General features: G+C 48.2%; 2 protein-coding genes across 2 annotated transcripts; both read right to left on the reverse strand.

The window, feature by feature from the left end:
- Positions 1 to 10,156: 10,156 nt before the first annotated feature.
- LOC139396944 (RING-type E3 ubiquitin-protein ligase PPIL2-like) lies at positions 10,157 to 47,186 on the reverse strand. The gene is made up of 20 exons (XM_071143877.1): positions 46,994 to 47,186; positions 45,473 to 45,522; positions 45,270 to 45,315; positions 45,062 to 45,124; positions 44,681 to 44,732; positions 40,328 to 40,379; positions 39,823 to 39,914; positions 36,583 to 36,672; positions 36,378 to 36,453; positions 35,645 to 35,805; positions 30,384 to 30,459; positions 29,526 to 29,632; positions 26,814 to 26,903; positions 26,381 to 26,414; positions 15,058 to 15,175; positions 14,615 to 14,671; positions 12,926 to 12,998; positions 11,830 to 11,892; positions 10,642 to 10,793; positions 10,157 to 10,324 (listed from the first exon to the last, which is right to left on the reverse strand). Exons 1-20 carry the CDS (start codon positions 47,023 to 47,025, stop codon positions 10,231 to 10,233), a joined length of 1,578 nt encoding a protein of 525 aa, XP_070999978.1. The 5' UTR covers positions 47,026 to 47,186; the 3' UTR covers positions 10,157 to 10,230.
- A 4,702-nt stretch (positions 47,187 to 51,888) lies between these two features.
- On the reverse strand, positions 51,889 to 60,540 carry LOC139396943 (phosphoserine aminotransferase-like; the record flags this gene model as incomplete). The annotated part of the gene is made up of 5 exons (XM_071143875.1): positions 51,889 to 52,992; positions 55,153 to 55,290; positions 55,722 to 55,850; positions 59,611 to 59,780; positions 60,368 to 60,540. Coding segments are annotated over 5 exons (713 nt in total), but the record flags the coding sequence as incomplete, so codon positions are not given.
- Positions 60,541 to 62,724: the final 2,184 nt, after the last annotated feature.

Genomic DNA, 62,724 nt, shown 5'->3' on the forward strand with positions numbered 1-62,724 from the left:
AGTTCAACACCATAGTCCCCACAAAGCTCATCACTAAGCTAAGGACTCTGGGACTAAACACCTCCCTCTGCAACTGGATCCTGGACTTCCTGACGGGCCGCCCCCAGGTGGTGAGGGTAGGTAACAACACATCTGCCATGCTGATTCTCAACATGGGGGCCCCCTCAGGGGTGCGTACTCAGTCCCCTCCTGTACTCCCTGTTCACTCATGACTGCAAGGCCAGGCACGACTCCAACACCATCATTAAGTTTGCCGACAACGATGAGACAGCCTATAGGGAGGTGGTCAGAGACCTGGCCGTGTGGTGCCAGGACAACAACCTCTCACTCAACATGATCGAGACTAAGGAGATTGTGGACTACAGGAAAAGGAGGACCGAGCACTCCCCCATTCTCATCGACGGGGCTGCAGTGGAGCAGATTGAGAGCTTCAAGTTCCTTGGTGTCCACATCACCAACAAACTAATATGGTCCACGCACACCAAGACAGTCGTGAAGAGGGCACGTCAACACCTATTTGTCATGGGTCTTCAGAGCCTCAAAAAGTTATTCAGCTGCACCATCGAGAGCATCCTGACTGGTTGCATCACTGTCTGGTATGGCAACTGCTCGGCCTCCGACTGCAAGGGACTACAGAGGGTAGCGCGTACTGCCCATTACATCACAGAGGCCAAGCTTCCTGCCATCCAGGACCTCTATACCAGGCGGTGTCAGAGGAAGGCCCTAAAAATTGTCAAAGACTCCAGCCACCTAAGTCATGGAATCTTCTCTCTACTACCACACGGCAAGCGGTACCGGACCAAAAGGCTTCTAAACAGCTTCTACCCATAAGACTGCTGAACAGCTAATCAAATGGCTACCCAGACTATGCATAGGCACTTCAACTCTACCTACATGTACATAATACGTAAATTACCCCAACTAACCGGTACCCCCTGCCTCCACATTGACTCTGTACCGGTACCCCCTGTATATAGCCTCCACATTGACTCTGTACCGGTACCCCCTGTATATAGCCTCCACATTGACTCTGTACCGGTACCCCCCTGTATATAGCCTCCACATTGACTCTGTACCGGTACCCCCTGTATATAGCCTCCACATTGACTATGTACAGGTACCCCCTGTATATAGCCTCCACATTGACTCTGTACCGGTACCCCCTGTATATAGCCTCCACATTGACTCTGTACCGGTACCCCCCTGTATATAGTCTCCACATTGACTCTGTACCGGTACACCCTGTATATAGCCTCCACATTGACTCTGTACCCCCTGTATATAGCCTCCACATTGACTCTGTACCCCCTGTATATAGCCTCCACATTGACTCTGTACAAGAACCCCCTGTATATAGCCTCCACATTGACTCTGTACAGGTACCCCCTGTATATAGCCTCCACATTGACTCTGTACCGGTACCCCCTGTATATAGCCTCCACATTGACTCTGTACCAGAACCCCCTGTATATAGCCTCCACATTGACTCTGTACCGGTACCCCCTGTATATAGCCTCCACATTGACTCTGTACTGGTACCCCCTATATATAGCCTCCACATTGACTCTGTACCGGTACCCCCTGTATATAGCCTCCACATTGACTCTGTACCGGTACCCCCTGTATATGTCCTCCACATTGACTCTGTACCGGTACCCCCTGTATATAGCCTCCACATTGACTCTGTACCAGAACCCCCTGTATATAGCCTCCACATTGACTCTGTACCGGTACCCCCTGTATATAGCCTCCACATTGACTCTGTACTGGTACCCCCTCTATATAGCCTCCACATTGACTCTGTACTGGTACCCCCTGTATATAGCCTCCACATTGACTCTGTACCAGAACCCCCTGTATATAGCCTCCACATTGACTCTGTACCGGTACCCCCTGTATATAGCCTCCACATTGACTCTGTACTGGTACCCCCTATATATAGCCTCCACATTGACTCTGTACCGGTACCCCCTGTATATAGCCTCCACATTGACTCTGTACCGGTACCCCCTGTATATGTCCTCCACATTGACTCTGTACCGGTACCCCCTGTATATAGCCTCCACATTGACTCTGTACCAGTACCCACTGTATATAGCCTCCACATTGACTCTGTACTGGTACCCCCTGTATATAGACTCCACATTGACTCTGTACCGGTACACCCTGTATATAGCCTCCACATTGACTCTGTACCGTAATACCCTGTATATAGTCTCCACATTGACTCTGTACTGGTACCCCCTGTATATAGCCTCCACATTGACTCTGTACTGGTACCCCCTGTATATAGCCTCCACATTGACTCTGTACTAGTACCCCCTGTATATAGCCTCCACATTGACTCTGTACCGGTACGCCCTGTATATAGCCTCCACATTGACTCTGTACCGTAATACCCTGTATATAGCCTCCACATTGACTCTGTACCGGTACCCCCTGTATATAGCCTCCACATTGACTCTATACCGGTACCCCCCTGTATATAGCCTCCACATTGACTCTGTACAGGTACCCCCTGTATATAGCCTCCACATTGACTCTGTACAGGTACCCCCTGTATATAGCCTCCACATTGACTCTGTACCGGTACGCCCTGTATATAGCCTCCACATTGACTCTGTACCCCCTGTATATAGCCTCCACATTGACTCTGTACCAGAACCCCCTGTATATAGCCTCCACATTGACTCTGTACCGGTACCCCCTGTATATAGCCTCCACATTGACTCTGTACCGGTACCCCCTGTATATAGCCTCCACATTGACTCTGTACCAGAACCCCCTGTATATAGCCTCCACATTGACTCTGTACCGGTACCCCCTGTATATAGCCTCCACATTGACTCTGTACTGGTACCCCCTATATATAGCCTCCACATTGACTCTGTACCGGTACCCCCTGTATATAGCCTCCACATTGACTCTGTACCGGTACCCCCTGTATATGTCCTCCACATTGACTCTGTACCGGTACCCCCTGTATATAGCCTCCACATTGACTCTGTACCAGAACCCCCTGTATATAGCCTCCACATTGACTCTGTACCGGTACCCCCTGTATATAGCCTCCACATTGACTCTGTACTGGTACCCCCTATATATAGCCTCCACATTGACTCTGTACTGGTACCCCCTGTATATAGCCTCCACATTGACTCTGTACCAGAACCCCCTGTATATAGCCTCCACATTGACTCTGTACCGGTACCCCCTGTATATAGCCTCCACATTGACTCTGTACTGGTACCCCCTATATATAGCCTCCACATTGACTCTGTACCGGTACCCCCTGTATATAGCCTCCACATTGACTCTGTACCGGTACCCCCTGTATATGTCCTCCACATTGACTCTGTACCGGTACCCCCTGTATATAGCCTCCACATTGACTCTGTACCAGTACCCACTGTATATAGCCTCCACATTGACTCTGTACTGGTACCCCCTGTATATAGACTCCACATTGACTCTGTACCGGTACACCCTGTATATAGCCTCCACATTGACTCTGTACCGTAATACCCTGTATATAGTCTCCACATTGACTCTGTACTGGTACCCCCTGTATATAGCCTCCACATTGACTCTGTACTGGTACCCCCTGTATATAGCCTCCACATTGACTCTGTACTAGTACCCCCTGTATATAGCCTCCACATTGACTCTGTACCGGTACGCCCTGTATATAGCCTCCACATTGACTCTGTACCGTAATACCCTGTATATAGCCTCCACATTGACTCTGTACCGGTACCCCCTGTATATAGCCTCCACATTGACTCTATACCGGTACCCCCCTGTATATAGCCTCCACATTGACTCTGTACAGGTACCCCCTGTATATAGCCTCCACATTGACTCTGTACAGGTACCCCCTGTATATAGCCTACACATTGACTCTGTACCGGTACGCCCTGTATATAGCCTCCACATTGACTCTGTACCCCCTGTATATAGTCTCCACATTGACTCTGTACCCCCTGTATATAGCCTCCACATTGACTCTGTACCCCCTGTATATAGTCTCCACATTGACTCTGTACCCCCTGTATATAGTCTCCACATTGACTCTGTACCGGTACCCCCTGTATATAGCCTCCACATTGACTCTGTACCGGTGCCCCCTGTATATAGCCTCCACATAGACTCTGTACCGTAACACCCTGTATATAGCCTCCACATTGACTCTGTACCGCCGTAATACTCTGTATATAGTCTCCACATTGACTCTGTACCGGTACCCCCTGTATATAGCCTTCACATTGACGCTGTACCGTAATACCCTGTATATAGCCTCCACATTGACTCTGTACCCCCTGTATATAGCCTCCACATTGACTCTGTACCCACTGTATATAGTCTCCACATTGACTCTGTACCGGTACACCCTGTATATGGCCTCCACATTGACTCTGTACCGTAATACCCTGTATATAGCCTCCACATAGACTCTGTACCGTAATACCCTGTATATAGCCTCCACATTGACTCTGCACCGTAATACCCTGTATATAGCCTCCACATTGACTCTGTACCGTAATACCCTGTATATAGCCTCCACATAGACTCTGTACCGTAATACCCTGTATATAGCCTCCACATTAGTACCCCCCCCCCCCCTCCCCCCCACATCACCTATAGGTTAGCTTAGTACCCCCCCACAGGTTAGCTTAGTACCCCCCCCTCCCCTCCACACCACCTATAGGTTAGCTTAGTACCCCCCCTCCCCACCACCTATAGGTTAGCTTAGTACCCCCCCCCCCCACCTATAGGTTAGCTTAGTACCACACCACACCACCTATAGGTTAGCTTAGTACCCCCCCCTCCCCACCTATTGGTTAGCTTAGTACCCCCCCCCCCCCACCTATAGGTTAGTTTAGTACCCCCCCTCCCCACCACCTATAGGTTAGCTTAGTACCTCCCCCTCCCCCCCACAGGTTAGCTTAGTACCCCCCCCCCCCCACACCACCTATAGGTTAGCTTAGTACCACACCACACCACCTATAGGTTAGCTTAGTACCACACCACACCACCTATAGGTTAGCTTAGTACCCCCCACCCCCTCCCCACCTATAGGTTAGCTTAGTACCCCCCCCCCCCCCCCTCCCCACTACCTATAGGTTAGCTTAGTCACCCCCCCCTCCCCACCACCTATAGGTTAGCTTAGTACCACCTATAGGTTAGCTTAGTACCCCCCCCCCCCCCCTCCCCCCCACAGGTTAGCTTAGTACCCCCCCCCTCCCCCCCACACCACCTATAGGTTAGCTTAGTACCACACCACACCACCTATAGGTTAGCTTAGTACCACACCACACCACCTATAGGTTAGCTTAGTACCCCCCCCCTCCCCACCTATAGGTTAGCTTAGTACCCCCCCCCCTCCCCACTGCCTATAGGTTAGCTTAGTTACCCCCCCCCCCCCCCCCCTCCCCACCACCTATAGGTTAGCTTAGTACCCCCCCACCACACCACCTATAGGTTAGCTTAGTACCACACCACACCACCTATAGGTTAGCTTAGTACCCCCCACCTATAGGTTAGCTTAGTTACCCCCCCCCCCTCCCCACCACCTATAGGTTAGCTTAGTACCACACCACACCACCTATAGGTTAGCTTAGTACCACCTATAGGTTAGCTTAGTACCCCCCCTCCCCCCCACAGGTTAGCTTAGTACCCCCCCCCCCCCCCCTCACCACCTATAGGTTAGCTTAGTACCACACCACACCACCTATAGGTTAGCTTAGTACCACACCACACCACCTATAGGTTAGCTTAGTACCCCCCCCCCCCCCCCCCCACCTATTGGTTAGCTTAGTACCCCCCCCACCTATTGGTTAGCTTAGTACCCCCCCCCCCCCCCCCCCCCACAGGTTAGCTTAGTACCCCCCCACATCACCTATAGGTTAGCTTAGTACCACACCACACCACCTATAGGTTAGCTTAGTACCCCCCCCTACACCACCTATTGGTTAGCTTAGTACCCCCCCCCTCCCCCCCACAGGTTAGCTTAGTACCCCCCCACATCACCTATAGGTTAGCTTAGTACCACACCACACCACCTATAGGTTAGCTTAGTACCCCCCCACATCACCTATAGGTTAGCTTAGTACCACACCACCTATAGGTTAGCTTAGTACCACACCACACCACCTATAGGTTAGCTTAGTACCACACCACACCACCTATAGGTTAGCTTAGTACCACACCACACCACCTATTGGTTAGCTTAGTACCACACCACACCACCTATAGGTTAGCTTAGTACCACACCACACCACCTATAGGTTAGCTTAGTACCCCTCCCCCCCGTATTAATTCATAACCAAATACAAGTCCTTCCAAGCTTCAGCAGCATGTTGTGAGAAGAGCTCTCAGCCTCCACTTGGTCGTCTCCAGACTAAGGCTATTCAGTAATGCTGTCTGTACCTTCTGACCGACAATCAGGGGGGGGGGGGGGGGTTGGCGTCTAGCGTCACAGCAGAACAAACGGTCTCACATGGCCCCAACTAGATTCAGCCTCGGGCTGATTTTTGTCAGCGTGGCCAGAACCATAATTATAATTTGAACACTGTAAATTGACCACAACTAAAAGCCCCAAAATGGATTGGTATTTTCTAATAATCATGTCACACCTTTATTTGATTGACACACGATTACACATCTTTACATTTTATTTGTGGGAATCAGATTTCTGAAATGAAACACTTTTTCATCTTAGTCTTTCTTGATGTTTTTCTATCCAGCAATGAATGAATGAAATATATATATATATATATATATATATATATATATATATATATATATATATATATACACAGTGCCTTGCGAAAGTATTCGGCCCCCTTGAACTTTGCGACCTTTTGCCACATTTCAGGCTTCAAACATAAAGATATAAAACTGTATTTTTTTGTGAAGAATCAACAACAAGTGGGACACAATCATGAAGTGGAACGACATTTATTGGATATTTCAAACTTTTTTAACAAATCAAAAACTGAAAAATTGGGCGTGCAAAATTATTCAGCCCCCTTAAGTTAATACTTTGTAGCGCCACCTTTTGCTGCGATTACAGCTGTAAGTCGCTTGGGGTATGTCTCTATCAGTTTTGCACATCAAGAGACTGACATTTTTTCCCATTCCTCCTTGCAAAACAGCTCGAGCTCAGTGAGGTTGGATGGAGAGCATTTGTGAACAGCAGTTTTCAGTTTTTTCTACAGATTCTCGATTGGATTCAGGTCTGGACTTTGACTTGGCCATTCTAAAACCTGGATATGTTTATTTTTGAACCATTCCATTGTAGATTTTGCTTTATGTTTTGGATCATTGTCTTGTTGGAAGACAAATCTCCGTCCCAGTCTCAGGTCTTTTGCAGACTCCATCAGGTTTTCTTCCAGAATGGTCCTGTATTTGGCTCCATCCATCTTCCCATCAATTTTAACCATCTTCCCTGTCCCTGCTGAAGAAAAGCAGGCCCAAACCATGATGCTGCCACCACCATGTTTGACAGTGGGGATGGTGTGTTCAGCTGTGTTGCTTTTACGCCAAACATAACGTTTTGCATTGTTGCCAAAAAGTTCAATTTTGGTTTCATCTGACCAGAGCACCTTCTTCCACATGTTCGGTGTGTCTCCCAGGTGGCTTGTGGCAAACTTTAAACGACACTTTTTATGGATATCTTTAAGAAATGGCTTTCTTCTTGCCACTCTTCCATAAAGGCCAGATTTGTGCAATATACGACTGATTGTTGTCCTATGGACAGAGTCTCCCACCTCAGCTGTAGATCTCTGCAGTTCATCCAGAGTGATCATGGGCCTCTTGGCTGCATCTCTGATCAGTCTTCTCCTTGTATGAGCTGAAAGTTTAGAGGGACGGCCAGGTCTTGGTAGATTTGCAGTGGTCTGATACTCCTTCCATTTCAATATTATCGCTTGCACAGTGCTCCTTGGGATGTTTAAAGCTTGGGAAATCTTTTTGTATCCAAATCCGGCTTTAAACTTCTTCACAACAGTATCTCGGACCTGCCTGGTGTGTTCCTTGTTCTTCATGATGCTCTCTGCGTTTTTGACGGACCTCTGAGACTATCACAGTGCAGGTGCATTTATACGGAGACTTGATTACACACAGGTGGATTGTATTTATCATCATTAGTCATTTAGGTCAACATTGGATCATTCAGAGATCCTCACTGAACTTCTGGAGAGAGTTTGCTGCACTGAAAGTAAAGGGGCTGAATAATTTTGCACGCCCAATTTTTCAGTTTTTGATTTGTTAAAAAAGTTTGAAATATCCAATAAATGTCGTTCCACTTCATGATTGTGTCCCACTTGTTGTTGATTCTTCACAAAAAAAATACAGTTTTATATCTTTATGTTTGAAGCCTGAAATGTGGCAAAAGGTCGCAAAGTTCAAGGGGGCCGAATACTTTCGCAAGGCACTGTATACACTTTTGCTGACCCCTGCCCTACGGGCCTGCTGGGTGCCATAGTGCCCTGTCTAAAGTAGTGCACTATATAGGGGATAGGGTGCCATTTGAAACACAGCAGGGCTCGGCCTCACAAGAAACCGATGAAAGATATGAAAATGTGCAAATTGTGAAGCATTAATAAAAATACTGGAAAAACTTGAATTTATTAAAACACAAATAAACAATAAAATAAATGCATCATTAGAAAGCCAACATTATTTGATGATGTCATACTAAGTGAAAGACAACATTCTATATAATTCACATGACTCAGAAAATAAAAATAAAATGTCCATGAGGCGAATGGCAGGGGGTGACTGGTAGTAGCAGGGGGTAATAGGGTATCAGGGGGTGACTGGTAGTAGCAGGGGGTAATAGGGTATCAGGGGGTGACTGGTAGTAGCAGGGGGTAATAGGGTATCAGGGGGTGACTGGTAGTAGCAGGGGGTAACTGGTAGTAGCAGGGGGTAATAGGGTAGCAGGGGGTGACTGGTAGTAGCAGGGGGTAACTGGTAGTAGCAGGGGGTAATAGGGTAGTAGCAGGGGGTGACTGGGTATCAGGGGGTGACTGGTAGTAGCAGGGGGTAATAGGGTATCAGGGGGTGACTGGTAGTAGCAGGGGGTAATAGGGTATCAGGGGGTGACTGGTAGTAGCAGGGGGTAATAGGGTATCAGGGGGTAACTGGTAGTAGCAGGGGGTATTAGGGTATCAGGGGGTAACTGGTAGTAGCAGGGGGTAATAGGGTATCAGGGGGTAACTGGTAGTAGCAGGGGGTAATAGGGTATCAGGGGGTGACTGGTAGTAGCAGGGGGTAATAGGGTATCAGGGGGTGACTGGTAGTAGCAGGGGGTAATAGGGTATCAGGGGGTGACTGGTAGTAGCAGGGGGTGACTGGTAGTAGCAGGGGGTAATAGGGTATCAGGGGGTGACTGGTAGTAGCAGGGGGTAACTGGTAGTAGCAGGGGGTGACTGGTAGTAGCAGGGGGTAATAGGGTATCAGGGGGTGACTGGTAGTAGCAGGGGGTAATAGGGTATCAGGGGGTGACTGGTAGTAGCAGGGGGTAATAGGGTATCAGGGGATGACGGTAGTGGCAGGGGGTAATAGGGTATCAGGGGGTGACTGGTAGTAGCAGGGGGTAACTGGTAGTAGCAGGGGGTAATAGGGTATCAGGGGGTAACTGGTAGTAGCAGGGGGTAATAGGGTATCAGGGGGTGACTGGTAGTAGCAGGGGGGTAATAGGGTATCAGGGGGTGACTGGTAGTAGCAGGGGGTAATAGGGTATCAGGGGGTGACTGGTAGTAGCAGGGGGTAATAGGGTATCCGGGGGTGACTGATAGTAGCAGGGGGTAATAGGGTATCAGGGGGGTACAAGCCTATTCCCTACATAGACCACAACTTTTGACCAAAGCCTGGTTCCTATATATTTGACCATAACTACATAGTGTCCTATGGACCCTAGTCAAAAGTAGTGCACTATTTCTGGAAAAGGGTGCCATAGGCTCTGGTCTAAAGTAGTGCACTATATAGGGAACAGGGTGCCATAGGCTCTGGTCTAAAGTAGTGCACTATATAGGGAACAGGGTGCCATAGGCTTTGGTCTAAAGTAGAGCACTATATAGGGAATAGGGTGCCATAGGGCTCTGGTCTAAAGTAGTGCACTATATAGGGAATAGGGTGCCATAGGGCTCTGGTCTAAAGTAGTGGTGGGACACAGAAGGCGTCCACGGGGCTGCGTGTCCACGGGGCTGCGTGTCCATGGAGTTACCAGGAGCTGAAGTCTCCAAAGCCAGTCTTTCCTTTGGCCTTCTTGGCTCCGCTGGTGGACGGTCCGCTGTCCTCTACTGCTGGACGTTTCCTACACACACAGGAAGGGGTTAATGGTATGTGTGGTGTGTGTGTATGTGCGGTGTGCGTCGTGTCTGGTGTGCGCGTGTCTGGTGTGCGCGTGTCTGGTGTGCGCGTGTCTGGTGTGCGCGTGTCTGGTGTGCGCGTGTCTGGTGTGCGCGTGTCTGGTGTGCGCGTGTCTGGTGTGCGCGTGTCTGGTGCGCGCGTGTCTGGTGCGCGCGTGTCTGGTGTGCGCGTGTCTGGTGTGCGCGTGTCTGGTGCGCGTGTCTGGTGCGCGTGTCTGGTGCGCGTGTCTGGTGTGCGTGTCTGGTGTGCGTGTAGCCTCACGTGGTGGTAGAGGTCACAGGGTTGATGTATTTCCCTATGCCAGCCTTGAAGGTCTTGGGAGCCTGATCTGCTTTAGTCTTCCTCTGAGACAAACTGGTCTGAGCTCGATCCTCCTCCTGCTTCTCCAACTCCTTCTGACGCTCCGCTGCAATCTACACACACAAGACGGTAGTGCATTTTCCAATCTCAGTGCTCATCAGAAACTCAGGTCTCCTGATTGTATGTTTAGTTGAAACGCGTCGGGCAGCTAACTGACAACAGCTGAAACGCGTCAGGCAGCTAACTGACAACAGCTGAAACGCGTCAGGCAGCTAACTGACAACAGCTGAAACGCGTCAGGCAGCTAACTGACAACAGCTGAAACGCGTCAGGCAGCTAACTGACAACAGCTGAAACGCGTCAGGCAGCTAACTGACAACAGCTGAAACGCGTCAGGCAGCTAACTGACAACAGCTGAAACGCGTCAGGCAGCTAACTGACAACAGTTGAAAGGCAGCTAACTGACGACAGTTCAAAGGCAGCTAACTGACAATAGTTGAAACGCGTCAGGCAGCTAACTGACAACAGTTGAAACGCGTCAGGCAGCTAACTGACGACAGTTGAAACGCGTCAGGCAGCTAACTGACGACAGTTGAAACGCGTCAGGCAGCTAACTGACGACAGTTGAAACGCGTCAGGCAGCTAACTGACAACAGTTGAAACGCGTCAGGCAGCTAACTGACAACAGTTGAAACGCGTCAGGCAGCTAACTGACAACAGTTGAAACGTGTCAGGCAGCTAACTGACAACAGCTGAAACGCGTCAGGCAGCTAACTGACAACAGCTGAAACGCGTCAGGCAGCTAACTGACAACAGCTGAAACGCGTCAGGCAGCTAACTGACAACAGCTGAAACGCGTCAGGCAGCTAACTGACAACAGTTGAAACGCGTCAGGGGCGTTGGGCAGCTAACTGACGACAGTTGAAACGCGTCGGGCAGCTAACTGACAACAGTTGAAACGCGTCGGGCAGCTAACTGACAACAGTTGAAACGCGTCGGGCAGCTAACTGACAACAGTTGAAACGCGTCGGGCAGCTAACTGACAACAGTTGAAACGCGTCAGGCAGCTAACTGACAACAGTTGAAACGCGTCAGGCAGCTAACTGACAACACATTACTGTAATTCATAGACCAAACACACAAACCAACCTGGGCATCTGCCTCTTCATACGGGTCCACAAACACAGTGGCACTCAGCAGCTTGATCTCAGACTGGAGAAAGAGAAGAGAGTGTACAGTTTAAGCCCTCGCTGGGTTAGTGGTCGCTGGTGTCTTCAGTCAGTTCTAGATAAGTTACAACTGAATTCTGGGAGTCTGTTTCTACTTAAGTGAGTGACAGGTAACAGGTGTGAACAGGGGATCACAACAGCAGACAGGAGGAAGGAGATAAAACGAGGGATATTGATTGTACTTCTCTGCTCCATACAGTGTGTGTGTGTGTGTCAGTTTCCGTTAGCCGGTAATAGCTGGCTTTTAGCCGGTAATAAAAATAGAAAAAGATAGAAAAGACGATAAATAAGATTGCCGCTGGCCCATTGTCCGAGAGAAGAAAAATAATGCTTTTTAGCATATCCATTGATGGAAATACATTTGACTGATCGTGCTTATCAGTCTGTGAATTTGCATAATTTAGTGGAATGCGGTACACTTGCAGGTGTACAGTGTACATGCTGTTGACAGTGTTCTCCCGTTAATTACACTATGGATCTCACATTTACGCATCGCCTACCGCGCATTGCTGCGCTTACGTGAATACATTGTTGAGCAACATTTTAAGCTAAACGTTCTGATCTGTTTCATTAGACACTTAACTTTAAAAAAAAAATATTTTTTTAATTAGCCTAGTCCTGCTGGTTGTATGAATTAGGGATCTAGCATCTCACAACTGTCCCAGAGTCTGTTTTGGAATAGGCCATTTCTTTCTCAACAAGCTGACCAATAGAATAGGTTCACTTTTCTACTCTGGCAGACAGTAGATTGACATTGGCTAGTGATTTTTGCCGTTCGTTACTCGTCTCGTTGGCTGATGAAAAGTAAACTTAACATCCTCAAAGTGGGTAAGAATCACTGCTTCCTCGACTGTTAAGTAGAATTACTATATTCTCATGTTATTTCATATCCACCCAATGCATATGGGTCCTGTACATTTCTCAAAATGTCCAGTCAATTTAAAACGCTGCTGGTTAAATACACCACGCCATTTTTCCTAACGGAAACCCTGGTGTGTGTGTGTGTGTGTGTGTACCTTGGGTTTATCGGTTTTAGGATCAGCCTCTATGTTCTCCATGGCTGTCAGAGCCTCGAAGCCTCCCACCACCCTGGGAAGAAACAAGACAACATATCTTCAAAACTACACAAAGCTTCCCTTTCTACGTGTCGGCCGGACAGAACCACAACGTCGGCTTAAGGGGGGAGGGGTGTGTCTCTGTTAGCAGCAGCTGGTGTGTGATCACTAATATTAAGGAAGTCTCGAGGTTCTTCTCTCCTCCGTTAGAATACCTCATGATCAGCTGTAGACCATACTATTTACCAAGAGTTCATCTATATTTTTCGTAGCCGTCTATATACCACCGCAGACCGATCTGAGCTGTATAAAAAGGCCATAAGCAAACAAGAAAACGCTCATTCAGAGGTGGCGCTCCTAGTGGCTGGGGACTTTAATGCAGGGAAACTTAAATCAGTTTCACCTCATTTCTACCAATATGGTCACGTGTGCAACCAGAAGGGGACAAACTCTAGATTACCTTCACTCTACACACAGTGACACATACATACAGTGCCTTTGGAAAGTATTCAGACCCCTTGACTTTTTCCACTTTGTGAGGCTACAACCTTTTTCTAAAATTGATTAAATTATTTATTTGTCCTGATGGAAGGTGAACCTTCACCCCAGTCTGAGGTCCTGAGCGCAATCAAGGATCTCTGTACTTTGATCCATTCATCTTTGCCTCGGTCCTGACTAGTCTCCCCAGTCCCTGCCGCTGATAACATCCCCACAGCATGATTCTGCCACCACCATGCTTCACCGTAGGGATGGTGCCAGATTTCTTACAGAAGTGATGCTTGACATTCTGACCGTTTGAGCAGACACATGCACATTTGTGGCCTGCTGGAGGTCATTTTGCAGGGCTCTGGCAGTGCTCCTCCTGCTCCTCCTTGCACAAAGGCGGAGGTAGCGGTCCTGCTGCTGGGTTGTTGCCCTCCTAAGGCCTCCTCCACGTCTCCTGATGTACTGGCCTGTCTCCTGGTAGCGCCTCCATGCTCTGGACACTACGCTGACAGACACAGCAAATCTTCTTGCCACAGCTCGCATTGATGTGCCATCCTGGATGAGACTCCGTCTCATGCTACCACTAGAGTGAAAGCACCGCCAGCATTCAAAAGTGACCAAAACATCAGCCAGGAAGCATAGGAACTGAGAAGTGGTCTGTGGTTACCACCTGCAGAACCACTCCTTTATTGGGGGTGTCTTGCTAATTGCCTATAATTTCCACCTGTTGTCTATTCCATTTGCACAACAGCATGTGAAATGTATTGTCAATCAGTGTTGCTTCCTAAGTGGACAGTTTGATTTCACAGAAGTGTGATTGACTTGGAGTTACATTGTGTTGTTTAAGTTTTCCCTTTATTTTTTTGAGCAGTGTACAAAAGGATCTATCATGATCCAATCACACGAAGAGGGCACAGCAATGCCTCCCCCCCCCCCCATTACAACCAAACAGGGCTCTCCGGTCCGGGGTTAGAACCCGGGCTCTCCGGTCCGGGGTTAGAACCCGGGCTCTCCGGTCCGGGGTTAGAACCCGGGCTCTCCGGTCCGGGGTTAGAACCCGGGCTCTCTGGCCAGTCTGGTACCCAGAGCACAGACATGCCATCTCCATCACATATTCAACCAATACAACAGAGATATTTTAAATTAAATCCGTATGTCTCTTACCTTCCAAACACGGTATGTTTCCTGTCCAGGTAGGGACATGACCGGAAGGTGATGAAGCTGGGAAAGGAAACAACACATTCAAGTATGGTCAATGTCTCTGTCATGACATCTCAGCAGCATGGCCTCTCTAATGTCATCAGGTCAATGTCTCTTCGGCTCCACTAACGGGAGGAAATGGGGGGAGAGAGACACTAACAGGAGGAAAGGGGGGAGGGAGACACACTAACGGGAGGAAATGGGGGGAGAGAAGTGTAGTGCTGAAGTGTACACTCGTTCACTACTTCCCACAAATTTTAAACCATTGGAGGCGGCTTGGGCTAGTGGAGGTTTCCACCACATTTCTGATACCAGCCATTTCCTTTCAAATCAGTTAAGGGAAGTGAACCAGTGCACACTTTAGGAGGAAAGAGGGATAACTGGGACATAAGACAATGACAACTCACAACTGGGACTTGTTGGTGTTGGGTCCTGAGTTGGCCATGCTGAGAACCCCTCGTCCGGTGTGGGACAGGTTGGGACGGAACTCATCTTTGAAGGGCTTACCCCAGAATGACTCTCCTCCTGAAGAGGGGCAGAGAGCGAGGGGGGGGGGGGGGAAGACAGAGAGCGAGCAAGCGAAGGGGGGACAGAGAGAGCGAGTGGGGGGTCAGACAGAGAGAGAGCGAGCGAGCAGGGGGGGGGGGGGGCAGACAGAGAGAGAGCGAGCGAGCGGGGGGGTCAGACAGAGAGAGCGAGCGAGGGGGGGGTCAGACAGAGAGAGAGCGAGCGAGGGGGGGGCAGACAGAGAGAGAGCGAGCGAGGGGGGGGCAGACAGAGAGAGAGCGAGCGAGGGGGGGGCAGACAGAGAGAGAGAGAGCGAGGGGGGGGCAGACAGAGAGCGAGCGAGCGAGGGGGGCAGACAGAGAGAGAGCGAGCGAGCGAGGGGGGGCAGACAGAGAGAGAGCGAGCGAGGGGGGGGCAGACAGAGAGAGAGCGAGCGAGGGGGGGGCAGACAGAGAGAGAGCGAGCGAGGGGGGGGCAGACAGAGAGAGAGCGAGCGAGGGGTGGGTCAGACAGAGAGAGAGCGAGCGAGGGGGGGGTCAGACAGAGAGAGCGAGCAAGGGGGGGTCAGACAGAGAGAGAGAGAGAGCGAGGGGGGGTCAGACAGAGAGAGAGAGAGAGCGAGGGGGGGACAGAGAGAGCGAGCGAGGGGGGGGCAGACAGAGAGAGAGCGAGCGAGGGGGGGCAGACAGAGAGAGAGCGAGCGAGGGGGGGCAGACAGAGAGAGAGCGAGCGAGGGGGGGCAGACAGAGAGAGAGCGAGCGAGGGGGGGGCAGACAGAGAGAGAGCGAGCGAGGGGGGGGCAGACAGAGAGAGAGCGAGCGAGGGGTGGGTCAGACAGAGAGAGAGCGAGCGAGGGGGGGGGTCAGACAGAGAGAGCGAGCAAGGGGGGGTCAGACAGAGAGAGCGAGCAAGGGGGGGTCAGACAGAGAGAGAGAGAGAGCGAGGGGGGGACAGAGAGAGCGAGCGAGGGGGGGGCAGACAGAGAGAGAGCGAGCGAGGGGGGGGCAGACAGAGAGAGAGCGAGCGAGGGGGGGTCAGACAGAGAGAGCGAGCAAGGGGGGGTCAGACAGAGAGAGCGAGCAAGGGGGGGTCAGACAGAGAGAGAGAGAGAGCGAGGGGGGGACAGAGAGAGAGAGCGAGGGGGGGGTCAGAGAGAGAGCGCGAGCGAGGGGGGGGTCAGACAGAGAGAGCGCGAGCGAGGGGGGGCAGACAGAGAGAGCGCGAGCGAGGGGGGGCAGACAGAGAGAGCGCGAGCGAGGGGGGGCAGACAGAGAGAGCGCGAGCGAGGGGGGGCAGACAGAGAGAGCGCGAGCGAGGGGGGGAAGGACAGAGAGCGTGAGCGAGGGGGGGGGGGGGCAGACAGAGAGCGCGAGCGAGGGGGGTGGCAGACAGAGAGCGCGAGCGAGGGGGGTGGCAGACAGAGAGCGCGAGCGAGGGGGGGGGGAAGACAGAGTGAGATTAACCAATTTGTAATTAGGATTCTAAGTATTGGGAGAAAAATCCAATAGAACATCTAGACCCAGAATGATCCTACATAAAGGAGCAGTAACTCAGTCGACTCCCTTTGACTGGAAATCTAAATTACAGGGCAGTGAAATGGTGGCACCATTGGAAATTAAGCCACAAAACCTAATAATTCAATGCACTGAAACCCCAAGAGATGAACCCTGAGAGAGTCTCCTGTTAAAACTCCACTAAACAACCCCGTTATTCAAACACACAAGGAAATCAAATCAAAACCCTGCCGCCCCCTGCGTCGCCGCCTACCCCGCGTCGCCACCCTCCCCCCCCGCGTCGCCACCCTCCCCCCCCCGCGTCGCCACCCTCCCCCCCCCCGCGTCGCCACCCTGCGTTGCCACCAAATAACATCCATTTAAAAACATAAAATAATGTATACCTTGAAATGATATTTTGGCCATATCGCCCAGCCCAACAGGACCGGTGTCTTGTCTAAACCAGACCTTGTTAAACATTCATTTCAAAAAAAGCTGGCTAGGATCTCGGTTTTTCACAACGACGACGGAGAATCTATTGAACGGAGGCGTGTTCTATAGTCCTGTGCATGCTGGGATAATTTTACAGCTAGCTGGCCAATCATCTCCTGATTGTCTCCTCTCATCCATAAACACACCTGGTGACATTAGTGCATAATTTATCACCTGGCTGACATTTCCCTCCGCACAGCTGGCTCTCTGCCAAACATACAGACATGATCACATCCACCCAGGGCTACAAATTAACATCCGCAACCTGACAAATGGCGGTCGATTTTGGTGGGTAAAGATGTCCACTTCACCAGCCTAGTTGGCGGGTAAAGATGTCCACTTCACTAGCCTAGTTGGCGGGTAAAGATGTCCACTTCACCAGCCTAGTTGGCGGGTAAAGATGTCCACTTCACCAGCCTAGTTGGCGGGTAAAGATGTCCACTTCACCAGCCTAGTTGGCGGGTAAAGATGTCCACTTCACCAGCCTAGTTGGCAGGTGGTCAGATGTCCACTTCACCAGCCTAGTTGGCAGGTGGTCAGATGTCCACTTCACCAGCCTAGTTGGCAGGTGGTCAGATGTCCACTTCACCAGCCTAGTTGGCAGGTGGTCAGATGTCCACTTCACCAGCCTAGTTGGCAGGTGGTCAGATGTCCACTTCACCAGCCTAGTTGGCAGGTGGTCAGATGTCCACTTCACCAGCCTAGTTGGCAGGTGGTCAGATGTCCACTTCACCAGCCTAGTTGAAAGGTGGTCAGATGTCCACTTCACCAGCCTAGTTGACAGGTGGTCAGATGTCCACTTCACCAGCTTAGTTGACAGGTGGTCAGATGTCCACTTCACCAGCCTAGTTGACAGGTGGTCAGATGTCCACTTCACCAGCCTAGTTGACAGGTGGTCAGATGTCCACTTCACCAGCCTAGTTGACAGGTGGTCAGATGTCCACTTCACCAGCCTAGCTGGCAGGTGGTCAGATGTCCACTTCACCAGCCTAGTTGGCAGGTGGTCAGATGTCCACTTCACCAGCCTAGTTGAAAGGTGGTCAGATGTCCACTTCACCAGCCTAGTTGAAAGGTGGTCAGATGTCCACTTCACCAGCCTAGTTGAAAGGTGGTCAGATGTCCACTTCACCAGCCTAGTTGAAAGGTGGTCAGATGTCCACTTCACCAGCCTAGTTGAAAGGTGGTCAGATGCCCACTTCACCAGCCTAGTTGGCAGGTGGTCAGATGTCCACTTCACCAGCCTAGTTGGCAGGTGGTCAGATGTCCACTTCACCAGCCTAGTTGACAGGTGGTCAGATGTCCACTTCACCAGCCTAGTTGGCAGGTGGTCAGATGTCCACTTCACCAGCCTAGTTGGCAGGTGGTCAGATGTCCACTTCACCAGCCTAGTTGGCAGGTGGTCAGATGTCCACTTCACCAGCCTAGTTGACAGGTGGTCAGATGTCCACTTCACCAGCCTAGTTGACAGGTGGTCAGATGTCCACTTCACCAGCCTAGTTGACAGGTGGTCAGATGTCCACTTCACCAGCCTAGTTGAAAGGTGGTCAGATGTCCACTTCACCAGCCTAGTTGACAGGTGGTCAGATGTCCACTTCACCAGCCTAGTTGACAGGTGGTCAGATGTCCACTTCACCAGCCTAGTTGACAGGTGGTCAGATGTCCACTTCACCAGCCTAGTTGACAGGTGGTCAGATGTCCACTTCACCAGCCTAGTTGACAGGTGGTCAGATGTCCACTTCACCAGCCTAGTTGACAGGTGGTCAGATGTCCACTTCACCAGCCTAGTTGACAGGTGGTCAGATGTCCACTTCACCAGCCTAGTTGAAAGGTGGTCAGATGTCCACTTCACCAGCCTAGTTGAAAGGTGGTCAGATGTCCACTTCACTAGCCTAGTTGACAGGTGGTCAGATGTCCACTTCACCAGCCTAGTTGACAGGTGGTCAGATGTCCACTTCACCAGCCTAGTTGAAAGGTGGTCAGATGTCCACTTCACCAGCCTAGTTGACAGGTGGTCAGATGTCCACTTCACCAGCCTAGTTGACAGGTGGTCAGACGTCCACTTCACCAGCCTAGTTGAAAGGTGGTCAGATGTCCACTTCACCAGCCTAGTTGACAGGTGGTCAGATGTCCACTTCACCAGCCTAGTTGACAGGTGGTCAGATGTCCACTTCACCAGCCTAGTTGACAGGTGGTCAGATGTCCACTTCACCAGCCTAGTTGAAAGGTGGTCAGATGTCCACTTCACCAGCCTAGTTGAAAGGTGGTCAGATGTCCACTTCACTAGCCTAGTTGACAGGTGGTCAGATGTCCACTTCACCAGCCTAGTTGACAGGTGGTCAGATGTCCACTTCACCAGCCTAGTTGAAAGGTGGTCAGATGTCCACTTCACCAGCCTAGTTGACAGGTGGTCAGATGTCCACTTCACCAGCCTAGTTGACAGGTGGTCAGACGTCCACTTCACCAGCCTAGTTGAAAGGTGGTCAGATGTCCACTTCACCAGCCTAGTTGACAGGTGGTCAGATGTCCACTTCACCAGCCTAGTTGACAGGTGGTCAGATGTCCACTTCACCAGCCTAGTTGAAAGGTGGTCAGATGTCCACTTCACCAGCCTAGTTGACAGGTGGTCAGATGTCCACTTCACCAGCCTAGTTGAAAGGTGGTCAGATGTCCACTTCACCAGCCTAGTTGAAAGGTGGTCAGATGTCCACTTCACCAGCCTAGTTGAAAGGTGGTCAGATGTCCACTTCACCAGCCTAGTTGACAGGTGGTCAGATGTCCACTTCACCAGCCTAGTTGACAGGTGGTCAGATGTCCACTTCACCAGCCTAGTTGGCAGGTGGTCAGATGTCCACTTCACCAGCCTAGTTGGCAGGTGGTCAGATGTCCACTTCACCAGCCTAGTTGAAAGGTGGTCAGATGTCCACTTCACCAGCCTAGTTGGCAGGTGGTCAGATGTCCACTTCACCAGCCTAGTTGACAGGTGGTCAGATGTCCACTTCACCAGCCTAGTTGGCAGGTGGTCAGATGTCCACTTCACCAGCCTAGTTGGCGGGTCAGATGTCCACTTCACCAGCCTAGTTGGCAGGTGGTCAGATGTCCACTTCACCAGCCTAGTTGACAGGTGGTCAGATGTCCACTTCACCAGCCTAGTTGGTGGGTCAGATGTCCACTTCACCAGCCTAGTTGGCAGGTGGTCAGATGTCCACTTCACCAGCCTAGTTGGCAGGTGGTCAGATGTCCACTTCACCAGCCTAGTTGGCAGGTGGTCAGATGTCCACTTCACCAGCCTAGTTGACAGGTGGTCAGATGTCCACTTCACCAGCCTAGTTGACAGGTGGTCAGATGTCCACTTCACCAGCCTAGTTGGCAGGTGGTCAGATGTCCACTTCACCAGCCTAGTTGGCAGGTGGTCAGATGTCCACTTCACCAGCCTAGTTGGCGGGTCAGATGTCCACTTCACCAGCCTAGTTGGCAGGTGGTCAGATGTCCACTTCACCAGCCTAGTTGGCAGGTGGTCAGATGTCCACTTCACCAGCCTAGTTGACAGGTGGTCAGACGTCCACTTCACCAGCCTAGTTGAAAGGTGGTCAGATGTCCACTTCACCAGCCTAGTTGACAGGTGGTCAGATGTCCACTTCACCAGCCTAGTTGACAGGTGGTCAGATGTCCACTTCACCAGCCTAGTTGACAGGTGGTCAGATGTCCACTTCACCAGCCTAGTTGAAAGGTGGTCAGATGTCCACTTCACCAGCCTAGTTGACAGGTGGTCAGATGTCCACTTCACCAGCCTAGTTGGCAGGTGGTCAGATGTCCACTTCACCAGCCTAGTTGACAGGTGGTCAGATGTCCACTTCACCAGCCTAGTTGGCAGGTGGTCAGATGTCCATTTCACCAGCCTAGTTGAAAGGTGGTCAGATGTCCACTTCACCAGCCTAGTTGGCAGGTGGTCAGATGTCCACTTCACCAGCCTAGTTGGCAGGTGGCCAGATGTCCACTTCACCAGCCTAGTTGAAAGGTGGTCAGATGTCCACTTCACCAGCCTAGTTGGCGGGTCAGATGTCCACTTCACCAGCCTAGTTGGCAGGTGGTCAGATGTCCACTTCACCAGCCTAGTTGACAGGTGGTCAGATGTCCACTTCACCAGCCTAGTTGGCAGGTGGTCAGATGTCCACTTCACCAGCCTAGTTGAAAGGTGGTCAGATGTCCACTTCACCAGCCTAGTTGGCGGGTCAGATGTCCACTTCACCAGCCTAGTTGGCAGGTGGTCAGATGTCCACTTCACCAGCCTAGTTGACAGGTGGTCAGATGTCCACTTCACCAGCCTAGTTGGTGGGTCAGATGTCCACTTCACCAGCCTAGTTGGCAGGTCAGATGTCCACTTCACCAGCCTAGTTGGCAGGTCAGATGTCCACTTCACCAGCCTAGTTGGCAGGTGGTCAGATGTCCACTTCACCAGCCTAGTTGGCAGGTGGTCAGATGTCCACTTCACCAGCCTAGTTGGCAGGTGGTCAGATGTCCACTTCACCAGCCTAGTTGGCAGGTGGTCAGATGTCCACTTCACCAGCCTAGTTGACAGGTGGTCAGATGTCCACTTCACCAGCCTAGTTGACAGGTGGTCAGATGTCCACTTCACCAGCCTAGTTGACAGGTGGTCAGATGTCCACTTCACCAGCCTAGTTGAAAGGTGGTCAGATGTCCACTTCACCAGCCTAGTTGACAGGTGGTCAGATGTCCACTTCACCAGCCTAGTTGGCAGGTGGTCAGATGTCCACTTCACCAACCTAGTTGGCAGGTGGTCAGATGTCCACTTCACCAGCCTAGTTGAAAGGTGGTCAGATGTCCACTTCACCAGCCTAGTTGAAAGGTGGTCAGATGTCCACTTCACCAGCCTAGTTGAAAGGTGGTCAGATGTCCACTTCACCAGCCTAGTTGAAAGGTGGTCAGATGTCCACTTCACCAGCCTAGTTGACAGGTGGTCAGATGTCCACTTCACCAGCCTAGTTGGCAGGTGGTCAGATGTCCACTTCACCAGCCTAGTTGGCAGGTGGTCAGATGTCCACTTCACCAGCCTAGTTGGCAGGTGGTCAGATGTCCACTTCACCAGCTTAGTTGGCAGGTGGTCAGATGTCCACTTCACCAGCCTAGTTGACAGGTGGTCAGATGTCCACTTCACCAGCCTAGTTGACAGGTGGTCAGATGTCCACTTCACCAGCCTAGTTGACAGGTGGTCAGATGTCCACTTCACCAGCCTAGTTGAAAGGTGGTCCGATGTCCACTTCACCAGCCTAGTTGACAGGTGGTCAGATGTCCACTTCACCAGCCTAGTTGACAGGTGGTCAGATGTCCACTTCACCAGCCTAGTTGACAGGTGGTCAGATGTCCACTTCACCAGCCTAGTTGAAAGGTGGTCAGATGTCCACTTCACCAGCCTAGTTGAAAGGTGGTCAGATGTCCACTTCACCAGCCTAGTTGAAAGGTGGTCAGATGTCCACTTCACCAGCCTAGTTGACAGGTGGTCAGATGTCCACTTCACCAGCCTAGTTGACAGGTGGTCAGATGTCCACTTCACCAGCCTGTGTCAACCACTTCACCAGCCTAGTTGACAGGTGGTCAGATGTCCACTTCACCAGCCTAGTTGACAGGTGGTCAGATGTCCACTTCACCAGCCTAGTTGAAAGGTGGTCAGATGTCCACTTCACCAGCCTAGTTGACAGGTGGTCAGATGTCCACTTCACCAGCCTAGTTGGCGGGTCAGATGTCCACTTCACCAGCCTAGTTGGCAGGTGGTCAGATGTCCACTTCACCAGCCTAGTTGACAGGTGGTCAGATGTCCACTTCACCAGCCTAGTTGGCAGGTGGTCAGATGTCCACTTCACCAGCCTAGTTGACAGGTGGTCAGATGTCCACTTCACCAGCCTAGTTGGCAGGTGGTCAGATGTCCACTTCACCAGCCTAGTTGAAAGGTGGTCAGATGTCCACTTCACCAGCCTAGTTGGCAGGTGGTCAGATGTCCACTTCACCAGCCTAGTTGACAGGTGGTCAGATGTCCACTTCACCAGCCTAGTTGGCGGGTCAGATGTCCACTTCACCAGCCTAGTTGGCAGGTGGTCAGATGTCCACTTCACCAGCCTAGTTGACAGGTGGTCAGATGTCCACTTCACCAGCCTAGTTGAAAGGTGGTCAGATGTCCACTTCACCAGCCTAGTTGGCGGGTCAGATGTCCACTTCACCAGCCTAGTTGGCAGGTGGTCAGATGTCCACTTCACCAGCCTAGTTGGCAGGTGGTCAGATGTCCACTTCACCAGCCTAGTTGAAAGGTGGTCAGATGTCCACTTCACCAGCCTAGTTGAAAGGTGGTCAGATGTCCACTTCACCAGCCTAGTTGAAAGGTGGTCAGATGTCCACTTCACCAGCCTAGTTGAAAGGTGGTCAGATGTCCACTTCACCAGCCTAGTTGACAGGTGGTCAGATGTCCACTTCACCAGCCTAGTTGGCAGGTGGTCAGATGTCCACTTCACCAGCCTAGTTGAAAGGTGGTCAGATGTCCACTTCACCAGCCTAGTTGAAAGGTGGTCAGATGTCCACTTCACCAGCCTAGTTGACAGGTGGTCAGATGTCCACTTCACCAGCCTAGTTGACAGGTGGTCAGATGTCCACTTCACCAGCCTGTGTCAACCACTTCACCAGCCTAGTTGACAGGTGGTCAGATGTCCACTTCACCAGCCTAGTTGACAGGTGGTCAGATGTCCACTTCACCAGCCTAGTTGAAAGGTGGTCAGATGTCCACTTCACCAGCCTAGTTGACAGGTGGTCAGATGTCCACTTCACCAGCCTAGTTGGCGGGTCAGATGTCCACTTCACCAGCCTAGTTGGCAGGTGGTCAGATGTCCACTTCACCAGCCTAGTTGACAGGTGGTCAGATGTCCACTTCACCAGCCTAGTTGGCAGGTGGTCAGATGTCCACTTCACCAGCCTAGTTGACAGGTGGTCAGATGTCCACTTCACCAGCCTAGTTGGCAGGTGGTCAGATGTCCACTTCACCAGCCTAGTTGAAAGGTGGTCAGATGTCCACTTCACCAGCCTAGTTGGCAGGTGGTCAGATGTCCACTTCACCAGCCTAGTTGACAGGTGGTCAGATGTCCACTTCACCAGCCTAGTTGGCGGGTCAGATGTCCACTTCACCAGCCTAGTTGGCAGGTGGTCAGATGTCCACTTCACCAGCCTAGTTGACAGGTGGTCAGATGTCCACTTCACCAGCCTAGTTGGCGGGTCAGATGTCCACTTCACCAGCCTAGTTGGCAGGTGGTCAGATGTCCACTTCACCAGCCTAGTTGGCAGGTGGTCAGATGTCCACTTCACCAGCCTAGTTGGCAGGTGGTCAGATGTCCACTTCACCAGCCTAGTTGAAAGGTGGTCAGATGTCCACTTCACCAGCCTAGTTGAAAGGTGGTCAGATGTCCACTTCACCAGCCTAGTTGAAAGGTGGTCAGATGTCCACTTCACCAGCCTAGTTGAAAGGTGGTCAGATGTCCACTTCACCAGCCTAGTTGACAGGTGGTCAGATGTCCACTTCACCAGCCTAGTTGGCAGGTGGTCAGATGTCCACTTCACCAGCCTAGTTGAAAGGTGGTCAGATGTCCACTTCACCAGCCTAGTTGAAAGGTGGTCAGATGTCCACTTCACCAGCCTAGTTGACAGGTGGTCAGATGTCCACTTCACCAGCCTAGTTGACAGGTGGTCAGATGTCCACTTCACCAGCCTGTGTCAACCACTTCACCAGCCTAGTTGACAGGTGGTCAGATGTCCACTTCACCAGCCTAGTTGACAGGTGGTCAGATGTCCACTTCACCAGCCTAGTTGAAAGGTGGTCAGATGTCCACTTCACCAGCCTAGTTGACAGGTGGTCAGATGTCCACTTCACCAGCCTAGTTGGCGGGTCAGATGTCCACTTCACCAGCCTAGTTGGCAGGTGGTCAGATGTCCACTTCACCAGCCTAGTTGACAGGTGGTCAGATGTCCACTTCACCAGCCTAGTTGGCAGGTGGTCAGATGTCCACTTCACCAGCCTAGTTGACAGGTGGTCAGATGTCCACTTCACCAGCCTAGTTGGCAGGTGGTCAGATGTCCACTTCACCAGCCTAGTTGAAAGGTGGTCAGATGTCCACTTCACCAGCCTAGTTGGCAGGTGGTCAGATGTCCACTTCACCAGCCTAGTTGACAGGTGGTCAGATGTCCACTTCACCAGCCTAGTTGGCGGGTCAGATGTCCACTTCACCAGCCTAGTTGGCAGGTGGTCAGATGTCCACTTCACCAGCCTAGTTGACAGGTGGTCAGATGTCCACTTCACCAGCCTAGTTGGCGGGTCAGATGTCCACTTCACCAGCCTAGTTGGCAGGTGGTCAGATGTCCACTTCACCAGCCTAGTTGGCAGGTGGTCAGATGTCCACTTCACCAGCCTAGTTGGCAGGTGGTCAGATGTCCACTTCACCAGCCTAGTTGGCAGGTGGTCAGATGTCCACTTCACCAGCCTAGTTGGCAGGTGGTCAGTGAGACTTTGTCGTTGTGTTTCTTGAATATTCACATTGTTTTGTTCACAAGCTAGGTTGTTTTTCTCCTAACTTTTGACTTTCATCAGCTAGGGAAGAAAAGACAAGGCTTCTACTAGTCAGACTCAATCTCACAGGCACTAACATGACTCCAGTGACGTTACCACGGTAACCTCCCGCCCTTAAAGGGGCAGGTGAACATTTTTGACGTCGTCTCTATGATATTTTGGTTAAAAGACTCGGGCCACGAAATGTTTAATTATTAAATTTACCACATTAGTTACCTCTTACGAGTAATAGATGTGTTGTTTCAGAGACATCACAAAGCTCATTATTTTTTCTTGGTGTAAGTTTAGTGTCCCAGACATATTTTGGCTGGCACACACACACTAGTCTAATAGGTAGTACTGGGGGTCGCAATAAAGGCCCCTCCGACGCCTGCTAGAGCAGCTCTCCACCTGCCCACAGTACGGCCCCCTCCCCCTGCCCACCGTAAGGCCCCCCCTCCCCACAGTACGGCCCCCCCTGCCCACCGTACGGCCCCCTCCCCCTGCCCACCGTACGCCCCCCCCGTACGCCCCCCCCCCTCCCCCACCGTACGGCCCCCCCCCTCCCCCACCGTACGGCCCCCCCTCCCACAGTAGTCAAGGGGTTTTACTCTCCATTACTCATGTTGTAGGGTCTAAACTTACCTAAACCAGTCCCAGTTGGGTCTCCTCCTTGGATCTGAAACACATTGGGAAATATATCTATTTACAAACATTGATGAATTAACAATGTGTTTGTTGTGGTAACAGGTGGTGAGTATAGTTAATTCTAGACAGGTGAGTCATAATGAATCAGTAGCGTCGAGACAGGTGAGTCATAATGAATCAGTAGCGTCGAGACAGGTGAGTCATAATGAATCAGTAGCGTCGAGACAGGTGAGTCATAATGAATCAGTAGCGTCGAGACAGGTGAGTCATAATGAATCAGTAGCGTCGAGACAGGTGAGTCATAATGAATCAGTAGTGTCGAGACAGGTGAGTCATAATGAATCAGTAGTGTCGAGACAGGTGAGTCATAATGAATCAGTAGCGTCGAGACAGGTGAGTCATAATGAAGCAGTAGTGTGTTTAGTCTCACCATGAAGTTCCTGATAGATCTGTGGAAGACAGTTCCGTCATAGTAACCCTTCTTACACAGCTTGGTGAAGTTCTCTCCTGCTTTAGGAACCTGGGCGAGAGAGCAGGAGGAGTTTTTAAAACCACAGTCCTGTACGAGACAAAGTTAAAGACCTGTCCTGTGTCACTCCACATCATATTTCCAGAAGGCTTGTTAATGGCTCCCCCCCTCACAGACTGATTTTAGCAGTCATACACCACGATTTTGCCGTCCCAGAGAGCATGTCCACGCCGTGTGACAAAGTCATAGGTCGTAAAGGATTGTCAGACGTCTTGGCTGGTTCAGTGAGACAGGGTCTAGGTCTGCTGGTTCAGTGAGACAGGGTCTAGGTCTGCTGGTTCAGTGAGACAGGGTCTAGGTCTGCTGGTTCAGTGAGACAGGGTCTAGGTCTGCTGGTTCAGTGAGACAGGGTCTAGGTCTGCTGGTTCAGTGAGACAGGGTCTAGGTCTGCTGGTTCAGTGAGACAGGGTCTAGGTCTGCTGGTTCAGTGAGACAGGGTCTAGGTCTGCTGGTTCAGTACCACTACGTCTTGGCTGGTTCAGTGAGACAGGGTCTAGGTCTGTTGGTTCAGTACCACTACGTCTTGGCTGGTTCAGTGAGACAGGGTCTAGGTCTGCTGATTCAGTGAGACAGGGTCTAGGTCTGCTGGTTCAGTACCACTACGTCTTGGCTGGTTCAGTACCACTACGTCTTGGCTGGTTCAGTGAGACAGGGTCTAGGTCTGCTGGTTCAGTACCACTACATCTTGGCTGGTTCAGAACCACTACGTCTTGGCTGGTTCAGTGAGACAGGGTCTAGGTCTGCTGGTTCAGTGAGACAGGGTCTAGGTCTGCTGGTTCAGTGAGACAGGGTCTAGGTCTGCTGGTTCAGTGAGACAGGGTCTAGGTCTGCTGGTTCAGAACCACTACGTCTTGGCTGGTTCAGTGAGACAGGGTCTAGGTCTGCTGGTTCAGTGAGACAGGGTCTAGGTCTGCTGGTTCAGTGAGACAGGGTCTAGGTCTGCTGGTTCAGTACCACTACATCTTGGCTGGTTCAGTGAGACAGGGTCTAGGTCTGCTGGTTAAGTACCACTACGCCTTGGCTGGTTCAGTGAGACAGGGTCTAGGTCTGTTGGTTCAGTACCACTACATCTTGGCTGGTTCAGTGAGACAGGGTCTAGGTCTGCTGGTTCAGTACCACTACATCTTGGGCTGGTTCAGTGAGACAGGGTCTAGGACTGCTGGTTCAGTACCACTACATCTTGGGCTGGTTCAGTGAGACAGGGTCTAGGTCTGCTGGTTCAGTACCACTACATCTTGGCTGGTTCAGAACCACTACGCCTTGGCTGGTTCAGTGAGACAGGGTCTAGGTCTGCTGGTTCAGTACCACTACGTCTTGGGCTGGTTCAGTGAGACAGGGTCTAGGTCTGCTGGTTCAGTACCACTACGTCTTGGGCTGGTTCAGTGAGACAGGGTCTAGGACTGCTGGTTCAGTACCACTACATCTTGGGCTGGTTCAGTGAGACAGGGTCTAGGTCTGCTGGTTCAGTACCACTACGTCTTGGCTGCTTCAGAACCACTACGCCTTGGCTGGTTCAGTGAGACAGGGTCTAGGTCTGCTGGTTCAGTACCACTACGTCTTGGCTGGTTCAGTAACACTACATCTTGGCTGGTTCAGTTAGACAGGGTCTAGGTCTGCTGGTTCAGTGAGACAGGGTCTAGGTCTGCTGGTTCAGTGAGACAGGGTCTAGGTCTGCTGGTTCAGTACCACTACGTTTTGGCTGGTTCAGTGAGACAGGGTCTAGGTCTGCTGGTTCAGTGAGACAGGGTCTAGGTCTACTGGTTCAGTACCACTACGTCTTGGCTGGTTCAGTACCACTACGTCTTGGCTGGTTCAGTACTACTACGTCTTGGCTGGTTCAGTAACACTACGTCTTGGCTCCTCGTTCAGTGAGACAGGGTCTAGGACTGCTGGTTCAGTACCACTACGTCTTGGCTCCTGGTTCAGTACCACTACGTCTTGGCTCCTCGTTCCGTGAGGTCGTAGGCGCCCACAAAGTTCTGGCAGTGCATTCATCGTGTAGTGTGGCTGGTGATACGAGCCAATCCCGGTGACTGGTCAATAGGAACACGGCTGGCACACAATAATACGATTATTCTGAATAGAACGATTTATATAATAGTTGGATTTAAAAATGCTAACATGCTGTGTCGGAAGAAGGATTTCCCTGATAATCTTGTTTTCGTGACATCTGAAAATCAGGCTACCTGATGGGGTTCATACATTCACAAAATCACCAATTATAATGAACGTTCTACAACAGCGACAATGTTATTTTGGAAGTGAATTGATTATGAGGGAAAACCATGCATGGAGGGAGGAGGAGAGCGAGAGAGAGAGCGAGAGCGAGAGAGAGAGAGAGAGGGAGAGCAAGGGAGGGAGGGAGGGAGAGGAGGGAGGAGAGAGGGAGGAGGGAGGAGAGAGGGAGGAGGGAGGAGAGAGGGAGGAGAGAGGGAAGAGGGAGGAGAGAGGGAGGGAGGGAGGGAGGAGAGGGGGAGGAGAGAGGGAAGAAAGAGGGAGGAGAGAGGGAAGAGGGAGGAGAGAGGGGGAGGGCTGGACGAGGGAAATGGAACACACTATCCCACCATGGCAAGAGCCATGTTGGACTAAAGTGAACTACGAAGGACCACACACCTTGTCACAGTACAGCTCCAGGTTGATGTCTCCCTTGTTGGTGTGGAGCCGAACATAGCCTTTCTTCTTCACATAGGAATAACGCACCGTGTCGTCTGAGATGGCATCTACAACAACCAGAAAAAACATCATGTGTTCCTCAAAACACAGACATGTTGCTGAGCTGTTCTCTGAGTGGAGAGACCACCAGAGACTACTAACCAACGCAGTGTGTTGTTACCAGAGACTACTAACCAACGCAGTGTGTTGTTACCAGAGACTACTAACCCGCAGTGTGTTGTTACCAGAGACTACTAACCAACGCAGTGTGTTGTTACCAGAGACTACTAACCAACGCAGTGTGTTGTTACCAGAGACTACTAACCAACGCAGTGTGTTGTTACCAGAGACTACTAACCAACGCAGTGTGTTGTTACCAGAGACTACTAACCCGCAGTGTGTTGTTACCAGAGACTACTAACCAACGCAGTGTGTTGTTACCAGAGACTACTAACCAACGCAGTGTGTTGTTACCAGAGACTACTAACCCAGTGTGTTGTTACCAGAGGCTACTAACCCAGTGTGTTGTTACCAGAGACTACTAACCCAGTGTGTTGTTACCAGAGGCTACTAACCCAGTGTGTTGTTACCAGAGACTACTAACCCAGTGTGTTGTTACCAGAGGCTACTAACCCAGTGTGTTGTTACCAGAGACTACTAACCCAGTGTGTTGTTACCAGAGACTACTAACCCAGTGTGTTGTTACCAGAGGCTACTAACCCGCAGTGTGTTGTTACCACCAGAGGCTACTAACCCGCAGTGTGTTGTTACCAGAGACTACTAACCCGCAGTGTGTTGTTACCACCAGAGACTACTAACCCGCAGTGTGTTCGGTAGCAGGGGTCATGGCTGTGGAGGTGAAGGAAGCAGACACTCTGCCAGTAGAGTAATGAGCCTAGGGGAGGGAGAGAAAACAGTTAGTACCCTACACACTAAACCCTTAGCCCCTAGATACTCTGCCTGTAAACCCGAGGGAGGGAGGTGAGTCATTGGTCCTGTCAATAACACCTTGCCTTCGACACTGAACACCTAGGCTCTACAGCCCAACAGATCTACAGCTCTACAATCCTAAAGCCCTACAGCCCAACAGATCTACAGCCCAACAGCTCTCCAACAGCTCTACAGGCCTACAGCTCTCCAACAGCTCTACAGGCCTACAGCTCTACAACAGCTCTACAGGCCTACAGCTCTACAGCTCTACAGGCCTATAGCTCTACAGGCCTATAGCTCTACAGGCCTATAGCTCTACAGGCCTATAGCTCTACAGGCCTATAGCTCTACAGCTCTACAGGCCTACAGCTCTACAGCTCTACAGGCCTACAGCTCTACAGGCCTACAGCCCAAATCAAATCAAATCAAATTTTATTTGTCACATACACATGGTTAGCAGATGTTAATGCGAGTGTAGCGAAATGCTTGTGCTTCTAGTTCCGACAATGCAGTAATAACAAGTAATCTAACTAACAATTCCAAACTACTGTCTTGTACACAGTGTAAGGGGATAAAGAATATGTACATAAGGATATATGAATGAGTGATGGTACAGAGCAGCATAGGCAAGATACAGTAGATGGTATCGGGTACAGTATGTATAAATGAGATGAGTATGTAAACAAAGTGGCATAGTATAGTATAAAGTGGCTAGTGATACATGTATTACATAAGGATACCGTCGATGATATAGAGTACAGTATATACGTATGCGTATGAGATGAATAATGTAGGGTAAGTAACATTTATATAAGGTAGCATTGTTTAAAGTGGCTAGTGATATATTTACATCATTTCCCATCAATTCCCATTATTAAAGTGGCTGGAGTTGAGTCAGTGTCAGTGTGTTGGCAGCAGCCACTCAGTGTTAGTGGTGGCTGTTTAACAGTCTGATGGCCTTGAGATAGAAGCTGTTTTTCAGTCTCTCGGTCCCAGCTTTGATGCACCTGTACTGACCTCGCCTTCTGGATGATAGCGGGGTGAACAGGCAGTGGCTCGGGTGGTTGATGTCCTTGATGATCTTTATGGCCTTCCTGTGACATCGGGTGGTGTAGGTGTCCTGGAGGGCAGGTAGTTTGCCCCCGGTGATGCGTTGTGCAGACCTCACTACCCTCTGGAGAGCCTTACGGTTGAGGGCGGTGCAGTTGCCATACCAGGCGGTGATACAGCCCGCCAGGATGCTCTCGATTGTGCATCTGTAGAAGTTTGTGAGTGCTTTTGGTGACAAGCCGAATTTCTTCAGCCTCCTGAGGTTGAAGAGGCGCTGCTGCGCCTTCTTCACGATGCTGTCTGTGTGAGTGGACCAATTCAGTTTGTCTGTGATGTGTATGCCGAGGAACTTAAAACTTGCTACCCTCTCCACTACTGTTCCATCGATGTGGATAGGGGGGTGTTCCCTCTGCTGTTTCCTGAAGTCCACAATCATCTCCTTAGTTTTGTTGACGTTGAGTGTGAGGTTGTTTTCCTGACACCACACTCCGAGGGCCCTCACCTCCTCCCTGTAGGCCGTCTCATCGTTGTTGGTAATCAAGCCTACCACTGTTGTGTCGTCCGCAAACTTGATGATTGAGTTGGAGGCGTGCGTGGCCACGCAGTCGTGGGTGAACAGGGAGTACAGGAGAGGGCTCAGAACGCAACCTTGTGGGGCCCCAGTGTTGAGGATCAGCGGGGAGGAGATGTTGTTGCCTACCCTCACCACCTGGGGGCGGCCCGTCAGGAAGTCCAGTACCCAGTTGCACAGGGCGGGGTCGAGACCCAGGGTCTCGAGCTTGATGACGAGCTTGGAGGGTACTATGGTGTTGAATGCCGAGCTGTAGTCGATGAACAGCATTCTCACATAGGTATTCCTCTTGTCCAGATGGGTTAGGGCAGTGTGCAGTGTGGTTGAGATTGCATCGTCTGTGGACCTATTTGGGCGGTAAGCAAATTGGAGTGGGTCTAGGGTGTCAGGTAGGGTGGAGGTGATATGGTCCTTGACTAGTCTCTCAAAGCACTTCATGATGACGGATGTGAGTGCTACGGGGCGGTAGTCATTTAGCTCAGTTACCTTAGCTTTCTTGGGAACAGGAACAATGGTGGCCCTCTTGAAGCATGTGGGAACAGCAGACTGGTATAGGGATTGATTGAATATGTCCGTAAACACACCGGCCAGCTGGTCTGCGCATGCTCTGAGGGCGCGGCTGGGGATGCCATCTGGGCCTGCAGCCTTGCGAGGGTTAACACGTTTAAATGTCTTACTCACCTCGGCTGCAGTGAAGGAGAGACCGCATGTTTTCGTTGCAGGCCGTGTCAGTGGCACTGTATTGTCCTCAAAGCGGGCAAAAAAGTTATTTAGTCTGCCTGGGAGCAAGACATCCTGGTCCGTGACGGGGCTGGTTTTCTTTTTGTAATCCGTGATTGACTGTAGACCCTGCCACATGCCTCTTGTGTCTGAGCCGTTGAATTGAGATTCTACTTTGTCTCTGTACTGGCGCTTAGCTTGTTTGATAGCCTTGCGGAGGGAATAGCTGCACTGTTTGTATTCGGTCATGTTACCAGACACCTTGCCCTGATTAAAAGCAGTGGTTCGCGCTTTCAGTTTCACACGAATGCTGCCATCAATCCACGGTTTCTGGTTAGGGAATGTTTTAATCGTTGCTATGGGAACGACATCTTCAACGCACGTTCTAATGAACTCGCACACCGAATCAGCGTATTCGTCAATGTTGTTATCTGACGCAATACGAAACATCTCCCAGTCCACGTGATGGAAGCAGTCTTGGAGTGTGGAGTCAGCTTGGTCGGACCAGCGTTGGACAGACCTCAGCGTGGGAGCCTCTTGTTTTAGTTTCTGTCTGTAGGCAGGGATCAACAAAATGGAGTCGTGGTCAGCTTTTCCGAAAGGGGGGCGGGGCAGGGCCTTATATGCGTCGCGGAAGTTAGAGTAACAATGGTCCAAGGTCTTTCCTCCCCTGGTTGCGCAATCGATATGCTGATAAAATTTGGGGAGTCTTGTTTTCAGATTAGCCTTGTTAAAATCCCCAGCTACAATGAATGCAGCCTCCGGATAAATTGTTTCCAGTTTGCAGAGAGTTAAATAAAGTTCGTTCAGAGCCATCGATGTGTCTGCTTGGGGGGGGATATATACGGCTGTGATTATGATCGAAGAGAATTCTCTTGGTAGATAATGCGGTCTACATTTGATTGTGAGGAATTCTAAATCAGGTGAACAGAAGGATTTGAGTTCCTGTATGTTTCTTTCATCGCACCATGTCACGTTAGTCATAAGGCATACGCCCCCGCCCCTCTTTTTACCAGAAAGATGTTTTTTCCTGTCTGCGCGATGCGTGGAGAAACCTGTTGGCTGCACCGCTTCGGATTGCGTCTCTCCAGTAAGCCACGTTTCCGTGAAGCAAAGAACGTTACAGTCTCTGATGTCCCTCTGGAATGCTACCCTTGCTCGGATTTCATCAACCTTGTTGTCAAGAGACTGGACATTGGCAAGAAGAATGCTAGGGAGTGGTGCGCGCTGTGCCCGTCTCCGGAGTCTGACCAGTAGACCGCCTCGTTTCCCTCTCTTTCGGAGTCGTTTTTTTGAGTCGCTGCATAGGATCCACTCCTTTGTCCTGTTTGTAAGGCAGAACACAGGATCCGCGTCGCGAAAAACATATTCTTGGTCGTACTGATGGTGAGTTGATGCTGATCTTATATTCAGTAGTTCTTCTCGACTGTATGTAATGAAACCTAAGATGACCTGGGGTACTAATGTAAGAAATAACACGTAAAAAAACAAAAAACTGCATAGTTTCCTAGGAACGCGAAGCGAGGCGGCCATCTCTGTCGGCGCCGGAATTGCGTTGCCCTACAACAGCTCTACAGGCCTACAGCTCTACAGGCCTACAGCTCTACAGCTCTACAGCCCTACAACAGCTCTACAGGCCTACAGCTCTACAGCCCTACAACAGCTCTACAGGCCTACAGCAGCTCTACAGGCCTACAGCTCTACAGGCCTACAGCTCTACAGCCCTACAGCTCTACAGCCCTATAGCTCTATAGCTCTACAGGCCTACAGCTCTACAGGCCTACAGCTTATGGCCAGCAGTAGTGCACTGCTCCAACATTCCTGTTTCCCAGAAGTAGGACACGGCAGAACAGTGGGAACGTCACCTGGGCTGAGCAGTGACCTCTTAGAACGTTAACAACACCCAGACAGACTGACGTTACCATGGTGACTCCCCTCACACCAACATCTTTCAGCCCAGCCACCAATGAGGAAAACACTGACTAGGTACAGACTCAGAGAGGACAGTCTGGCTATAGAGACCGGTCGTCACAGACAGACCTGGCTGTCCAGAGAGGACAGTCTGGCTATAGAGACCGGTCGTCACAGACAAACCTGGCTGTCCAGAGAGGACAGTCTGGCTAGAGACCAGTCGTCACAGACAAACCTGGCTGCCCAGAGAGGACAGTCTGGCTATAGAGACCGGTCGTCACAGACAGACCTGGCTGTCCAGAGAGGACAGTCTGGCTATAGAGACCGGTCGTCACAGACAAACCTGGCTGTCCAGAGAGGACAGTCTGGCTATAGAGACCGGTCGTCACAGACAAACCTGGCTGCCCAGAGAGGACAGTCAGGCTGCCCACAGAGCACAGTCAGGCTGCCCACAGAGCACAGTCTGGCTGCCCACAGAGCACAGTCTGGCTGCCCACAGAGCACAGTCTGGCTGCCCACAGAGCACAGTCTGGCTGCCCACAGAGCACAGTCTGGCTGCCCACAGAGCACAGTCTGGCTGCCCACAGAGCACAGTCTGTTTCCACTACTACTATCATTGTTACCTTATTAATGACAGACAGAGACAGACAGACCAGACAGGATAGAGAGGGTTACAGACAGACAGAGACAGGATAGAGGGTTACAGGTAGACAAGACAGACAGGATAGAGAGGGTTACAGGTAGACAGGACAGACAGGATAGAGAGGGTTACAGGCAGACAGGACAGACAGGATAGAGAGGGTTACAGACAGATAGACAGGATAGAGAGGGTTACAGGCAGACAGACAGACAGGATAGAGAGGGTTACAGACAGACAGACAGGGGTCAGTGTCATCACCGCGTTAAGTTTGTCTGTCTTCTTGGCCTGTGGTTCCTTCATGGTGGAGGCCAGTAGAGCGTCTCCTTTATAATCCTTATAGAGCTCAGCCAGGGTCTCTCTGGTCTCCATGTTCGTACTGTTCAGGTGGTAACCAGGGTCCAGCTTAGCCTTCTCCTCATCTACACACAGCAAAAACATTGGAGTTTAGAAAAACAACTTCCTCCTCAACGCCATCTCAAACAGGAACATCCAGAGAGGTCCTTCCATCAAACATCCCCTACCCCCTATATAGTGCACTACTTCAGACCAGAACCTTATGGCCCCCTACTTCAGACCAGAGCCCTATGGCCCCCTACTTCAGACCAGAGCCCTATGGCCCCCTACTTCAGACCAGAGCCCTATGGCCCCCTACTTCAGACCAGAGCCCTATGGCCCCCTACTTCAGACCAGAGCCCTATGGCCCCCTACTTCAGACCAGAGCCCTATGGCCCCCTACTTCAGACCAGAGCCCTATGGCCCCCTACTTCAGACCAGAGCCCTATGGCCCCCTACTTCAGACCAGAGCCCTATGGCCCCCTACTTCAGACCAGAGCCCTATGGCCCCCTACTTCAGACCAGAGCCCTATGGCCCCCTACTTTAGAAGAGAGCCCTATGGCCCCCTACATAGTGCACTACTTTAGATCAGAACCCTATGGTGCAATAGATAGGGAATAGTTGACCATTTGGGACTCAGGCCCAACAGTTACCCACCAGGGTCCAGTACTTTGAGGTTGTTCTTGACGTGGAAGAAGTCCGAGACATTGAACTTATCCAGGTTGGTTGGATCCTGTCGTGTAGAAACAAACACCAGAAACAGTTAAGGACTCAGGACTACATTTTACAACCTGAATCCTACATTTCCCATGATGCTTATAGCAGGCTTCAGGCTCAGAACAGACACATCCATATTGAATACCTGCAGGGTGATGATGTCCTGTCTGGTGAAAGGTTCATCAGAGAGCAGGTCTCTGTAACACTTCGTCTTGACGTTGAGCTGTTCCACAGCCTGAGGTAAAGACACTTCTTAGAAACAACGTGTGGAATCATCATCATCATCAGGTGGGTGCTAATTTAACCTTTATTTAACTAGGCAAGTCAACACATTCTTATTTTCAATGACGGCCTAGGAACAGTGGGTTAACTGCCTTGTTCAGGGACAGAATGACAGATTCTAACCACTAGGCTACCTGCTGGTTACTAGTCCAACACTAACCACTAGGCTACCTGCTGGTTACTAGTCCAACACTAACCACTAGGCTACCTGCTGGTTACTAGTCCAACACTAACCACTAGGCTACCTGCTGGTTACTAGTCCAACACTAACCACTAGGCTACCTGCTGGTTACTAGTCCAACACTCTAACCACTAGGCTACCTGCTGGTTACTAGTCCAACACTCTAACCACTAGGCTACCTGCTGGTTACTAGTCCAACACTCTAACCACTAGGCTACCTGCTGGTTACTAGTCCAACACTCTAACCACTAGGCTACCTGCTGGTTACTAGTCCAACACTAACCACTAGGCTACCTGCTGGTTACTAGTCCAACACTAACCACTAGGCTACCTGCTGGTTACTAGTCCAACACTAACCACTAGGCTACCTGCTGGTTACTAGTCCAACACTAACCACTAGGCTACCTGCTGGTTACTAGTCCAACACTCTAACCACTAGGCTACCTGCTGGTTACTAGTCCAACACTCTAACCACTAGGCTACCTGCTGGTTACTAGTCCAACACTCTAACCACTAGGCTACCTGCTGGTTACTAGTCCAACACTCTAACCACTAGGCTACCTGCTGGTTACTAGTCCAACACTAACCACTAGGCTACCTGCTGGTTACTAGTCCAACACTAACCACTAGGCTACCTGCTGGTTACTAGTCCAACACTAACCACTAGGCTACCTGCTGGTTACTAGTCCAACACTAACCACTAGGCTACCTGCTGGTTACTAGTCCAACACTAACCACTAGGCTACCTGCTGGTTACTAGTCCACCACTAACCACTAGGCTACCTGCTGGTTACTAGTCCACCACTAACCACTAGGCTACCTGCTGGTTACTAGTCCACCACTAACCACTAGGCTACCTGCTGGTTACTAGTCCACCACTAACCACTAGGCTACCTGCTGGTTACTAGTCCACCACTAACCACTAGGCTACCTGCTGGTTACTAGTCCAACACTAACCACTAGGCTACCTGCTGGTTACTAGTCCAACACTAACCACTAGGCTACCTGCTGGTTACTAGTCCAACACTAACCACTAGGCTACCTGCTGGTTACTAGTCCAACACTAACCACTAGGCTACCTGCTGCCCCTTATATTCCAGAGGAGTTTGGCTTAAATGTGGAAGACACATTTCAGTTGAATTCATTCAGTTGTATAACTGACTAGGTACCCCCCTTTCCCTTTTAATAGTGTTGTAGCTGTGGTAATACCATTATAACTGACTAGGTATCCCCCTTTTAATAGTGTTGTAGCTGTGGTAAAACCATTATAACTGACTAGGTACCCCCCTTTCCCTTTTAATAGTGTTGTAGCTGTGATAAAACCATTATAACTGACTAGGTATCCCCCTTTTAATAGTGTTGTAGCTGTGGTAAAACCATTATAACTGACTAGGTACCCCCCTTTTAATAGTGTTGTAGCTGTGGTAAAACCATTATAACTGACTAGGTACCCCCCTTTTAATAGTGTTGTAGCTGTGGTAAAACCATTATAACTGACTAGGTACCCCCCTTTTAATAGTGTTGTAGCTGTGGTAAAACCATTATAACTGACTAGGTACCCCCCTTTCCCTTTTAATAGTGTTGTAGCTGTGGTAAAACCATTATAACTGACTAGGTACCCCCCTTTCCCTTTTAATAATGTTGTAGCTGTGGTAAAACCATTATAACTGACTAGGTACCCCCCTTTCCCTTTTAATAGTGTTGTAGCTGTGGTAAAACCATTATAACTGACTAGGTACCCCCCTTTTAATAGTGTTGTAGCTGTGGTAAAACCATTATAACTGACTAGGTATCCCCCTTTTAATAGTGTTGTAGCTGTGGTAAAACCATTATAACTGACTAGGTATCCCCCTTTTAATAGTGTTGTAGCTGTGGTAAAACCATTATAACTGACTAGGTACCCCCCTTTCCCTTTTAATAGATTTGTAGCTGTGGTAAAACCATTATAACTGACTAGGTACCCCCCTTTTAATAGTGTTGTAGCTGTGGTAATACCATTATAACTGACTAGGTACCCCCATTTCCCTTTTAATAATGTTGTAGCTGTGGTAAAACCATTATAACTGACTAGGTACCCCCCTTTCCCTTTTAATAGTGTTGTAGCTGTGGTAAAACCATCATAACTGACTAGGTACCCCCCTTTCCCTTTTAATAGTGTTGTAGCTGTGGTAAAACCATTATAACTGACTAGGTACCCCCCTTTCCCTTTTAATAGTGTTGTAGCTGTGGTAAAACCATTATAACTGACTAGGTACCCCCATTTCCCTTTTAATAATGTTGTAGCTGTGGTAAAACCATTATAACTGACTAGGTACCCCCCTTTCCCTTTTAATAGTGTTGTAGCTGTGGTAAAACCATTATAACTGACTAGGTACCCCCCTTTCCCTTTTAATAGTGTTGTAGCTGTGGTAAAACCATTATAACTGACTAGGTACCCCCCCTTTCCCTTTTAATAGTGTTGTAGCTGTGGTAAAACCATTATAACTGACTAGGTACCCCCTTTTTAATAGTGTTGTAGCTGTGGTAAAACCATTATAACTGACTAGGTACCCCCCTTTTAATAGTGTTGTAGCTGTGGTAAAACCATTATAACTGACTAGGTACCCCCCTGTTTCCTTTCCCTAGATTTGTCCTATTTCACACCAGTGTGTATTAATATACATGTGAATTGGAAATGTGTTTTGTTGCATATCCCAACTCCCCCTTGAGACGCCCTCAGAGAGTGGGGTCACGGCCAGGGTCAATCATCACCTACGGCGACCCTGGGGCAGTCAGGGTTGAGAGTCTTGCTCTAATGCACGTCGGCAGATTTTTATCTTCCTGGTTCGATCCAGTGACCTTTCGCTTACTGGCCCATCGCGTTAACCTCGCGTGTGTGTGTGTGTGTGTGTGTGTGTGTTAAAACCCCCCAGAATATCTTACCTCGTGAGAGAACACATTGCCAGTGAGCTTGTTGGTGACGATATGGGAGTTGTTTGTGAAGACTGTGTACAGGACGGGACAGTGGTATTTACCTGGCCAAATGAAAAAGTAGGGTAGTTACCATGACGCTACCGCGGTCAGTTAGCAGTCTGTCCTACGATGACGGCCCCGTGGTCAGTTAGCAGTCTGTCCTACGATGACGGCCCCGTTGTTAGTTAGCAGTCTGTCCTACGATGACGCTCCTGTGGTCAGTTATCAGTCTGTCCTACGATGACGGCCCCGCGGTCAGTTAGCAGTCTGTCCTACGATGACGGCCCCGCGGTCAGTTAGCAGTCTGTCCTACGATAACACTCCCGTGGTCAGTTAGCAGTCTGTCCTACGAAGACGCTCCTGTGGTCAGTTAGCAGTCTGTCCTACGATGACAGTTCTGCAGTCAGTTAGACTTGAGACTAAAGTTGGGAATGAAGGTCGTTCAGAACGCTTTGAATATCACTGAAAAACCTACCATCGTTGTTCTTGGCGAAGTTTAGCTTGATGAGGGACTTCGCTTCCAGTTTCTGAGGGAGAAGAGAAGGAATGAGAATGTGCCTTTGAATGAAGAGATAAAACTGTCCAGTTTGAGTATTTGTTGCAGCTCGTTCCAGTCGCTAGCTGCAGTGAACAGAAAAGTGGAGCGACCCAGGGATATGTTTGCTTTGGGGACCTTTAACAGAATGTGACTGGTAGAACGGGTGTTGTATGTGGAGGATGAGGGCTGCAGTAGGTATCTCAGATAGGGGGGGGGGAGGGGGGGGGGGGGGGGTGAGGCCTAAGAGGGTTTTATAAATAAGCATCAACCAGTGGGTCTTGCGACGGGTATACAGAGATGATCAGTTTACAGAGGAGTATAGAGAGCAGTGATGTGTCCTATTTTATTTTTTTTATCCGTTATTTTACCAGGTAAGTTGACCGAGAACACGTTCTCCTTTACAGCAACGACCTGGGGAATAGTTACAGGGGAGAGGAGGGGGGGGATGAATGAGCCAATTGTAAGCTATTGGTGGCAAATCTGATGGCCGAATGGTAAAGAACATCTAATAATGTACTGGCTCAAATTGATGATTCATTATTTATAAAGGAGCCCATTGGTTTTCTACCCTAAGTTGAAGAGGCAATGTTCTAATACATTTTAAAACACACAAGAGACCAGCTAAATGGACAGTGTGGAGCTGTACCAGGAACAGCGGCCTCTAATGGTCAAATACGGGTACTTTATGGTAAATAATGCTGGAGACTAAAATGACTAATTTACTCTGAGTGGTTTAAATGGTTTTTTTTTTTTTTTAGATAGACGCAGGAGTGGCTTCGGGACAAGTTTATGAATGTCCGTGTGTGGCCCAGCCAGAGCCCAGTCTTGAACCCGAGCGATCATATGTGGAGACCTGAGAATAGCTGTGCAGCGACACTCCCCATTCAACCTGACAGCTTGAGAGTATCAGCCGAGAAGAATGGGAGGAACTTCCCAAATACAGATGTGCCAAGCTTGCAGCGTCAAACCCAGGAAGACTAGAGGCTGTAATCGCTGCCAAAGGTGCTTCAACAAAGTACTGAGTCAAGGGTCTGAATACTCACAGTTGAAGTCTGAAGTTTACATACACTTAGGTTGGAGTCATTAAAACTCCTTTTTCAACCACTACCCTAATTTCTTGTTAACAAACTATAGTTTTGGCAAGTCGGTTAGGACATCTACTTTGTGCATGACAAATCATTTTTTCCAACAATTGTTTACAGACAGATTATTTCACTGTATCACAATTCCAGTGGGTCAGAAGTTTACATACACTAAGTTGACTGTGCCTTTAAACAGCTAGGAAAATTCCAGAAAATTATGTCTTGGCTTTAGAAGCTTCTGATAGGCTAATTGACATAATTTGAGTCAATTGGAGGTGTACCTGTGGATGTATTTCAAGGCCTACCTTCAAACTCAGTGCTTCTTTGCTTGACATCATGGGAAAATCAACAGAAATCAGCCAAGACCTCATAAAATAAATTGGAGACCTCCACAAGTCTGGTTCATCCTTGGGAGCAATTTCCAAATGCCTGAAGGTACCATGTTCATCGGTACAAACAATAGTAAGCAAGTATAAACACCATGGGACCATGCAGCCGTCATACCGCTCAGGAAGGAGACGTGTTCTGTCTCCTAGAGATGAACGTGCTTTGGTGCAAAAAGTGCAAATCAATCCCAGAACAGCAGCAAAGGACATTGTGAAGATGTTGGAGGAAACAGGTACAAAAGTATCTATATCCACAGTAAAACAAGTCCTATATCGACATAACCTGAAAGGCAGCTCAGCAAGGAAGAAGCCACTGCTCCAAAACAGCCATGGTCTGATGAAACAAAAATAGAACTGTTTGGCCATAATCACCATCGTTATGTTTGGAGGAAAAAGGGGGAGGCTTGCAAGCAGAAGAGCACCATCCAAACCGTGAAGCACGGGGGTGGCAGCATCATGTTGTGGGGGTGCTTAGCTGCAGGAGGGACTGGTGCACTTCACAAAATAGATGGAATGATGAGGAAGGAAAGTTGTGGATATATTGAAGCAACATCTCAAGACATCAGACAGGAAGTTAAAGCTTGGTCACAAATGGGTCTTCCAAATGGACAATGACCCCAAAGAAACTTCCAAAGTTGTGGCAAAGTGGCTAAGGGACAACAAAGTCAAGGTATTGGAGTGGCCATCACAAAGCCCTGACCTCAATCCAATAGAAAATGTGTGGGCAGAACTGAAAAAGCATGTGTGAGAAAGGAGGCCTTACAAACCTGACTCAGTTACACCAGCTCTGTCAGGAGGAAATGGGCCAAAATTCACCCAACTTATTGTGGGAAGCTTGTGGAAGGCCACATGAAACGTTTGACCCAAGTTAAATGATTTAAAGGCAATGCTACCAAATACTAATTGAGTGTTTGTAAACTTCTGACCCACTGGGAATGTGATGAAAGAAAAGATTCTCTACTATTATTCTGACATTTCACATTCTTAAAATAAAGTGGTGATCCTAACTGACCTAAGACAGGGAATTTTTACTAGGATTAAATGTCAGGAATTGTGAAAAATGTAGTTTAAATGTATTTGGCTGAGGTGTATGTAAACTTACATACAGTTGAAGTCGGAAATGTGATATTTCTATATTTTTAATTATAAATTTGTAAACATTTCTAAAAATCTGTTTTTGCCTTGTCATTATGGGGTAGTGTGTGTAGATTAATGAGGAAAACAACTATTTAATACATTTTATTATATGGCTAACAAAATGTGTGAAAAGTCATGGGGTCTGAATACTTTCCGAATGCACCGTCTATCTTCACGAACGAGAATACATTAGATAGTATGAAGAACCAATACGCCAAGACGCAGCTCCATACTACTTGTCAAACAAAGAACTGTCACTGTATACTGGTCGTTTTTGTATTTAATTTAAGTGTTGTTGGGGTGGGATTGGTGTGTGTGTGTGGGGGGGGTCCATTTGATACAACTTACCCATTAGAAGGAAGAAGTTTGGTCCAAATTGGATGTTGGATATAATATTGAATACTATCCAAATACTATAATTATTTTTTATTATTTAAATGCCAATTTGGGTGCAATCAATTACCTTAATTTATCAGAGATCACATTAAAAACTTTTACAAAATAATGCTTCAGAAATTATAATCATCTGTTACTAACTACAGAAACGATTTCAGAACAGGCTCAGATGGCGGAAGCTGAAATCCTCTTTCTTGTGCTTTGAGGTGGAACGACACCTGAATTATTCCTTCACAAGTGGAGAGAGAGCAAGAGCCTCAGCAGGACTAGTCCAGACGTATCTAGAACAGGGATAGACAACCACAGCAGGACTAGTCCAGACTTATCTAGAACAGGGATAAACAACCACAGCAGGACTAGTCCAGACGTATCTAGAACAGGGATAAACAACAACAGTCTCAGCAGAACTAGTCCAGACGTATCTAGAACAGGAATAGACAACCACAGCCTCAGCAGGACTAGTCTAGACGTATCTAGAACAGGGATAGACAACCACAGGTACAGTAGGATTTGGGTCCAACTTGGCACCACACCTGACCTAATTGATCAGTTCAATGATTGTCTTAATTAATTCAATACGCCTGGTTTTCCAGGTCGGGTTTCAACCATACATGTTTTGTACCTTCAGCACTCCGGGACCAGGGTTATTTACCTCCCTGGTCTAGAAACATCTCTCTGCAGCCAGACTAATCAATCCTGACAGCAGGATCCAGCTGGACGGACACACATTAAGTGTCGCTCTCTCACCCACACACTGACACATGTGCAGGCTGATTGATACGAGCACGTCTCATCTATCAGTTGGTGCACATGCAATTATTATTATTATTATAAACCTGTCATGGCGTGACCTGGACATGTGTTTTATCTACAAAGTTGAAACTCAGTTACTTTAATTGAGGAAAGAATGGTAGCTGGTGTGCTAGGGGGGGCTTCCCTGTAAAGTCCACATGGAAAGACATGCACACAGCCAGAGAGGAAGAGGCCAAGCCAGAGGTTTCACTCTATAACCTAAATCTGTCCAAAATAAGTCCAATGCGTTACTATGGGCTTATTTTGGACCGAAGCTTGTCGCCTTGCCTTCCCGCCTTTGGGATAACGACTCCGATTGTTGGGACGGAGTCATGAGCATCTCGTCATTATATATAGATCTCTGACTCAGACGACCGTCTCAACATGCTGTGGAGGTTGACTCCCTCCAGTGGCTGGGAGAGGTACTGTCATGCTTAAAATAATCTATTTCTTAGACCTGCCAGGAACAATCCTGTTGTGGTTGGTTGACTACTTACCTCTCCAGAGATGGGATTGGTGCCAAACTTCTTTATCCAAGGAACGATGCTCCTAAAAGCACAGGACACAGAGGGGGTTGGTCAACACTACAGGCTGGTTTATACTTACTCTACGTATACAAAGCAAGAATGCTTAGCAAAATGGTGATCCTGCGTCGAGATAAATCGAGGGGCTGTTCACACCTACGTGGGTTTTGATACGCAAAGCCATTTATGCGTAGCTACTTGCAGTTCTGTCATACGTACATACGTTGGTTATAGACCAGGCTTCAAAATGACAGTACTATTACAGATTTCAGCTTCACATTTCCATCAGTAAAGAACCTTCCGGAGTAAACCAGCCAGGGTATATCATAGAACTACATATAGATCCCTACTCACAGCAGGTCAAAGACGATTCCCTCGGGAGTGCACATGGGATATTCAAACGGCTGCAGAGACAAGCTGAAATGGGACAGGGGCAAGATCATTGAGTACACACAATTAAAATATAGCATCACTGCAAAGACCTTACATTCAACACTAAGGTCGCTAAGGTCTTTTTGCCTCTTACAAACTGTACTTTAGGACTGGTGAAGTGATGTCTTACCTGCAATGGTCAAATGGAAGACGTCGAAAATTTGACTTTGGAATTTCTTAAAGATATATATTTTAAAAAAAGACAGAATGCATCAACATTGTTAGTGAAGAACTGTTCCTAATCATCAACATGATTCAGTATGTTGAGTAGTGAACAACTGGGTTCTACTCCACCTCTTAATAAGGGACAATAGCAAAGAATCCTACTCCTACCTGATCTTTTCCCTCCATAGAAATGGGTGTACTCAGCACATGTGATGTACCTGGAGACAAAACGAAAATAAACAAACTGTGACACAGTCCTTGAACTTTAGAAGCAGGATAAAAAAATATGTTACTATCAAACTCAATTGGAAAACTTGGTTAGATGGCAACATGGTCAGAAAACAACATTAAGTCAATGATCCAGCATGGCTAGCATACACACAGGCTAAAGTTACAAAACGCTGACGAAGTTCTCCCTATCACAAATTAAACACTACCTAAAAGTTTTGATGACGGTCTGTCAACCGGACTTAAATTGAATAAAATTCGGGCAAATAATAAATAGTTAGCTAAAGTTAAGTTTAGCAAAAGCTAGGTAGTTACTAGCTAGCACCAATTATTATATTGCTAGCATCAATTATTATATTGACATGTCCTCAACGATTGAAGGCAGGCGACATCGGGTGGGAATCATTCTAGCCAATGAATCATTATTTTAATTAGCACTTAAAATTAGGGCCAAATTCGAATTAGGGTTCGAATGGAGCGGAAACCCGGAAATCCGGGGCCCGCGTCACAACTGGTGCCAGCTCGACCAGAATTCGGTCTGGTGACGCCGTTACTATGCAACCACCAGCTAGCTGACGGCACCGTGTTTAGCTAGCTAGCTCGTCTGGACTTGTTGCTGTTAGCTAGCATATGGACAAACAGTGCTACAGTAATAAGACATGACACGAATTACCACCGGAAACTAAATTCAACTTTTATGAGAACAGGTTGCCCTCGAATGTTAGAGACCTAACGTTAGATAGCAAATCAGAGTTGAAACGAGCCAACTGGAATTTTAGCTGGCCAGGTCGTATTGAAAGCTACGTCATATCAAACCTTATATATTAACAGCCAATACATTGGCATGGTAGGAATTACGCTAGCGACGATGATAACCGTTTAGCAAGCTAAATACAAGGGTCTGAGTCTGTCTGGCACGACTATAGGGAAAACGTTGGATACAACACGGCGAGAGGGTGAACATAATTCTTCAACATCTTACCAAGTTAGTTAGCGAAGCCAGCTGTAGTCACATATTGGCTACCTAGCAACATTACATTATTCTGGAGGCAGCCCACCAAGGGCCCCCAGCCCACCCAAACCGGGTTGACTTCAAAGTGTCAATGGAAACGGGGCTTGAGAGGAGACGTGCGTTTGTGATCAACAGGCACAAATAAGTAGTTTTTTTCTCAGTTGCCGGAATACCACGTGCGTCCACCTACATCTGTACATTTATAACAGCCTAAACATTAACTACGAAACGTATCACCGATCAAATAACCCTCACGTAATTCAACACTGGCATAGACGTCCATACAAAAAGGACACATGTCTCGCTTCGTATCTTCCTCTCTGCTAAAGCAGATAGCTAGCGGCTAATCTGTTTCTTTGCTCTCTGTTAGTGTAGTAACGTTATTTGGCTGGCTACTTTATCAAGCTTTTTGACGTTACATACTTGAAAATATTATGTTCAGAACTTACATTTTATCCTTCTGATGTTGACGCTTCCCCATTTTGATTGAGGTGTTAATAAATTACTATTAAACTTATTTCATAAACTATGTCGCTAGCTAGACAAAATATCAAAATAGACTTCGTCGTTTGACTAAACCGGAAGTTTTGAATTGTATTCGAGTTTGCGGAAGTACCATAGATATAGAGAGGGAGAATCTATCACAGATAGAACAATGAGACAGATATTTTACCGGATGTCTAAATATGAAGCATCCACCTGGCGTTTCCACTCACTACCAAATATGGTAGTGAGAGGAAGCCCAATACCCGGCAGTTTGAGAGGATTATTTTGTTTATTTTTTGTTACAAACTGGCTTTTGGAAGAAGAAGAAATTATTCGATGAAGCATTAGATCTCAAAACAGTTTTCTGTTCCCAAAACTACAATATGTTATGAACAGAGTGTACGTTTTGTAGACTTTTCCCTTTGCAAAAGTTTTTAAAAAATGCTTTGTTTCGGGGTGCAAAGTCGAATATAGGTGTTCCCTAAAGGGAATAATATGCAGATGCTTGCTAGAACGCGCCAATAGGATCTCGCAAGCTCGTGCTTGGATCGACCCACCTCTTTGCTTTTTCTGTCTACTATTACTCATTTATTCCCATTGGAAATGACAGGCTGTGGTCTATCCTGGTTTAGTTATGAAAATCTTTGACTCTAGTGCCCAAAAGCAAAGGCAAAGAGATATTATACTATATTGCCCAATTGCAGAAAGGAAAAGGCGAAGCAAGAGATTTTACACAGCCCAAAATCTTTCCAATCATTTTTGTATGGAGGTCAATGAGAGAGTGAGTTGCTAATTAGCTACATTAGGCTTATTTGATAGAATATCATTTTCGTAATGGCTAGGTTGATAAGAATATACTGGTATAGAGCCCCACAGTGGAGGTGTCATAATATCCATAAAACCTAGCAGTCAAACAGGAAAACGGTTCCAATCGTTTTTCCCATAGAGGATTTTAAAAACACTTAAAATAAGGTCTGTGTACATACCCTGGCGTGACATTTTGATAACCAATGCTCCTTATAAGACACATCGCTGCACTCTATACTCCTCTGTAAACTGGTCATCTCTGAATACCCGTCGCAAGACCCACTTGGTTGATGCTTATTTATAAAACCCTCTTAGGCCTCACTCCCCCCTATCTGAGATACCTACTGCAGCCCTCATCCTCCACATACAACACCCGTTCACTCCCCCCTATCTGAGATACCTACTGCAGCCCTCATCCTCCAACATACAACACCCGTTCTACCAGTCACATTCTGTTAAAGGTCCCCAAAGCAAACACATCCCTGGGTTGCTCGTCTTTTCAGTTCGCTGCAGCTAGCGACTGGAACGAGCTGCAACAAACACTCAAACTGGACAGTTTTATCTTATCTTCATCTTCATTCAAAGACTCAATCTTGGACACTCTTACTGACAGTTGCGTCTGCTTTTCATGATGTATTGTTGTCTCTACCTTCTTGCCCTTTGTGCTGTTGTCTGGGCCCAATAATGTTTGTACCATGTTGTGTTGCTACCATGTTGTGTTGCTACCATGCTGTGTTGCTACCATGTTTCATGTTGTGTTGTCATGTGTTGCTGCCATGCTATGTTGTTGTTTTAGGTCTCTCTTTATGTAGTGTTGTGGTGTCTCTTTTGTCGCGATGTGTGTTTTGGCCTATATTTTATTATATTTATATATATGTATACAGTGGGGAGAACAAGTATTTGATACACTGCCGATTTTGCAGGTTTTCCTACTTACAAAGCATGCCGAGGTCTGTCATTTTTTATCATAGGTACACTTCAACTGTGAGAGACGGATTCTAAAACAAAAATCCAGAAAATCACATTGTATGATTTTTAAGTAATTAATTTGCATTTTATTGCTCACTAAGTTGAGCACTTAGTGTATCAGGACATTTGCATGTATAGGACTATAGGCTTAGGAGTCCAGTGAATGATATGAATATTTACAAAATAAATATACAAGGAAGAGAGAACCTGAGAGAGAGGCTGCATTCCAAACACGTTATTTTTACTCCCTCAGCGCTAGGCACTTTCCTCCGGGGGAATCCCGGTCGAAAACCGGATGCAGTTTGATTGCCATATTAAGTAGAGTTCCAATTGTCCCTCAATTTAGATTGAGGGAGCAAGTGAACAACTTTGGTTGTGGGGTTGATATGACCCACAATTCAATGCAAACTGTAGTCACATGTCAAACTCTGGTGGCCGCAAAGTGTCGAATTGAATCAACAAGGCTGCATTTTCGGGCATATCAGAAAAAAGTATGAAGCTAGCTTGCAAAAAAAATATATAGAAATTGATTTTAGCGTTGGCAAATTGGCTTAGTCTCATAGTGAGGAGCCTGTAAAATGTAGCTAGATTCATAAACAGATTTTGGGGAATTTTGAAACGACCAAACTATAAAGCTAGCTACTCAGCTATGGGTACTAGCTACTTGACAGGAGTGCTAGCTAGATACGTTAGCTTACTAGATACATTAATAGCTTAAGGTTGGTTGTTTTTAAGCTCAACTTCCAGATTTCCACCAAAGACGTTGCCTCTCCGATCATGGGCATACTTACTTGTGCAAGGGACATTTAACTTGTTATGGCTGCAGGGGCAGTATTGAGTAGCTTGTATGAAAGGTGCCCAGAGGTGCCCAGAGTAAACGGCCTGCTCCTCAGTCCCAGTTGCTTATATATGCATATTATTATTATTATTGGATAGAAAACACTCTGAAGTTTCTAAAACTGTTTGAATGATGTCTGTGAGTATAACAGAACTCAGATGGCAGGCAGAATCCTGAGAAGAAATCCAAACAGTAAGTGAGAAATCTGAGGTTGATCGATTTTCATCACAGGCCCTATTGAATTCACAGTGGGATATGGATGAAGTTGCACTTCCTAGGACTTCCACTAGATGTCAACCATCTTTAGAAACTTGAATGAGGCTTCCACTGTGTTGTGGGACTGAATAAGAGCTGAATGAGTCAGGTTACTGGCAGAGAGCCATTTCCTGGTCATGCGCATTCCACATGATATCGACCTTGCTTCTCTAGACACAAAGGAATTCTCATAATTTTATCTCTATTTGTGCTTTTTGTGACTCCTCTCTTTGGCTGGAAAAATGGCTGTGTTTTTCTGTGGCTTGGTGGTGACCTAACATAATCGTTTGTGGTGCTTTCGCTGTAAAGCCTATTTGAAATCAGACACGGTGGTGGGATTAACAACAAGATTACCTTTAAAACGGTATAAGATACATGTATGTTTGAGGAATTTTAATTATGAGATTTCACTTTCACTGGTTGTTGTCAAATCATCCCGTTAACGGGATTGCAGCCATAAGAAGTTTTAAGGTACACTTGGATGTGACGATGTAAAATGTCATTCAATGACTGAGTGTTTATGGCCGGGGGCTGTCTACTTTGAGATTGAAATGCAGCCCCTCCATCCTCAGCAGCAGGCGCACTTGAGGGGAACAGCCGGAACCCATTTCCAGCTGGACAAAAGCTATACGTTTTATTGAGTTATAATAGGCTGAAAGAAATAACAAGCTTGCTCAGTTCTCATCACACTCACACATATTAACAGAGGTCATGTCCAATTGGGTCCAGTTGGAGTGGCCTGTTCAGTAACGTGGATTCATCCCTGTTTCAGTGTCTCCACCTAGTGGCCTGTTCAGTATCGTGGATTCATCCGTGTCAGTGTCTCCACCTAGTGGCCTGTTCAGTATCGTGGATTCACCCGTGTCAGTAACTCCACCTAGTGGCCTGTTCAGTAACGTGGATTCACCCCTGTGTCAGTGTCTCCACCTAGTGGCCTGTTCAGTAACGTGGATTCATCCCTGTGTCAGTGTCTCCACCTAGTGGCCTGTTCAGTATCGTGGATTCATCCGTGTCAGTGTCTCCACCTAGTGGCCTGTTCAGTAACGTGGATTCACCCCTGTGTCAGTAACTCCACCTAGTGGCCTGTTCAGTAATGTGGATTCACCCCTGTGTCAGTAACTCCACCTAGTGGCCTGTTCAGTAATGTGGAGTCACCCCTGTGTCAGTGTCTCCACCTAGTGGCCTGTTCAGTATCGTGGATTCATCCCTGTGTCAGTGTCTCCACCTAGTGGCCTGTTCAGTAGCGTGGATTCATCCCTGTGTCAGTAACTCCACCTAGTGGCCTGTTCAGTATCGTGGATTCACCCGTGTCAGTAACTCCACCTAGTGGCCTGTTCAGTAACGTGGATTCACCCCTGTGTCAGTGTCTCCACCTAGTGGCCTGTTCAGTAACGTGGATTCATCCCTGTGTCAGTGTCTCCACCTAGTGGCCTGTTCAGTAACGTGGATTCACCCCTGTGTCAGTGTCTCCACCTAGTGGCCTGTTCAGTAACGTGGATTCATCCCTGTGTCAGTGTCTCCACCTAGTGGCCTGTTCAGTAACGTGGATTCACCCCTGTGTCAGTGTCTCCACCTAGTGGCCTGTTCAGTATCGTGGATTCATCCCTGTGTCAGTGTCTCCACCTAGTGGCCTGTTCAGTAACGTGGATTCACCCCTGTGTCAGTGTCTCCACCTAGTGGCCTGTTCAGTAACGTGGATTCATCCCTGTGTCAGTGTCTCCACCTAGTGGCCTGTTCAGTATCGTTGATTTATCCCTGTGTCAGTTTCTCCACCTAGTGGCCTGTTCAGTATCGTGGATTCATCCCTGTGTCAGTAACTCCACCTAGTGGCCTGTTCAGTATCGTGGATTCATCCCTGAGTCAATGTCTCCACCTAGTGGCCTGTTCAGTATCGTGGATTCATCCCTGTGTCAGTAACTCCACCTAGTGGCCTGTTCAGTATCGTGGATTCATCCCTGTGTCAGTGTCTCATACAATACAAGACAGGAATAACGTTACAAGTTACAGAGTTAGTCTTTAATGGAATGTCAATGACACTTTAGACAGAAAAACAGATTCAACATTTATCTATGTAAATCAATGCCCTAATCGTCTGGAGTAAATCCACTGACGTGACACAGCTGGAGCTAACGAGCGACAGAGACAATGTCAAAGTGGTTAATTAAGGAGATGTGACATTGCCTTTCCAACACTCTGGTAAAAAGTGCACCTAACCAGAGCTATATATATATATATATATCCTCTATGGTGTCTGACCCACATGGCACCCCGAACCCATGGGTTCTACTACTAGTAACACAGAGAGTTAAACAGTCTGGAGAGATTGGAGATATCTACGACTGACTGTGGCCAGTAGTTCAAATTAAGTGAGTTGAGCTGGTCTGGGGTCAGTGAGTTGAGCTGGTCTGGGGTCAGTGAGTTGAGCTGGTCTGGGGTCAGTGAGTTGAGCTGATCTGGGGTCAGTGAGTTGAGCTGGTCTGGGGTCAGTGAGTTGAGCTGATACAACATGTGGTCAGGGGTCAGTGTGTTGAGCTGGTCTGGGGTCAGTGAGTTGAGCTGGTCTGGGGTAAGTTGAGCTGAGCTGGTCTGGGGTCAGTTGAGCTGATACAACATGTGGTCTGGGGTCAGTGAGTTGAGCTGGTCTGGGGTCAGTGTGTTGAGCTGGTCTGGGGTCAGTGTGTTTAATTACTTGTTAGTATTATCTCTTATTCTTATCCATATTTTTTAAACTGCACTGTTGGTTAGGGGCTCGTAAGTGAGCATTTCACTGTTAGGTCTACACCTGTTGTATTCAGCGCATGTAACTAATATCATTTCATTTGATTGGCTGTCAGGTACAATATGATTGGCTGTCAGGTGCAATATGATTGGCTCTATTCAGTGCATCTCCATCTGTAACGTTGTGAATGTTTCACCTTACTGAACCCTGGTCCCACAGATCCAGCAGCATAGCCTGCTCTGATTGGTCCAGCATGGTGTATGGCCTTCTCCTATTGGTGCTCCTTGAGGAACTCCTTCATGTAATTGGCCAAAGCCTGAGCGTCTTCCACTGTCACAGCGTTGTAGAGAGACGCACGTATTCCTCCCACTGACCTGTAGGGGGAGACACAAACACCATGAGCAAGTAGAGACAGATCGACAGACAGACAGAAATGGTTAGGGTTAAACAGACAGACAGACAGGGTTAGGGTTAAACAGACAGACAGACAGGGTTAGGGTTAAACAGACAGACAGGGTTAGGGTTAAACAGACAGACAGGGTTAGACAGACAGACAGGGTTAGACAGACAGACAGACAGGGTTAGGGTTAAACAGACAGACAGACAGACAGGGTTAGACAGACAGACAGACAGACAGGGTTAGGGTTAGACAGACAGACAGGGTTAGACAGACAGACAGACAGACAGGGTTAGGGTTAGACAGACAGACAGGGTTAGGGTTAAACAGACAGACAGGGTTAGGGTTAGACAGACAGACAGGGTTAGACAGAAAGACAGGGTTAGGGTTAAACAGACAGACAGACAGGGTTAGGGTTAAACAGACAGACAGACAGGGTTAGACAGAAAGACAGGGTTAGGGTTAAACAGACAGACAGACAGGGTTAGGGTTAAACAGACAGACAGGGTTAGGGTTAAACAGACAGACAGGGTTAGGGTTAGACAGACAGACAGGGTTAGGGTTAGACAGACAGACAGACAGGGTTAGACAGAAAGACAGGGTTAGGGTTAAACAGACAGACAGACAGGGATCTAAAAGGGGAGGTCACCATTCTGTTAGTACTTGTTGACAGGGTTAGACAGACAGGATCTAAAAGGGGAGGTCACCATTCTGTTAGTACTTGTTGACAGGGTTAGACAGACAGGGTCTAAAAGGGGAGGTCACCATTCTGTTAGTACTTGTTGACAGGGTTAAACAGACAGACAGGGTCTAAAAGGGGAGGTCACCATTCTGTTAGTACTTGTTGACAGGGATATGTTTCTTAATAACAACCTATTTGAAACCAGCCACTACACTTCATAATTATAATCACATTTCTTCTTATTATTATTCAGGTTATTACTTATAAATAAAACAGGAAGAAATGCCAGGTTGGAGAGGATCTGTTACATTTTCATATCGACAACATTAACCGAGTCAACATGAAGATCTGCCTTCCTTGTCTGTTGGCTTTTATGCAGACTCACTAAACAGAGAACATCCCTGCAAAACACTTCTCACAGATCCTATTTCACCGTCGCTGGGTTTTCTAACACTTTTCCAGAAATAGTCACATAACATCACAAACCCTGCTGCGGTCACTCGACCGTTCTTAAAAGAGATGCCGCCGTAATGAGATGTAATGCAATCGAAGTGAAAACAGGCCCTTTACAAGATGACATCATGTCAAGAGCGTTGTATTTATTACTAAAGAGAGTCCAGTCTACTTGAGGAAACTTTGCGAACGGACATTTAAAGAAAATCAGAAAACTCCCCTTTAAAATGGACCCGCCAATCAAAGCCAACAGCAGCGTTTAAGGGGTCTAAGGCACTGCATCCGCAGTGTTGAGGCGTCACTACAGACCCGGGTTCGATCTCAGGCCGTGTCACACCCAGCCGTGACAGGGAGTTCCATAGGGCGGCACACGTCTGTTGTTGGAGCGTGACCCTGGCTATCCGTCATTTTCATGGTGTCGTCTGGTTTGTTTCATTTAAGGAATTTGAAATGGTTTACACTTTTACTTTTGAGTCCATGTTAGCGATTACATTTACTTTTGATACTGAAGTATATTTAAAACCAAATACGTTTGGACTTTTACTCAAGTAGTATTTTACTGGGTGACTTTCACTTGAGTCATTTTCTATTAAGGTGTCTTTACTTTTACTCTAGTAGGACAACTGGGTACTTTTTACACACTGTTTACATGGTTATTAAATTACACAAACACACCTTGAGCAGAGACACAGACGCAAGGCCCCCCTGACCCATCAGTCACACATGTACACTGTGTGTGTACCTGTGTGTGTGTGTGTGTGTGTACCTGTGTGTGTGTGTGTGTACCTGTGTGTGTACCTGTGTGTGTGTGTGTGTGTGTACCTGTGTGTGTGTGTGTGTGTACCTGTGTGTGTGTGTGTGCGTGCATGCGTGCGTGTGTGTACCTGTGTGTGTACCTGTTTGTGTGTGTGTGTGTGTGTACCTGTGTGTGTACCTGTGTGTGTGTGTGTGTGTACCTGTGTGTGTGTGTGTGTGTGTGCGTGCATGCGTGCGTGTGTGTACCTGTGCCCCTTCAGTGAGATCATCCCCAGTTTGGAGGCTCCATCCAGGAACTCCTTCTCCAGAGTTTCGTCACCCTGTTTCTTCCCCACGCGGAACGGAACGTTCATACGACTACGACACGCCACGTCCACCGGACACCTAACATACACACCAGTTACCATGGAGACAGGCACGCTCACAGCATGTTACACAGGTATACACTTTACAAACTCCATCTCGTATACCGAACACCTTGTAACACTTTCCAATACACGGCAGTTACCATGGAGACAGGTTTGAGCCTACTCCCACTGAATGTTATTTTCTGTTCAGAATTCCTCTCGCTCGCTCCCTCCCTCCCTCTCCACTCTCTTCCCCTCCCTCTCCACTCTCTTCCCCTCCCTCTCCACTCTCTTCCCCTCCCTCTCCACTCTCTTCCCCTCCCTCTCCACTCTCTTCCCCTCCCTCTCCACTCTCTTCCCCTCCCTCTCCACTCTCTCTCCCTCCCTCTCCACTCTCTCTCCCTCCCTCTCCACTTTCTCCCTCGCCTCTTTCCTCCTTCCCCCCCCCCCCTCTGAAAGGATACTAACGTGTAGAAGTGGTTGGAGGAGTTGATGATATCATAGATCATACTGGACTTCTTCTTGTTGAGCGTTTCCATGGCGTCAACACCTCCGTTGTTCTTTATCCACTCCAGAACCAGACTCATGATGTAGATACTAGAGAGAGAGAGAGATAGAGAGAGAGATACACTGAGTGTACAAAACATTAGGAACATCTTCCTAATATTGGAGTTTCACCCTATCATTTTGCCTTCAGAACAGCCTCAATTCGTCAGGTCATGGACTCTACAGGATGTCGAAAGCGTTCTACAGGGATGCTGACCCATGTTGAGTCCAATGCTTCCCACAGTTATGTCAAGTTGGCTGGATGTCCTTTGGGTAGTGGATCGTTCTAGATACACACAGGAAACTAAAAAAGACCCAGCAGCGTTGCAGTTCTTGACACAAACCGGTGCGCCTGGCACCTTCTACCATACCCCGTTCAAAGACACTTAAATCTATTTGTCTTGCCCCCCCCCCATTCACCCTCAGAATGGCACACATACACAATCCATGTCTCAAATGTCTCAATGCTTAAAAATCCTTTAACCGTCTCCTCTCCTTCATCTACACTGATTGAAGTGGATTTAACAGGTGACATCAATAAGGGATCATAGCTTTCACCTGGATTCACCTGGTCAGTCTGTCATGGAAAGAGCAGGTGTTCCTAATGTTCTGTATTATAGGGCCTATACTCTTTGTATTTTGGTTCTAAAACATCCAGAATGGATTAAAAACATCAAGGGACATCATAATCCTACTGGAAACATGGTGACATACAGTGGGGCAAAAAAGTATTTAGTCAGCCACCAATTGTGCAAGTTCTCCCACTTAAAAAGATGAGAGGCCTGTAATTTTCATCATAGGTACACTTCAACTATGACAGACAAAACGAGAAAAAAAAGTCCAGAAAATCACATTGTAGGAATTTATTTGCAAATTATGGTGGAAAATAAGTATTTGGTCAATAACAAAAGTTTCTCAATACTTTGTTATATACCCTTTGTTGGCAATGACAGAGGTCAAACGTTTTCTGTAAGTCTTCACAAGGTTTTCACACACTGTTGCTGGTATTTTGGCCCATTCCTCCATGCAGATCTCCTCTAGAGCAGTGATGTTTTGGGGCTGTTGCTGGGCAACACGGACTTTCAACTCCCTCCAAAGATTTTCTATGGGGTTGAGATCTGGAGACTGGCTAGGCCACTCCAGGACCTTGAAATGCTTCTTACGAAGCCACTCCTTCGTTGCCCGGGCGGTGTGTTTGGGATCATTGTCATGCTGAAAGACCCAGCCACGTTTCATCTTCAATGCCCTTGCTGATGGAAGGAGGTTTTCACTCAAAATCTCATGATACATGGCCCCATTCATTCTTTCCTTTACACGGATCAGTCGTCCTTGTCCCTTTGCAGAAAAACAGCCCCAAAGCATGATGTTTCCACCCCCATGCTTCACAGTAGGTATGGTGTTCTTTGGATGCAACTCAGCATTCTTTGTCCTCCAAACACGATGAGTTGAGTTTTTACCAAAAAGTTATATTTTGGTTTCATCTGACCATATGACATTCTCCCAATCTTCTTCTGGATCATCCAAATGGTCTCTAGCAAACTTCAGACGGGCCTGGACATGTACTGGCTTAAGCAGGGGAACACGTCTGGCACTGCAGGATTTGAGTCCCTGGCGGCGTAGTGTGTTACTGATGGTAGGCTTTGTTACTTTGGTCCCAGCTCTCTGCAGGTCATTCACTAGGTCCCCCGTGTGGTTCTGGGATTTTTGCTCACCGTTCTTGTGATCATTTTGACCCCACGGGGTGAGATCTTGCATGGAGCCCCAGATTGAGGGAGATTATCAGTGGTCTTGTATGTCTTCCATTTCCTAATAATTGCTCCCACAGTTGATTTATTCAAACCAAGCTGCTTACCTATTGCAGATTCAGTCTTCCCAGCCTGGTGCAGGTCTACCATTTTGTTTCTGGTGTCCTTTGACAGCTCTTTGGTCTTGGCCATAGTGGAGTTTGGAGTGTGACTGTTTGAGGTTGTGGACAGGTGTCTTTTATACTGATAATAAGTTCAAACAGGTGCCATTAATACAGGTAACGAGTGGAGGACAGAGGAGCCTCTTAAAGAAGAAGTTACAGGTCTGTGATAGCCAGAAATCTTGCTTGTTTGTAGGTGACCAAATACTTAATTTCCACCATAATTTGCAAATAAATTCATTAAAAAAATCTTACAATGTGATTTTCTGTATTTCTGTATGGGTCCACTATATGGGTCCACTGAATGGGTCCACTGTATGGCAGTGAAGGGTAGGGTCCACTATATGGGTCCACTGTATGGCAGTGAAGGGTGGGGTCCACTATATGGGTCCACTGTATGGCAGTGAAGGGTGGGGTCCACTATCTGAGTCCACTGTATGGCAGTGGAGAGTGGGGTCCACTATATGGGTCCACTATATGTGTCCACTGTATGGGTCCACTGTATGGGTCCACTATATGGGTCCACTATATGGCAGTGGAGTGTGGGGTCCACTATATGGGTCCACTGTATGGCAGTGGAGTGTGGGGTCCACTATATGGGTCCACTGTATGGCAGTGAAGGGTGGGGTCCACTGTATGGCAGTGAAGGGTGAGGTCCACTGTATGGGTCCACTATATGGGTCCACTATATGGCAGTGAAGGGTGGGGTCCACTATATGGGTCCACTATATGGCAGTGAAGGGTGGGGTCCACTATATGGCAGTGAAGGGTGGGGTCCACTATATGGGTCCACTATATGGCAGTGAAGGGTGGGGTCCAGTATATGGGTCCACTATATGGGTCCACAATATGGCAGTGAAGGGTGGGGTCCACTATATGGGTCCACTATATGGCAGTGAAGGGTGGGGTCCAGAAGCCTGCACACCCATACCTGCTGTAAACCTGCAGTAATTGAAGCAAGGCACTGTGTGTGTGTGTGTGTGTGTTACCTGAAGCAGGGCACTGTGTGTGTGTGTGTTACCTTAAGCAAGGCACTGTGTGTGTGTTACCTGAAGCAAGACACTGTGTGTGTGTTACCTGAAGCAAGGCACCGTGTGTGTGTTACCTGAAGCAAGGCACTGTGTGTGTGTTACCTGAAGCAAGGCACCGTGTGTGTGTTACCTGAAGCAAGGCACTGTGTGTGTGTTACCTGAAGCAAGACACTGTGTGTGTGTTACCTGAAGCAAGGCACTGTGTGTGTGTTACCTGAAGCAAGGCACTGTGTGTGTGTTACCTGAAGCAAGGCACTGTGTGTGTGTTACCTGAAGCAAGGCACTGTGTGTGTGTTACCTGAAGCAAGACACTGTGTGTGTGTTACCTGAAGCAAGGCACTGTGCGTGTGTTACCTGAAGCAAGGCACTGTGTGTGTGTTACCTGAAGCAAGGTACTGTGTGTGTGTTACCTGAAGCAAGGCACTGTGTGTGTGTTACCTGAAGCAAGGCACTGTGTGTGTGTGTTACCTGAAGCAAGGCACTGTGTGTGTGTTACCTGAAGCAGGGCACTGTGTGTGTGTGTTACCTGAAGCAAGGCACTGTGTGTGTGTTACCTGAAGCAGGGCACTGTGTGTGTGTGTTACCTGAAGCAGGGCACTGTGTGTGTGTGTTACCTGAAGCAGGGCACTGTGTGTGTGTGTTACCTGAAGCAAGGCACTGTGTGTGTGTGTTACCTGAAGCAAGGCACTGTGTGTGTGTGTGTTACCTGAAGCAAGGCACTGTGTGTGTGTGTGTTACCTGAAGCAGGGCACTGTGTTTGTGTTATCTGAAGCAGGGCAATGTGTGTGTTACCTGAAGCAGGGCACTGTGTGTGTGTTACCTGAAGCAGGGAACTGTGTGTGTTACCTGAAGCAGGGCACTGTGTGTGTGTTACCTGAAGCAGGCTGGTGTGTTGTACAGGGAGTTGTTCTTAGCCTGCACTTGGTAGTTAAGGACAATGGGACACTCCGTCAGGGCGTGGTCAATGAGATCCTCTCTCACGATCACCACAGCAACACCAGCACAGCCCACGTTCTTCTGAGCCCCAGCGAAGATCAGCCCAAACTATTAATAACACATGGAATAAACACCAACACACAGGAAGTTATTACCCTTCAAATGTTTTAGGTCATTTCTGCAGGGTAAAATAACATGCTAAAAAACAAAAACATGCAGTAGTTGGTAAGCTTTCCTTTACCATCCATTATGCTGCATAACCATAACCTCAAATCAGCACCTCAAATCTCATTTCCATGCATTTTAATGATGTACATCTGTCGTTCTGCCCCTGAACAAGGCAGTTAACCCACTGTTCCCCTGAACAAGGCAGTTAACCCACTGTTCCCCTGAACAAGGCAGTTAACCCACTGTTCCCCTGAACAAGGCAGTTAACCCACTGTTCCTAGACCAGTTAACCCACTGTTCCTAGACCAGTTAACCCACTGTTCCTAGACCAGTTAACCCACTGTTCCCCTGAACAAGGCAATTAACCCACTGTTCCTAGGCCGTCATTGTAAAGAAGAATTTGTTCTTAAAAGGGACTTGCCTAGTTAAATAAAGGTTAAATAAAGGTAAAACACGAAATGATGTAGCCGATTTTGACTTTGCAGCGTGGTTGTGTCGTGGTAACCAAGTGAAAAGCTCAACCTTACCTTGGAGACGTCGACGGGTCGGGACAGGAAGTTAGATGACATGTCAGAGACCAGGACGGCTCCGTGGGTTTCGGGGATGAAGTTGTACTCCACGCCGTGCACTGTCTCGTTGCAGCAGTAATACACGTAGGACGATCCAGGGGTCAACGACCAACTGCTGGGGTCAGGGATCTCTGGAGGACCACACAGTCAGAATCATTAGACCACACGGTCAGAATCATTTGTCAATGACTGACCACGAGAATCTAAATAGGTCAGATCAGGTGAATAACTTCAATCAGACCCCCGCAGGGTGGGGGGGGGGGGGCGGCGAACTAGTGGTGATTAACAACTCACGTCCTGTCGTAAATCAAGGGTGGAGCTTTCAGGTCTCCCTCTCCAATATTCACCTAAGGAATGTAATTTGTTTCCAAGATACTTTTTCCCGCCGAAACTATAACATGCTCAAAAGCAACTACTGGAACAATATTTCTAACGTAGACCGTGGGGAATGGTCAGAGGCGATCTATAGAGCACTAATGTCATTTTATTATTTTGTGATGTCATTAAAAAATATAACAAAGGAAATACTGTAACTTGGAAAGTATACCCACTACATGTACCAAGTTTCCATACGTTGTACATGTAATTTGAAAAATTATGAAAGTGTTTTTGTTAAGAGAGGGATGTGATTTGAGAAACAATAAGAGAATTGTTTTACATAACTTTGTACAAGTGACAAGTCACGTGTCACGTTCTGACCATAGTTCTTTTGTGTTTTCTTTGTTTTAGTGTTGGTCAGGACGTGAGCTGAGTGGGCATTCTATGTTGTATGTCTAGTTTGTCTATTTCTATGTTTGGCCTGATATGGTTCTCAATCAGAGGCAGGTGTTAGTCATTGTCTCTGATTGGGAACCATATTTAGGTAGCCTGTTTTGTGGGTGGTTGTCTTCTGTCTTTGTGTCATTGCACCAGATAGGACTGTTTCGGTTTTCACATTTGTTGTTTTGTATTTTGTAGTGTTCTCGTTTATCGTCTATATTAAAGATGTTGAACACTAACCACGCTGCATTTTGGTCCTCATCTCCTTCAACAGAAGAAAACCGTTACAGTCACGACTCCGCGTGAGGTCAGAGAGCGTGTCAGCCTGACGGAATTGCCCCTTTCAAACATGCTGTATAAATGAAGAATTAAGAAATGAACATAGCAGACCAGAAAAGCATCAAGCTGCACATTTAAAGTGGTTTGAACTTTGAATCTCAACACAAGGTAGAGACGATAAACTCACCTCCCGGACAATCACTGGTACGGCTGATTAGCTGTCCTCAGTAAAGTATCTAGAAAGCGAAATTAAGTGGGACCATCATATTACACTGCTCTCATCACCTGACTGGGAACCATCATCACCCGACTGGGAACCATCATCACCCCACTGGGAACCATCATCACCCCACTGGGAACCATCATCACCCCACTGGGAACCATCATCACCCCACTGGGAACCATCATCACCCCACTGGGAACCATCATCACCCCACTGGGAACCATCATCACCCCACTGGGAACCATCATCACCCCACTGGGAACCATAACCACCCCACTGGGAACCATAACCACCCCACTGGGAACCATAACCACCCCACTGGGAACCATCACCACCCCACTGGGAACCATCACCACCCCACTGGGAACCATCATCACCCCACTGGGAACCATCATCACCCCACTGGGAACCATCATCACCCCACTGGGAACCATCATCACCCCACTGGGAACCATCACCACCCCACTGGGAACCATCATCACCCCACTGGGAACCATCATCACCCCACTGGGAACCACACGGCTGACTAGCCTATCTTGAAAGAAGCATCTTCCAGAGCGAATGGAAGGAAAATAAACTCTGCAGTTCTGTTCAGGACGACACGACAAGTCACCGGATGGATGACTGCAGAGAAAAACAGTAGAAGTCTTGTTGGAACCCTTTTGGACAATCAGAGCCTTACAAGCCACAACAAGGCCTAAACCGTCATGAACAAATACTGTATAACAAGCATTCGACACCTGAAAGATCCCAGTTAAATCCCGTCATCCCTGGTTAGTTCCTACTGGCTTAACAACACCTGAAATGAGCAGCAGCAGCATAGGCCGGCACATTCCTTCATTGATTCATTTCCTTTCTGACCCCAACAATATATTCAGATGTGATTTAAGCATTGACATGGACTCAGAATATCCAATTTAATCTATGAACAATTGTAATCGAGTACAAAACTGACAATTTGGGAAAATATAAAATATAGCTTGCGACATGTTACATTTTTCATGCTAGAAAAGGTTGGAGACCCCTGCTATATGCCTATAGGTTTTTGTTGTAT

Source organism: Oncorhynchus clarkii, unplaced genomic scaffold (assembly GCF_045791955.1).
Source record: "Oncorhynchus clarkii lewisi isolate Uvic-CL-2024 unplaced genomic scaffold, UVic_Ocla_1.0 unplaced_contig_9982_pilon_pilon, whole genome shotgun sequence".
NCBI classification, from domain to species: Eukaryota; Metazoa; Chordata; class Actinopteri; order Salmoniformes; family Salmonidae; genus Oncorhynchus; species Oncorhynchus clarkii.

Excerpts from the sequence above, each read along its gene's own strand:
- LOC139396944 (XM_071143877.1), bottom strand. The coding sequence starts at position 47,025 with ATGGGGAAGCGTCAACATCAGAAGGATAAAAT. Across the intron at positions 36,673-39,822 it reads GCAATGTGTTCTCTCACGAG|GCTGTGGAACAGCTCAACGT; the intron begins GTAAGATATTCT and ends TCTTTACCTCAG. Across the intron at positions 26,415-26,813 it reads GATCTATCAGGAACTTCATG|ATCCAAGGAGGAGACCCAAC; the intron begins GTGAGACTAAAC and ends AATGTGTTTCAG.